The 72,089-nt window shown below is 43.6% G+C and overlaps 1 protein-coding gene across 1 annotated transcript; it reads left to right on the forward strand.

The window, feature by feature from the left end:
* Window positions 1–25,036: 25,036 nt before the first annotated feature.
* Window positions 25,037–54,857, forward strand: KCNJ1 (potassium inwardly rectifying channel subfamily J member 1). The gene is made up of 2 exons (XM_004379332.3): window positions 25,037–25,075; window positions 53,165–54,857. The coding sequence occupies exon 2, from the start codon at window positions 53,186–53,188 to the stop codon at window positions 54,302–54,304; it is 1,119 nt and encodes a 372-aa protein (XP_004379389.1). The 5' UTR covers window positions 25,037–25,075; window positions 53,165–53,185; the 3' UTR covers window positions 54,305–54,857.
* The last annotated feature ends 17,232 nt before the right edge of the window (window positions 54,858–72,089 follow it).

Below are 72,089 nucleotides of genomic sequence, written 5' to 3' on the forward strand. Positions count from 1 at the left end.
TGTCCTTTTCTGGTTCCCAGAAATGACAAGTTCAGTGCTTTGCACAGAATATACACTGGACCAGAAAGTGTGCAGTTAAAAAGGCCTTTTAACTAACAGCAGCGGAGGCAGGACAAAGACCCGAGCCCCAGTTTTCTGGCTCAGGGAAATTCTGTCTACCTCCTAGGTAATAATCTAAATGAGACAATAGTTGGGAAGAGCCTACTCAGATAGGCCTAATTTTGAGCACCAACTTGATTGCATACTAAATGTGCAACCATAGGCTAGTGGTTGACTTCTCTTACTTGTAAATGGATTAAAATAATGTCTATGCCTAAAGGTTGTTAGGATTGGCTGAGGTGTGTGGGGCACGTGGCGCAGACTAGCTGTCACTGCATGTTAGTTGCCCCCCTCTGTTTGGCTGGGGAGGACTTGCTTTGGCCATTTGCCAAGTTTTGCTGCTCTCACCTGGGTTGTCCATCAAGTACTGGCCGCTCCTGAGAGCTCAGGCTTGGTTCCCACTTAGTAGCTTCCCTGCGGTCTGCTCTCCATCTGTTCCAGGGGGCTCAGCGCTACCCTTTATTGTGTAAATGGAATGTCTTGTCTTCCCAAGCAGGCACCTGTAAAGGTCTATTGTTGATCCAAATTGCTTCTGGGGGAATATTAGTCATGAATGGAACAATCTCTTTGAAATGTTCTCAATTTCTTTAAAAAAAAAAGAGAGAAAGAAAGGAGGAAGGAAGGAAGGAAATCACTCCACTGACTTTTGTCCCCCTGCTCCAGGTGAAGGGGTGGAGAGAGGTTCCAGGCACACAGTCTGAGGAGTAAACGTCAAGCATCTGAGCTCCCTCCAAATCAGGAAGACCAGAGAGGTAGGCAGCACTTGAGACCAGGACAGATCCACGGAGAAGGGGAGCGAATTCCCTCACTCTGCCACACAGACAAGGAGCACAGAGGAGGGGCAACCTGCAGAGAGGGCCTGGAGCAGGAGTAGAATTCCTACATGAAGACAATGGATAGGAGGAAATAATGAGAAAACTAATCACTCTGACTTTATAGAAAACGTGGGATCTGTTGGGTCAAATGTCTTCGATTGCACATTTTAACACAGATTTGTGAAGCCGGAAGAATGCCATTAGCCCTGCCCTCCCCCATTGACTACCAGTGAGCCTCTCTCATTCCCGACAAGTTCAAAGGGGCCCAGGTTTGAATCTGGGGGGCAAGGTTGGGGACGATGATAATTACCTGGTCTGTGTAATAATGAGACATCCTGGCTCTGTGTGCAGGAGGTACCTACCTGCCTTGCAAACTCATGAACACTTAAGAAGTTATTTTCTCCCTATTTGGGGTTTCTTCTGTACTGCCTCTGAGGATTAGTGTTTGCTTTGAGAGGTAAGTGTCTGTATATGTGTTTATTTATTTCTGCAATAATTTGCTGGGTAATTGGAGAGTAAAAGGAAGGTCAGCCACTCCCACTGGTGGAAGGACTCCTTCTGAGGGCTGCTCTGGGACTCTGTGCTGGGAGGTGGATCACTGAGCCTCTTCCATGAATCCTTCTGCATGACACAGTGACCTCCTGCCAAAGCTCTGACAGTTCTAATTTTGTCTGAGTAACTCTCTGGGCTAGTCCAGGTCCTCTGAGAGGAAGATACCCAAGAGGGGATTAAAAATGCAGTTTCATTAGGGAGCTGCCTATGAGAGAGGAAGCAGGGAGGGAGCCAGGAGGAGACGTTAGTGATGCAAGTCTGACCCTGAGTGAAGGCAAGAGGGGCGAAGGTTGGTGGAAGTACCCTAGACTGCCATGGAGGCTAAGGAAGTTTCCATATGGCCATAGGGTAGTTTTTAAGCCAAAGCCTGCGTCAGAGGAGTCCTGCCTTGCCCGGGAACAGCCTGCTTTAGGGTCCTTGGTGGCTTGTCATTGGCTGGGAACAGCCTGTGGACACGTACTTTCCCTGCACTTGAGGGTTTTCGAGGTGTCTTCTTGTGGCCACCACACCAGATGTGGGAATATGCGCTGCTTGTAGGTGGGGAGGGGGAGGGCCTGGGTTGGTGGATCAGTCCCCCTGGGTGGGGCTGCGATATGAACCTGCAGGTAGAGGACCACACAGTGGAGGTATAAGAGAGGAGGTACTTTGGAGAAAGGGGTGAACCTAGGGACAGGGAAGAAAGGTTGGGAACTGGTGTGCCTGCTAAAGACCTATAGAGGAGAAGTCATGCTCAGCATGAGCTTTGAATTTCTATCCCTGTTCTTTTCATTGGAAACCCTGGTGGTGTAGTGGTTAAGAGTTATGGCTGCTAACCAAAAGGTGGGAGGTTCAAATCCACCAGGTACTCCTTGGAAACCCTGTGGGGCAGTTCTACTCTGTCCTATAGGGTCACTATGAGTAGGAATCAACTCAACCGCAAAGGATTTGGTTTTTGGTTTGATTCTTTTAATTACTCCAACTCAGTGAAGTCTGATGCATCATACAGTCTGTATGGTCTTGCATAGTGAATAAGGGGACAAGATAGTAGAGGGATGTGAGGCCTGCCCATACCCACCCCTTGTTGCTCTATGAAAGCTAAGCAACAGCTTATTCCAAACCCATTGCTGTCTAATTGATTACAACTCATGGCCAGAGACGTAGCTAAGGTACGGCAAGTATGGCACGTGGCTTTTAGCAGTTTCTATTAACCCAACTGGGTCCAATGTCCTTCCTCAAGCATGGTAAACACAGAGGCATAGGGGCAAGAGAGGAGCACTTGCCCATGGGCACAAGCCCAAGACAGCGGAAAACAACGTTTATCTGTGGAAAATAGCGCCTATGGCAAGCAATGTAATTGTGCCCCTGCAGGCCTATAGGGAGGATAACAGGCACCCAGGGGCAATCTCTAAGTTGCATCCCCCCAATTTCAAGATGAATAAATGTTGATAGTGGCGATGGGTCATCAGAAATGCCTTCCTCCCTCTTGTCCGACTGCCTCAGTCAGGCACCTTTCCTGATTGTGGGACCTTAGAACGTCATTCTGCGCCTGGTCTGGCGGCCCCTTGAACTTGTGGGGGGCAGGTGCCCCCATCTGCCCTCCCCCAACCCCCACGCCTCTGTGTCTACCGTGCTTGAGGAAGGATGTTGGGTTGTATCTGGATAATAGAAATGGCTCAGTGGTGCTCACCGCCTACTCTGCCAGTCGCGCACAGGGCAAGTGCCATATCTGCCATTCCTTCCATACGCTTCTGGCCAGAGTGACATTTCAAGGTGCCACAAATATAAAAGGCGTCTGACGGAGGTAGCCGGACAAGAAGGAGGAAGGCACTACCTTCACTGTGTCCCTGCAGGGGCGCAATTTCGGTGCTTGCCATGGGCATTACTTTCCGGAGATACTCCGCCGCTCGTGGCAACTCCACGTGTCACAGAGTAGAGTTGTCCTCCCTAGGATTTTCTTCATTGTAGTCTTTATGAAAGAAGATTACCAGGCCTTTCTTCCATGGTACCTCTGGGTGGGTTCAAATCACCAACCTTTAGCAGTTGAGTGCAACCCATGTGCACTACCCAGGGACCTTAACCACTTATTAAGGAGACTGTTTTCAGGTGTTCCAAGGTGGTGACCAGCCATGAAATGAGTGGGGGTCCCCGGAGGACAGGATGACACTGAGAGCCACTCAGGAAGGATGCAAGGTAAGACACCCCTTCCTCAGTATAAACCAGAGGGACAGGACCCTTAGGGGCTGGGATGGGGAGGAGGAGAGGAAGCTGGCGCTTGGGGTACATTAACTTTTATGAGTGTTTACTCAAGTCAAGTGCATGAGCCGCCTTATTTCACTTACTCCTTCAGGGCAGACCTCCGAGGGTGCGAAGCTAGGTGACTTTTCCCAGGTAACAGTTGGTGGAGCAGAGTTTCAAATCTTGGTCTCCCCGACCGTAAAGTCTGTACTATAAGCCTCTACTTGGTCCTGGAGCCAGGGCAACAGATGAAAGACAGGAGGTAGGTCAGGGCAACCTGAATTTCTGTGGCCACTGAGCACAGATGGAGCAGGAAAAACATTGGACGGGCTCCTTGGGGAACCCCATGTCCCAATCTGGAAACTGTCTAGACGTGCATGCACACTCTCAACCCCACGCATGTGACTCGGACACTGACAGGGAGAGCATGGGCCTCTGGTTCCAAGCGGCGGATTAACAAACAAATCTTCCTTAATGAGCCTTGACAGATCAACACCTTTGGTGCATGTAGCCCATTGAAATGGTCACGCCTATGCTTGCTGTATCCAGTTATAAAGTAAACCATGTTCTTTGAGAGCTGTTGCATACAAATGAGCTGACAGCCGGTTTGGGCCGACCCACAGACTCATAAAAACAACCAGGGTCTCAGGTACCCTCACACTGGACATCCACCCACTTGGACCAAAGGTGCCAAGGACTTGCTCATATCAAGGGTCCAGCTGCTTCTTTGGGGAGCAGGAAATAGAGATTTCATCTCCACATCCACTCTGGCTATTCACAGGTAAGGGGAGAAACTCCACATCGTCTCTTCACGGAAGAAAGGAGTTAAAGCTTGTGGGAATTCAGTCCTCTTTTTCCCTTCTCAAATCTAGACAGACTTGTTCCTCCACTCCTGGGATAAAAGTGTGGTTTTTGTTCACTCTCTTGATGCACTTGATCTGTAGATTACACTTTGATTACTAGCTGGGAGCTGCATCCTGCCTTCTTTCTGCCGTCACACAGCTTTGAGCTAGGTGACACTCAGAGCCTCTGAGGCTGCGTGATATTTGGTTCCAGAGTTCTCTGGTCTTGGTGACAGAGAGGCATGGGGGGGTTCTCTCTCTGGTGGCACCCTTTAAATTGCTGGAACAACTTGCAGAATAGCAGAACCTCTCTCCGGCCTCTTCCATCTTTGATGTAGAGGATAAAGGTGTGAGTGAGGTCTCTTGTGGAAAAAGCTTATTTGGGTGAAAGATCAGTGTATGACATTTCACTTGGTGTACCAAAGTGCCTTTATTTCTTCAGAGAGAACTTTGTGGAATTTTGCACCATTCTGAGTGAATGGATTTGGAGTTCTCAACATTGGTTCAGCCCCTGGAACAATGAATGTCGTGTATTCCCCTATGCTCTGTTTTAGGTAAGCTCAAGAATGCAAAGGTGTGGAGCTCCTTTTCCAAATATCTAGGTCTTAGAGATTCTGTGCATAGTTGCTCCCCAAAAAAGTTTGTCATTTGCAATTTGCAACCGTTTGCAAAACGGTTAACAATTTTTTTTCTTTAGTTGAGCATACATATGGAGCAAAACACATAGTGATTCTGGTAAGGAGACTGTGGTAGACAGGTACTTACCAGATGCCCATATGCTGGGAACCTTGGTGGGTTCCCTTTCAGCCAAGGTCTGCTTGCATCGTCTTACTCTCACTGTTTCATGTAAATGTACTCTAATTAAGTCAACTTCAATTTTTAAAAGCATGTTGCGGTAGGGGCATCCAGGAAGGCATGGACCAGCAGAAAAACTTATTTTTGATACCCAAGCCATGAAGGTATATTTTCTCCTGTGTAAGGAAGCCCACCAAGTCCGTTTGGGCACAGGGCTGAACTTCGAAAGAAGCCAAAGGAGGGGCTTTTTTCAAGTGGTCCTTGGAGCTTTGATGTTGGGTGGCATTTGGTTTTTTTTTTTCTCTCTCTCTCTTTTTAATAAGATGCTTATCATTGCCAAATGTGCTTTGTTCTAGAAAGCTTAGACTCAGAACTTCCCACACATGGACGCGTGTCTCCTTCCTCTTCCCAGCAAAGCATTTTTCTGTGCTAGGTTACAAATCTTCCCAGGGCCTTTTCACAGCTCACTGATTTTTTTAATAAGGATCCAGCTTTGACTCACATGTTTTTGCTTTTACCTGTCCCATGGATAAAAGGCTTCCTAATTCCTTCTCATACTGTTCTCACTGCCATTGTTAGCTGCCTTCAAGTCAGCCCCAACTCATGACCACCCCATGCACAATGGAACCAAACGCTACCAGGTCCTGTGCCATCCTCATAATCAGTTGGGGATTGGACTGTTGTGATCCATAGGGTGTTTATGGGCTGATTTTTGGAAGTAGATCACCAGACTTTTCTTCCTAGTTCATCTTAGTCTGGAAGTGTCACTGAAACCTGTTCAGTATCATAGCAACACACAAGCCTCCACTGACAGATGGGTGGTGGCTGCACATGAGGTGCATTGGCTGGAGATGAAACCAAGGTCTCCTGCGTGGAAGCAAGAATTCTACCACTAGGACTGCTTAAATGTCTCAGCCATTTTTATCCTGAGTTTGATGCAAATTTCACTCCCCATGCCTCTACAACTTAAGATGTTAATGATGACTATTATCTTTCTTCTCGTTGTTGCCCTTCTCATTGATATTATCAGACATACACGTGTTTTTTTCATTCACCTTTCAACAAGCTTATAATGAGCAGCATGGTGCGAGTTCCTGGGGAACTACTGAATGGCTCCCGTTCTATGGCACTTCCAGTTTAGGAACATATGTACACGGAAACAGGATGTTACACTCTGGTGAATACCTACCATGATGTAATGGATTAGTACATGACAATGTAGTCATGATATAATCTCTGCATGCCCAGGGAAGGATGACCTCAGAGAAGCATGCTATTGAATTCTCCAGATAGACAGGATACGGCCTGGTGGGGGCAGGAGGACGGATGTTTGAGAATAAGGAAATTGCATTTACAGAGGCATGAGAGAGCATAGCATATACAGGCAATACCAAACTGGTGTGTCTAGGTATGGGGAGCTGATGCAGCATGCATGATGAAGAGCTTGTTTGTGGTGCTGAGGGGCTTGGGCAGTATCTTTTCTTTTACTGTTGTACTTTAAGTAAAAGTTTACAATTCAAGTTAGTCTCTCATACAAAAATTGAAACATACATTGTTATGTGACCCTAATTGCTCTCCCCATACTGTGACAGCACACTCCTCCTTTCCACCCGCAATTTCCTGTGTCCATTCAACCAGCTCCTGACCCTCTGCCTTCTCGTCTCACCTCCAGACAGGAGCTGCCAGTTTAGTCTCATGGATCTACTTGAGCTAAGAAGCACATTCTTCACCAGTATCATTTTATGTCCTGTAGTCCAGTCTGATCTTTGTCTGAAGAGTTGGTTGGGCAGTATCTTGAAGGCAGTGGGAAACTATGGAAAAACCAGGATTACATTTTAGAAAGGTTGCTTTGGCTATAAAGTGCATGGTGGATTGGAGTGCGGTGAGACCATTGCCAGGGAAACCAGTTGGGAGACTAACATGAGGCAGAATACACAAGACCTAGTGGCACATGGGCTGTGGAGCGTGAGAAGGGACAGGCTGGTGAGGTGCGCCTCTGACTTGGGAGTCTGAGATTTCACTGATCTCATTCAGGAAACTTCTCCAAAGTCCAAATGATGAAAACAGATCTTTAATTTAAAAAAGTGTTTTCTTTACATGCATCCTCATACATCCACATGGTTTCTTGGCCTCAGAGAGGTGAGTTACTGGTCTCAGAAGTTATGGGGTGTCAGGGCCTGCGTAGGGTAGGGAGCTGGCTTTTCAGCTACCTCCCCCTCAGAAATAAGGGCTGTAGTGATTGGCTTTTCTGCGCCATTGAGACGTGTGCACATTGCGGAGACGGGGAGGTCTCAGCACAGTAAGATACAGCGCCTGGGCCCCTTTTCCTCTGAGTGCCTGGCTGTTAAATGAAGCATTGCCTGAATCTGTAGTCAGCCTGTCTGCTAAGCCCCACTGTCGCGCCTTAGGAGGTAGGGCAGACAACATGTCACTCCTTATTGGGGAAGTTTACAGTTCAGACAGTGTCAGGAATTATGTTGTATTGTTGAAAGTTAGAATTACCCATAATTGCCCCAAAGTATCCCCTGCTTACACTGAGTCAGATATTGTGCTGAATCTTGCCTTTGAACCATTCCTATGAAGTGGTACTGTTGTCAGTCTCAGTATATAAGTGATGATGTAAAAGCAGCGGACACATGGAAGACTTAAGTCAGCATTATGGACTGAACTGTATCCCCCCTAAATGTGTGTTGAAATCCTAACACCTATACCTATAAATGTGACCCTGTTTGGATGAGGGTTTTCTTTTGTTATGTTAATGAGGTCATACCAGAGTACGCCGGGTCCTAAACCTAATCACTTCTGAGTTATAGAAAGAGCAGGATAGACACAGAGACCCACAAAGGGGGAAGACGCCATCCAAAGACAGACGCACATGGCAGAAGCATCTATAAGCCCAGGAACGCCAAGGATTGCTGGCTAGTAGAAGCTGAAATAGACATGGCAGGACCTCCCCTGGAGCCATGCCCTGAATTCAGACGTCTAGGCTCCTGGACTGGGAAAAAATAAATGTCTTCTCTTTAAAGCCACTCACACGTGGTATTTCTGTTACAGCAGCACTAGGAGACTAAGACAGGCAGTATCTCCTAAGTTTGTTCACAACACGGCCATATGGAAAATGATGTCTGTAAGGCATGCTGGGGTAAATAGATGAGGCTGCTGATAGCTGGAGGTGACTGTTTCTAGGCCCCAGTCACCCTGGGCTATACCTGACCTTGAGGACTGAGGGATCAATGTCTCGATACATGTGACACCCCTTCATGTTTGAGAATCTCTGGGTTAAGTAGCCTGTGCCAAGTCACACCAGTAGTTAGGGGCAAGGATGGGATTCAAACCCAGGTCCGTCTGGCTCCTGCATGCACCATCCCTCCCACCCTCACTTTACAGATGGTATAACAGGCTTTGAAATAGTAAATGACCTGCAGGAGGTTATAGTTTGGAATAACTGGAGAAAGCAGCACTCTTGGGTTTAATTCCTGAGCTGCTTCAGGCCAACTACCTCAAGGCAGCCCTAGAACTTTTCCCCTAGAGCTGAAGTAACTCCCTGGGGTCCTGACAGGGACCCAGAGCAACTCCAAATCAGTGTTTATAAGGTCCAAGAAGAATATACCAGGACACATATTATGTTGCTAGCTCATGCCACCACTGAATGGATTCATTAGTACAGGAATCACAGAGTTGGCCCAAGAATGAATTCAGGATAATTGGAAGTGGTCACTAGTTTTAAGGACTACTGCTTTCGATACTTAGCATCTTCTCTTTTCTCCATCATCAGGTGGGCATTGTCAGAGGCAGGTGATAGGTTGATAAGGGAGTTGAGGGAAAGCAGAAAGGGATCATTCTACCTTCATCTCAAGGCGCTGATCTGTCTTTGCAAATAAGATCATTCCCATTTTATAGGTTGGGATAAAAAGTATAATACTATTATGACTTAGGTTAAAGTCAAAATTAAAGAGAAAAGGACGTAGACCTTCCCAGTCTGCTCTGTGTCCTGGAATATATATGATTCATGAATAGTATAAGCACTGGTCTGAGATAGCAGATATGTGATTGGCTTGATTATGTGGTTCATAAATCTTTATGAACAAGCAGGGTGGTTGGAAATTAGAAAAACAAAGCAAAGCAAAGCCAAAAATCTTCAAAGAAGGATGAAGGAAAAATTAATGTAAGAGACATTTAGGAGGTAGAATAAAGACCCCTAAAGAAGTCCTGTAGAATATCAAACCAAAACCAAACCCCCTGCCATTGAGTCAATTCTGACTCACATCAACTCTATAGGACAGAATAGAACTGCCCCATAGGATTTCCAAGGAGTGGCTGGTAGATTTGAACTGCCGACCATTTGGTTAGCAGCCGAGCTCTGAACCACTGCACCACCAGGGCTGCATACGTAAAATACTCTAAAAAACTAATATGTCAGGTTTGTATCCTTTCACCATACTTATTCAATCTGTATGCTGAGCAAATAATTTGAGAAGCTGGACTATATGAAGAAAAACGTGGCATCAGGATTGGAGGAAGACTTATTAACAACCTGTGATATGAAGATGACACAACCTGGCTTGCTGAAAGTGAAGAGGATTTGAAGCACTTATTGATGAAGATCAAAGACTACAGCCTTCAGTATGGATTTCGCCTCAACATAAAGAAAACAAAAATCCTCACAACTGGACCAATAAGCAACATCATGATAAAGGAGAAAAGATTGAAGTTGTCAAGGATTTCATTTTACTTGGATCCATGCTCAATGCCCATGGAAGCAGCAGTCAAGAAATCAAATGAAGCATTGCATTGGGCAAATCTGCTGCAAAAGACCTCTCTGAAGTGTTGAAAAGCAAAAGCTGGACAATGAATAAGGAAGACTGAAGAAGAATTGATGCATTTGAATTATAGTATTGGTGAAGAATATTGAATATACCATTGACTGCCAGAAGAAAGAATGAATCTGTCTTGGAAGAAGTACAGCCAGAATGCTCCTTGGAAGCAAGGATGGGGAGACTTCATCTCATGGTCTTTGGACATGTTATTGGGAGGGACCAGTCCCTGGAGAAGGGCATCATGCTTGGTAAAGTAGAGGGTCGGTGAAAAAGAGGAAGACCCTCAACAAGATGGATTGACACAGTGGCTGCAACAATGGGCTCAAACATAGCAACGATTGTGATGACGGCGCAGGATCGGGCAGTGTTTTGTTCTGTTGTACATAAGGGCGCTATCAGTTGGAACCAACTCGAAGGCACCTAACAACAATAACAACAACAAAGTCAACCATAAACAAAAAATAACCTAAGATCAAACGGCTCATAGCCGTCTACCTACTCCAGGTGTAATGGCCCTAAAAAAGCCATACTTGCTTTGTTTATGATGGAGAACGCACAGAAACAGAGTCGACCATCCTTGCTGTTTGCCTTGTCAGACACGTGAGCAAACAGGAAAAGGAGCAAGACCCTTACACGTGAAACTCCTTGAAGAGCAGCAGAAAGAAATCGAGAATAGTGCAGAGAGCTGGCAGCTTCAAACTGCTGAGAATCCAAAGATGTTTTGTCCCAAGCAGTTGCCTCTTAAACACTCTTATTAAAGGCTTAACTGTTAAATATAAAACCCAACCCAATAGCATTGCACTAAAAAATGAGCATTGGAAAACTAATTTTAAACAATCATTTTAAGGGCTTATCAAGTCCAGCTTAGCCATTGTTAAGAACCAAGAAATTAAGGCCAAGAGAAGTGCAGTGACTTGTTCAAATGCCCCAGGAAAAATATAAATCTGAATTCTCCTAACGCCTCTTTGGATCAATAATTCCCCACTCAAAGAAGTCTGCTGTTATTTTCCTGAATCAGTTTTCAGTATGAAACAGAGTCTGTATTGGTGACATGTTTTCTCTGTCCCATGCTATGTTCTATGGTTATCGTGCCTTGTAAACGTACATTTTACTTAGATGCATGTCACCCACCTATGCCTCTAAAAGAAGATTCTTTTTTTGAATGCTCGTGAAATACAAGCCAGAAATTTCTATTTCTTTAGAATTTCCCAATGTCTGTGCCCCTCCTTCTCCTCTAACTGTACAAACGCCAACGTTTCTTGGCTTAGATTCAGGAACTGTATTTACTGGGGTACACCAGTATGCCACTGTGTCCTCAGGGAGCAGATTTAAATATGCAACACAGTACAGTTGAAAACAGCAGGTTAATGCTGTGGAGTTAGAATAACCAATGTTTTCTCAGGTGACTATGCCTAGGGGAAAACTCATGGTTGGTTGCCCTTGATTAAATTCTTGAGAGCTTTCTGGCTCTGTCTAGATTTCCTATTTGTCCTTGAGGAGCTTGACAGAACTCAGCAACTATGAGTTACTGTTGCTAGCCTCTCACAGGAAAAGACTCAATGATTTGGCCACTTGGAGTCCAAGTCCAATGATGAGATGTTCCAGAGAGAACCCTAGCCTTGTGCTTGAAGGCACAGTAGACCATTTCAGGGATCAGGAGGGAATGCTGGTGCTATTAAGGGGGTGGGACTGCTGATGACTCATGCATAGAGTACTGAGAACTGGAAGAGAGTTGAGAGATAGGTCACCAGAATGGTTATAGGATCACCTTAGAAGGCCACAAAGGTGCTGGGTTTTCTAAAGTGTGAAGACACAGTCCCTACCCTGAAGAAGTGTCAGTCTCTCTGGGGAAGACAAGCATGAACAACCTGCACAGCAGTGGCCATGACAGTTACCACGGAGGACCCTGCAGCTTCTCACTGGTGGGGCCCTCTGTTAGGGTGGGGCCCTGTCTGTCATTAGGGCAGCTCACGGGGTGTGGAGTGGCTAGTGAGAAAATGTTTCTTGTGCCTTGTCCAGCCACTCCATCCCCATAGATGGAGAGCAGAAGGGAAGTTATGAGAGCCCCACTGGGAATGTTTCCCTGAGTCAGGCCCGAAAATCCCTTTGGAGTGTCAGGCTCTTCACCCACCTTGCCTTGCCCACATCAGTGTGTATGAGTGCTCAGGACTTCTTCACCAGCCCCTCCAGGTGCTCGCCACTGTTAAGAGATGGACAGGGTGAAGTCAGCCAGGGAAAGACGCTAGCTGGGAAGTGGAGAAAATCATGTACTGGGTTTGGATTTTATTTACATTTCATTAATACATGCATTCCCTTGACTGGGTGTTTACAGCCTACGGGTAGTGTTTGCAGATTTGGGTTTCTGCAGACAAAGATGCTTCTTTACGTGTTTTATGGGGTGTGGACAGGGGAGGGAAATGGGACTTGTTTGGGCTGACAACTGGAGGGACGTGAGCTGAGAATGTGGGCACTCAGGTCACAAAGAGAGGGTGAATTCCTTCCCACAAGTTTGATGAAAGTGAGGTGAAGGGAAAGAGGTCGTCATTTGAGAAGTTCAGGCTGGGGCTGGGAGCTAAAAATGCTTTCTAATATTTGAGGGAATGGTTCTCTAATAAGTACTGAAGACAAAATGAGCTTGGATTTAAATTTCAGCACAGAGGATTGGGGTTAGAGGTCAGGAAGAAGCTCGGGTCTGCAGGGTGTGGAGAGGCGGGAATACATTTCAGAGGGTAATGGAAATGAGCCACCACCATGTCCCTTATACAGACATAGAACCTGCATCTATCCTGGGAAGTGGTTCAGGTTGCAGCTTGCCTCCAGGCAGGGCTCACCCGAGCTCCTTACTCTTGGTTACGAGTTTCTTGTACCACACGATGAGTCTCCAATTATCCCTCTCTCAAGTGGAGCACGGAGTCCCTGGGTGGTACAAACGGTTAACACTCTTGGCTGTTAACCAAAAGACTGGAGGTTCAAATCCATCCAGAGGCACCTCAGAAGAAAGACTTGGAGATCTACTTCCAAAAAATCAGCCATTGAAAACCCCATGGAACACAGTTCTACTCTGACACATGGGGTCACTGTGAGTCAGAATCAACTTGATGGCAACTGGTTTACTGGTCACGCGGAACACAAGAGCAGAGATAGGGTTCTAACGCCCCCTGGTTTGTGTTCTTGTCCTGTTTTGCCTGTCTTCAGGCTGCCTGGTCTACCTCCTCCATGAGTTTGTGATCACTGGGTACAAACTCCCTTGCAGCTTCCTTTCTGCCTGATGCCTCAGGGATCCCAGAGGTGCCATAAACCCCTGGCAACCAAGAGGTCAAGGCGTCTCCCCTTCTCCTCTGTCCGCTGCCCACCTCTTCATCCCATCGCTCTCCGCTCTTGCATGTCTCTCGTTCTGTTCTCAATGCTCCATCCCTCTCTTCTGTACCTGGTATCCTCTCTGCCCCCTGCCCCCAGCCAGAGCCCCTGGTCAACCATCCATAGCTACAAGTCTGCAATGCTCCAGGAAACAGTGTTGCTTTACTCACCTTAGCTAGCCATTCTACACCAGAAAGAGCCGTGGGCGGAAGCTGGCAGCAGAATATTTTCTGTCTTTGCCTGCTTAGTCATATGGGTGAGGGGGCCCCGGGGACTTTGACAGCCAGACAGAGTCAGGCTAATCTTCAAATGCAGATACAGTCGAGTTAATGCATATTTCATTGATGACTAGAGACCAGATACTGAGCCATCTCTAGGCCCTGCCAACCACTGGAGATGAAGAGAAGGCACACTATCTGATGGAAAGACCTGGTTTTTTGCAACACTGTTGACCCTCCCTGAACTGGACAGAGTTAATAAGAGCAATCTCTTACCTTGTGCATGGCGTGCTTTGCTCTTCAAAGTGTTCTAGGCAAGCCCTCGCAATATGGTGCCAGGGCAGGGACCAGGGAAGGGGCTGTGGTGTGCCGGGTCACACACATTGGCCAGCAGTGAGCTGCGTGTCCTGGTCTGAGGGCTCTTTCCTCTCACCACACCGTTTTTGGGATCCCCCTGCCCCTCACTTCTCTGAGCTGCTCCAGAAGGGTTGATACTTGCTCCTTTTCCTCTGCTTGCATCCCGCCTCTCGGCCCAGCTCTGCAGGGAGAATCTCCAGGCTGTTGTGTCTCTCCAGGCCCCTCGGGGGGCTGGTGTGGTCACAAGGACCCACCCTTGCAGTGTACTTTAGAGGACTAATTTTCAGTAATCCAACTGGTGACACCTTTGGATTTTCTTCAGAGAGAATCTTCTGAAACCTTGGGCTTAGTAATGGCAAAAACACTTCCTGAGTTCCTTAAGTTGTCTCTTCCTTCAAGTCCAGTCTACACTGAAAAAGTTCATTCATTTCTGCATTTATTCATGTATTCACTCCACACTACGAAACCAATGAAGGATCCCGCACTTATTTCAGACAGATAGATTTTGCTTCAATTTTAAATTGTAACTGAGGTGAAGACTGTTCATTGGAAACCTGCAATGGTGTCATATTGTCCTTTTAGTCAAAAGGGTCTTCCTTAAGTCTAACGGAACTTTCTCTTGCTACAATTGCAACTCATTTTTATATAGTATGTCACACGTCCACCCGAGTTTTCTCAAACACTACATCATTAATCTGTACAATGGCCCTGAGAGGTAGATAGGATTGTTATCGTCACTTAACAGATGAGAAAACTGAGGCTTTGTGCCCATTTCAGAGTATGTAATGCAGGCCTCCTTCCAGAATTTCTCCAGGCTCTCCATGCCTGCCTGAAATCTAAAGCTCTTGGCAGTGCCCTCGGCAGGCGCCCATGGATGCTGCTGCAGGTAACAGCAGGGGACAGGCAGAGCCAGGCAGGCTGGTGAGGGGCAGTGTTTCAGCGCTCCCCAACATGCCCCCCAGCCCATTTCAGTACTTCCCTCTCTCCTTTTGCTTTTGTTACCCCCACCATCCAAGGCACTTTTCAAGGTCACCCCTACTCACCATTGCTTTCTTAGTCCTTATCACAATCTATAATTGCTCTGTTTACATGGTTCCTTTTTATTATCTGTCTAGCTCCCCCACCTCCCTGAATGTCAATCTTGTGAATGCTGTGTTCCCCAGCTCCGAGCACAGTGCCCGGCCGTGATAGCTGCTCAATAAATATTTATTGACAGAAGGAAAGGGCAAGCAAGGAGGGAAAGAAAGGATAAAAAATAACTGAAGAATCCATCTTTCTCTAGACCTGCTTGTCAGCTGCCTCTCCTATCTCAGATGTCAGAATTTATCTGTTTTATGGATCAGATCTTTAGGGGCTTGTGGTGGAAAGATCATACAAGACCTGGGTTCTCATCCCAGCTTTGCCTCTTACAAGCTGTGTGACCTCATATAAGCTATTTCACCTTCCTGAGCCTCAGTGCCCTCCTTTGTAAAATGGAGAGAATTATAGTGACTTCATGGGATCACTGTGAGGATTGAATGAAATATTTCTGAAAGCCCCAACCACAATTTCCGGCCCATAACGGATACTCAACAATGTCTGTTCCTTTGGCCCTGAAGTGATTTCTTGGAAGGGCCAACCCTCCAACCCCAGTCCTGTAAGATAAAATTAAACCACAGAGTTTGCCTCCTATTGCATGCAAGAGGTGACCACCTGCCTTCCCTGTATGGGGGCCTTAGACAAAATACAACTTTTCGAGGTCCTGCCAGCCTCCACATCTGTGCCCGAGAGAGCCTCATCGTAGGGATGCATTTTAATGAGCTTCCTCATTAAATTAAACCCAACATAGACATATGTCATACGACTTGAATACTACAGTTGAATTCTAACTGTCTAACTCTGTGAACCTGGAGTAATGACTTAGTTTCACTGGTCTTTGGTTTCCTCCTCTATACACTGGGAATGATGTAGGGTGTTTGTAACTATTGAATTTACACATGAAGGGTTCCTGGACCTAGGGAGATCCATACATGTTAGTTATTGCTGATCCGTGGGTTTAGAGGCAAAACTACTCTCAGCCGGAACTAGATTCAGGGACACTTCGTGGAACTTACATCATTTGCCAATTACTTGTGTACATCTGACAGCCCTGGTAGTGCAGTGGTTAAACACTTGGCTGCTAACTGAAAGGTCAGCGGTTTCAACCCACCAGCCTCTCCGTGGGAGAAAGACGTTTCCGTCTGCTTCCATAAAGATTACAGCCTTGGAAACCCTATGGGGCAGTTCTACTCTGTCCTGTAGGGTTGCCATGAGTCAGATTTGACTCAGTGGCAATGGGTTTGGTGTTTGCTTTAAATACATCTTGTCTCTTTTCATCGTCAAACAACTTGCAAAGATATTACTGCTTTCTTTTCATTAATTCATCAATTCATTCATTCGACAAATCCTAGCTGTGCTCATAGATACATATGCCATTCTCAGAAAGTTTAATGGTCAGTAATAAAATATGGTGGCGTGTAGTTGACTTAAGAGTCCCTGGGTGGCACAATTGATTGAGTGCTTGGCTACTAACCAAAAGGTTGGAAGTTCGAATCCACCCAGAGGAACCTCAGAAGAAAGTCCTGGTGTTCTACTTCCGGAAAATCAGCCACTGAAAACCCTATGGAGCACAGCTCTATTCTGACACACATGGGGTCACCATGAGTCAGGGTCAACTTGGTGGCTAGTAGTTGGTTTTTGTTTTTTGTAGTTGACTCGTTTAACTACTGTTCCCCATATCTCACTGCAGGGCTCACCATTGTATTACACACCTCCTCAGAGTGGTGGCTTTTCCCTGGGCACTTCTGCCCTGTCAGTGGCAAGCACTAACTCATCTTGTTTCCCAGGGCTCTCCTTGGCCCGTGTTTTCCGTCTGCCTCACCATCAGCAGAGCTCCGTTTCAGTCTTGAGCTCCATTTGCTCCACTTCTTCGGTGTTTTCTTCAGTTTCTCAGAGCTTTTGCACATAGTTCAGCTGCTTTTGCACTTTTTAAAGCTTTTCGACTCTTGACCGAGTAAATGAATACTAGAAAGGCAGAGTTATTTGATAAAGAAAATAAATGCTTAGAAACATATACATTTCTTACGTCCGTTTTCAAGCACACTGAGTTCCAAATACGTGAGATCTACATACCACTACACATTGTAGAAAACCGAAGTTAACTCAAAAAGAAGAGGGAAAACATGCCCACAAATGCATGCAATGCTCTAAATATGCACTGTCTCCCTGCCATCTGTCGGTACCAGCATTGACGCTTGTATAAATTCACCACATGTACGTTTTACATGATCACTGGAGGTTTGTTTGATCATTAGTTTCAGTGAATAAGTAAAACAATGTATTCAGCTGCAGCTTGGAGAAAATTAGCTAATGCCTCTCTCTCTGTCTCTCCATTTAGAGGGACTACTGAGGCCTCCTGACTGCCTAGTGTTGGATATAAAGTAGTGACCAGAGCAGACCAGGTCCCTCACCTGTGACACTTTAGGCCGGGGGAGGATGCCGACTTTCATTCACCCAGGAAGTATATGTACAGTGTCTTCTCTGTACTAGCCACCTCCAGGTCCTGAGGGTCCAGGGAAAACCAGACAGGCTGCCTTCTTGGAACTTGCCTTCTAGTGAGGTACATGGACAATAAGGTAGCACAGAATGAACAGGTAAACAAAGACATGCAAGATGGCATCTGACTGTGATAAGAGATGGAGGAAGATGGAGCAGAATGAGGCCATGGAGCTGGCTGAAGCAGCAGTCAGGGGACCTTAGTTTGGGTGCCAGCAAGCCCTCGAAGGAGGTGGTGGCTAAGCTGAGGCCTGAGTGATGGGCAGGAGCTGCCGGAGGAAGAAGATCCAAGGCAGAGCATTCCAACAGCCAGGAAATAGCAAGTGTGAGAGCCAGGTGCAGGAGCCAGCTGGGAATGCACAGAACAGAGCTGGCGGGAAGGCAGCGAGCAAGGGAAGATGATAGGTGTGAGGGTGGGAGTGTGGCAGCCTTCAGGCTATACAGGGCCTTGAGGTCCCCAGAGCAAAGGGAAGGCAAGAGTCTTAAGCAAAGCAGCAACATGACCTGATTTACATGACTGAATAACTCGGACTGTGGGGAATGTGTCATGGGAAGAGAGAAGAGGAAGCAGAGAGAACAATGGGACGGTAATTCTGTAGTTAAGTAAGAAACATGGTGGCTTGGACAAGGTGGCAGCAATGGGACTTGGAGAAGTGGGCAGAGAGGTTCTGAATACACGCTGTAGAGAGAGCAGACAGGATTTGCTGACGGATTGGATGTGAGGGTGAGAGAAATGAAAGAACCAAGATCAACTGTTAGGCTTTGGCCAGAACTAGGTGAGTGGTTGTGCCACTTACATAGCTGAGGAAGACACGGGTTAAACGGAATAAATATAAAATAATAAAGTGCTTTAGGTGCTGAAAAGGAAAAGAAAAATTTTAGAGTAGGCTTCCTCTGTGTCTGGAAGACTGGTCGTGCTAACCTCAGAGGAAATTCAATTGGTCTGGCACAGTTTGATCTCCATAGTCTAATCTAATCAACTTCTGTGGGCAATCTTTTTCTTTCTGATCCTCAGTCTTTTTTTCCTCTTTGTTAATTTGTCCCCAACAGCCAGATACACAAAGTCTTCTTCCTCTAGCCTCCATGTATGCAAAGATACCCGTTGTAAGTCTCCTTCTGAAAATAGCTAACACCGGCTGTCTTGGCCTCCCGGAGGTTCTGGTAGGAGAGCCGTCTTGAAGAACTAGGGAGGACAGAGCAAGGGAGGTGGAAGAATGCTTTCCCAAACCTGGTCTCTCTTCCAGGCAGGACTACCCACCCCTCTCCTGAAATTTTCCCACAGCCCACGTAGACACTAGGAAGTTCATCCTTTGGTCTGACGGGAGAGCCAGGCCATCTGCTCAAATCCAGACCGGGGACTTAAAATTGGTCCCTAAACACCAGCTCAACCTTTGGCTGTCCCCAGTCCTGGTCTCTTCATCACGGTTCTTCAGGCCTGCAAAACAGGGAAGGACGCTAACATTCACTGAGGTTTCCAGGTGCTGGACTCTCTGCTGGGCTTTCTAACAATCCTATGGAAGCATTGTGAAACCAGCTGCCCTCAAGTCAACTCTGACTCATGGCGACCCCACGGGTGTCAGAGTAGAACTGTGCTCCATAAAGTTTTCAATGGCTGATTTTTCAGAAGCAGATTGCCAGACTTTCTTCCGAGGTGCCTCTGGGTGGACTTGAACAGCCAACCTTTAGGTTAGCAACTGAGCATGTTAACCATTTGCACAACCCAGGGACTCCTGTTGTGAAACAGGTATTATTATCTCCATTTCTGTGGAGCAGAAAACTCAAAGAAGCAAAGTAATTGATCCTGTCAACAAGTGGAAAGAGTGGAGTTTAAACCAAGATCGACACCACTTTAAAGCCCTTCTCTTTCACTAACTTCATGACACCTGTTCAACCCCATCTTTGCTCTGTCAGCCCCCTTTGCTGGCCTTTTGCAGTGATGTCCTCAGTCTTGGTGCCAATCACAGCTTGGGCCTAACATCTCCTGGTTGCCAGGAGCCAGCATATTGGTCAGTGTTAAGCCCAGATGTCAATCTCGTCACAATTCCTAGTCATGTTCCTCCCATCCTCTCTCTTCTCCATCTGCCCCAGTGCAGGTCAGGGAAGCCTTGGCAAGAGGAGAAATGTGGAGAATACAATGATGTTGGAAAAACCTACCCCTGAAAATCAGTGTAATTATCGGGAAGTGGTAGGACATGAAAAGTGAATCAGGAGACAGTAGAGGGTGTACAGGAAACAGGAAAAAGTAGACGGCGTACATATTAGGCCTGGGCAGAGCAGAAAAATAGGCACATCAATAAAACAAGCAAGCAAACACATGCACACGCACACACACAAAACACAAACAAAACACAACACTCACACTGAGCTCCTGGCTCTTTATTGTTCCTTACTTACTTAATGATTTTTCTTCCTTTTGTCTTCCAGGCTTAACTGATTTTACTGGGAGATGAGCTTTGTAAAAAATGGTGGTCTGACTCCACACTGCATATGTCAAGGCCAGAGGCTCTGGGGAAAGTCTGCCTGTTCTCTTAGGGATCATACTAGCCAGGGGCTATACTTTAGTTTCTTCCAAAACACCATCATCATTTATTTATGATGCTTAATAAGATCCAGACTTGACCTTAATGTCATCAAACAGATCATCTTAATTTATATTAATGTGGGTGAAGATCTTTTTCCTAAGGTGCGCAATAGAAAATTGAAAGGAGGTGGCCTGGTAAGCTTTTCTTGCCCTTTGTAGTGGAAACATGCCAGGAACACCCAGGCCTGGCTTTGAGCAAGGGCCCACCTCTGGTAATGCACACGTGTACGGTTTTCTGTTGTTCCCTTGAGGGACCCTAAATATGAATTGTCAGCGGTGTCATCATCAAAGGAAGAATCCAGACCTCCTCATCCCGCTCATGTTCATGTCCCCATCTTTTCTCTCCTTGGTGTGTGGGGGTGGGAGGTAAACAGAAGGAAACGTGGGCAAGGAGAGGCTTTTGCAAACAGTTACCGTGCTCCGCTGCTAACTGAAAGTTTGGAGGTTCAATTCCACCCCAACCGGAAGAAAGGCCTGGCAATCTACTTCCAAAAAACCAGCCATTAAAAACTCTGTGAGGCACAGTTCTACTCTGATGCACATGGGATCACCATGAGTTGGAGTTGACTCAACTGCAACTGGTAAAAAATAAAATTAAAAAAAAAAAAATGGGATTCTAGCTTATCTGTGAAATAGCACTGAGTCTCTCGTGAGGCCAGATTAAATGGGAATTGGAATATTAATGCTACTGGCTTCAGGAATAGAACAAGAGATATAGGCAGGGAACAAAATGCTAGGAAAATTAGAAATTAAAAAAAAAAATGTATTGAGGGAAGGAAAGAGTCAGAGAGAGAGAGGATGAAACTGAGCTACCAGAGTGTGAGAGAGAGGAGAGCGTGTGAGGGCGACTGAGAGAGCAGTGCCCGTGTTTAGGCCAGGATCTGGCTGACAGCTGAATAAACTCCCTCTTCTCCTCACTCCGAGGCATCTGATCAGACACCGTGTGAGCCCGTGGGCCTGTCATGCTGTTGGGAACGGCAGGCCTGGCTCCAAAACAGGTTACTTTGGCCAGGTCTCCTTCAGCCCTGGGAGGTGTGAGGTGGTGGAGTAGGCAGAGCTTAGATGGGGCTTTCCCCGGGGCCACCAGCCCAGGATCAGGACCTTCACGTTTCTCAGTCTTCTGTGGGGATGGGCGGTGTCTATGGGTGTTTCTCAGCTGCTCCATGAAACCACCACCAGGACCACAGTGGGGAAGGAAGAACTTCTCCCACAGACCCTGGGAGGACAGATGTCTCCCCCATCCTGGTAGAACCAGGAATGTCTTCCCCCTACTTAGGAGTGAGGGTAAGCAAAAAGATGCTTTCTGTACCTCCAAGACTCTTGTGACCAAGAAAATGACTTTAATGTTGGTGCCTCCAACATCACAGTTGCCACTTGCTATGAGAGGGAGGTTCCGACTTCAGCTAAGGTGCCAACAAGGGCCTAGGGCAGAGCTTCTGACTGGTGCTAGAAGGAAGAGGTAGGAAGGGAAGAGTAAGAAATGAGAACCAAGGAATGGAGAAGCAGGATGAAGATGGGAAGGGAAGTTTATCGATCGTCTCCTACGTGACAGGCACTTTACATGTGTATTTATGGTGGCAGCTTTATTGAGATGTAATTCATATACTATACAATTCACACATTTAAAATGTATAATTCAACAGTTTGTAGTATATCCACAGAGCGGAGCAACCATCACCACAACCAGGTATAGAACATTTTCATCACCCCAGAAGGAAATCCCATCCCCATTAGCAGTCACTCCTTATTCCCTGAGCCACCAGTTCAATCATCAGTCTATTTCTCTCTGTACATTTGCAGATAAATTGAATCGTGCAATATGTGGTCCTATGTGATTGACTTATTTTGCTTAGCAAAAGTACTTCTATTGCTGAATAACATTTCATTGTATGTATGTACCACATTTTGTCTGTCCATGAATGGACATTTGGGTTGTTTCTACCTTTTGGCTGTTGTGAATAGTGCTGCTGTGAACTTTCATATACAAGTATTTGTGTGTACATATGTAGTATTCATTTAATTCCCATAACAACAAATAAGCATTGTAATTACCCATTTATAATGACAACTGCAGCTCAGAGAGGTTGAGTAATGATTTGGAGACTGAGAAGCTTCTTTTGATTTGATTTGATCATGCTAGAAGAGGAAATAATACGGGACTTCCCTTCACCCTTTCCAGGGTCATGATACACACCACTGAGTAAAAAGAACAATGAAAGGAATGAGAGAAAGTACGTCAGCAGGGCTGCTGTAGGCTCCTGCAGCCTTGTCTCGGGAGGTAGGTGCCGGAGTGGGGGTCGGGGGCCCCACGTTTTGCCTCTCCTATATCGAAGGTCTGTGTGCAGTGCCCCCTCCTCCAGCTTGCTTGCCTTATGTCAGTGGCAGACAAGAAAATTGGTCAAGAACAATTTTCCACCCAGAAAAATTGGTGGAGTAGCCAGCCTTGTGAGGAGTCAGCTGGGGAATCTCATTGTGGTGGGCTCTGTCAGTGATGGGGGGGTGGGGGTGGGGGGCTGTTAACTGCTGGCAATAAGAGCCCCAAAGAGAGGACCCAGCATGGACCCCAAGGCTCTAGGTGTGGAACAGCAGGGTCATGGGGCTGCTGGCTCCACTTTCCTCTGCCTCCGGAGCTTTCCCAGAAAGCGCTTGGCCGTGGGAAGGTGGATGATGTGCTGCCCCGTTAATGTAACCCTGATGGCTTGGCAGAACCCAAGCCAAAGCTGGTAATCATTGACCCTTGGAAGCTCCCCCGGGCAGAGCAGTAAAATCAACAAGAATGCCGGCTCTCAGTTAATCCAGGGCCCTATGGTTTGCCCCAGAGCCTTGCCCTTCTCATCACCTTTCCAGGAAGCATGATGGCTATTCCAGCGTGGACACTGGTGTAGAGAAGCCCAGAATTAAGACATCATAGAAAATGATATGATTGGATCCTTTTGTCACTGCATGGTTGGCACTTAAAAGAGAAATTTAAGCTGGAAATAGTATTACTGAACACTTTCTATGCCCAAGTGCTGTGCTAAGTTATTCCTGCACATCTTGAGAGAGCCACAAATGTCCCCATTCTTCAGAGGAGGACAGCGACCACTGGAGAGTTTAAGTAGGGCCCAATGTCAGAACTAGTAATCGACTGACTTCAGATTCAAATCCCACAGACCCAGATCTTAAATAGGTCACTTGCCGAGTGTGAGAGGGAGAATTCAAGCATAGCTAGAATGTGGACTCATCCAAACTCCCCTCCATGGCCAAAGACTGGTGCTCTGTGCCTTCCTTTGTGCCTGCATGAGAGCTGGGCCACATTGGCACCCTTTGCCTGTGGGTGTGACATTGTACATATGAGTCCCTGAGTGGCTTATACTCAAGGGATTAGGTGAATCATTCTCCCATTTTATAATTGCCAAGGTTTGAAATGTTATATGTTAAGCTTCTTAAAAACAAAACGTACTCTTTTTGCAGACACTCAGGAAAGTGTCTTCAGGGCCTCCTGTCCACATGGAATTCATTCGTTTCTGGGCTGGAAAGACTGAGTTGATGTAATACTAGCCCAAACCACAGAGATCTAGAAGGGTCAGACTAATAATAGGATTCCTGTGTACATGATAAATACAACTTTTTGTAAAAGTTTGAATTCTTCCATTAAACCCCAGTACCACTTGAGGTGCGTTCTTCAGTGGATGGTATTTGGGAACAGTGCCTTTACAGATGTGTTCATTTTTCAGGACAATGACCCTCTCCCCAACGCACATACTTGTACAGGATTAACAAGTGAGAAGGTGATTATTTAATTTTTAAAAATTATTCTTTACTTTATAAGATAATTCACTAAAAGATTCCTTTAAATATCTAATTATTTTAGTGTACATGTAATATGATTTATTATACACAATTTCTGTTCACATACCATCCTTTGAGAAAACCTCTGTCTTAGTCATCTAGTGCTGCTATAACAGAAATATGACAAGTGGATGGCTTTAACATACAGAAGTTTATTCTCCCACAGTCTAGTAGGCTAGAAGTCTAAATTTAAGGCATCTGCTTCCGGGAAAGTCTTTCTCTCTCTATCGACTCTGGAGGAAGGTCTTTGTCATCAGTATTCCCCTGGACTAGGAGCTTCTCAGCGCAGGGACCCCAGTCCAAAAGACTCACTCTTCTCCTGGCACTACTTTCTTGGTGGTATGAGGTCCCCATATTTCTCTGCTCGATTCTCTCTTTTTTACATCCCAAAAGAGATTGGCTTAAAACGAAATCTGAACTTGTAGATTGAGTCCTGACTCATTAACATAACTGTCGCTAATCCCATCTCATCAACAGCATAGAGATAAGATTTACAACACATAGGAATTTCACATCAGATGACAAAATGGTGGCTAATCACACAATACTGGGAGTCATGGCCCAGCCAAGTTGACAGATATTTTGGGGGGACACAATTCAATCCATGACAACCACTAACTGAAACGTTGGCAGTTTGAATCCACCCAGAGGCACCTGGGAAGAAAACCCTGGCAATGTACTTCTGAACAATCAGCCACTGAAAACCCTGTGGAGCATAGTTCTATTCTGACACACATGGGGTCTCCATGAATCGGTGATTGAAACTTCACCCAGAATTCTGTAGGGATCAGTCACGTCTCTCCCGACCTCAGTTCCCATTAGAATATGGTAGTCATGATTATTGTGTTTTACCAGGTTTCTTCCTGCTGTGCCTTTACCCCAATCCTGAGTCCTGACAAAGACAACTTGGCAAACTCCAAGCCCAACAACCGGAACACAAAACCCAGCAGCTCTTATTGGCCACCACACGTTTCACTGACACACGAAGCTTTGAAGATCTTCTCCTGGACCTTGTCAGGCCCAGGTAAGTGGCTTGATTTTCACATTGACTTCTAAGTCAATAAGCCATTGGAGGAGCCAGGATACAAGAATGGGGGATAAGTGTTTGGTTATGGGAACTCAAGGGGACTTGGGCAAAGCCACCTTTACCAAATCATCTGCACTATTCTGGTCCTGTGATGGCTGAAGTGCCACCATTAGAGAGTAGTTTGGGCTGAATATTGCCCTCTCCACATCCCCTTTTAAAAATCACACACTTTGAGTCACTCACACCTTACTATGTTTATTTATTTGCTTGACAAACACTTATGTAGCCTCTACTCTGTGTCTGTCGCTCGGCTGAGTGGGCACTGGGGACACCGTGAAGGAGCAGACAAAAGTGGTTGCTGCCCTCAGATCAGCTTACAACTAAGTATAATTTAAAATTATGATAAATGCTAAAAATAAAAAAATAAATATTATAAGGACAGGGGACCAGATTTAAACGGGTGGGGGCAATCAGGAAACCCTCTCTCTTTGAGAAACTGGCATTCAAGTTCTTTCTGAGAATCTGATATTTAAGTTGAGGCCAACTCAGCTGAGAGGGGAAAGGGGAGTGCTAGGTGTCCCCAGCAGCAGAAATAGTGCATGAGGTAGGCTCAGAGAGGCTAAGCCAGGTTCCCAATTTTCCATAGTTGGTACGAGGCTGGGCTGGGCCTCAGATGGGTGTCTCCTTGTCTGTGTGTCCCCAGCCTGGTGCCTAGGCATGATCTTGGCACTCAGCAAGTGCTTGCTGGACTGGTGGATCCAAGGCCAGGGGCTGGCCGTCTGCAGAGCGGTGAGCATAGCATGGCTCAGTTCACCACTCCAGCAGAGTCTTCTCCAATCGAGAGGAAGCTCTCATCTTCCCTCATTAGCCATCATCCTCACACAAGCCTGTCTGTAAAAGACAGGGTCACTGGCCAGTCCACAGATGTCTCCATATAGAAACTGTCACACCCATAACTTCAAACCATCGCCTGTGACGAGCTCAAGCCAAGACGGTCTGTAGACACTTCCAAAGTGAGCACAGTGCTTTACAGTTCAAGATCTTCAACTGCTTCCACAATTGCTCCTTAATTCCTTTGGCATCTTAACCATTTCTGAACTCGACCTGGCACAACAAGGCCCTTCTGGTGACAGAGGGCCTGTAGCCTTCTCCTGCATGCGCCCTCGGGTACAGTCCAGGTGGTTCTGCACCTTCTCCATGGAACCCCCTCCCTCCCACACACCATGCTTTCCTCCTCTTGGTTTTGTGTTTTTATGTTCTTCCGTATCCCTAGAAACCTCTCATCTCCTGTCCTCTGCTTCCCTTCTCTCCCTTCTCCTCCCCTGTCTTCTGTTCTCCTCTCTACCAATCTTCCCCATCTTTCTAGAAAAATTTGGTTCCCTCCCCCGACCTGTCAAGCTATAACCATGCATGGTTCTCTGATCTCTTTCATTAAACAAGGAAATACACGGGAAATCACCATTCCTGACACACAGTAAGTCTGTGCTGAGTAAATATTTGCCCTCCCTCTGCATTGTTTAGTAAGTATTTTGTGTACGCCACAGGGCATACAAGCAAGCGCTTCTCAGCCAGGCAGATCTACATTCTTATCTTTGCTCTTTTGCTTTCTGCTTCGTGACTTTAGGCAAATTGCTTATGGTCTCTGAGTATTAGTTCCTCACCTCCTAGGGTTATCATGAGATTTAAATATGATAATGTACGTAAGAGACTTTGCACTGTGCCTGGCCCAACCCAGGGAATATCTCTTGCTGGTGCCTTCTGACTCATAGCGACCCTATGTACAACAGAACGAAACACTTCCCGGTCCTGCACCATGCTCACAATCGTTGTTATGCTGGAGTCCATTGTTGCAGCCATTGTGTCAATCCATCTCCTTGAGGGTCTTCCTCTTTTTCAGTGACCCTCCGCTTTACTAAGCATGATGTCCTTCTCCAAGGACCGATCCCTCCTGATGACACCATCTCCAAAGTATGTGAGACGTAGTCTCGAAATTTCACTACTCTTGGAGCCCTGGTTAGCTCGGCTGCTAACCAAAACGCTGGTAGTTCAAATCCACCAACTGTTCCTTGGAAACCCTATGGGGAAGTTCTACTCTGTCCTATAAGGTTGCTATGAGTTGGAACAGACTCGACAGAAATGGGTGGGGATGGGGGAGGGGTCACAGTGGTTAAGCACTCAGCTGTTAACCAAAAAGCTGGTGGTTCAAATCCTCTGTGGTAGAAAGATATGGCAGTCTGCTTCCATAAAGATTACAGCCTTGGAAACCCTATGGGCAGTTCTACTCTGTCCAGTATGGTCGCTAAGGGAGGCACCGTTTGCGTTGTGCTCCAGGGGGCGCTCTTTGTACAGAATTAACGTGTCTCCTGGAGCTGGGTGGTCAGGTCACTAAAGCCCTCAATGGCAGCCTTATCTGCTATTCCACACCCACTCAGTCCCACTCTTACTCTTTATTGATTGGAGGCTGTGCACTTCCATTATTACCTTGGTCTACCCTATCACTCAGCTCAGTCCTCTCACGCCCCATAAGACAACAACTTCCTTTGATAAAGTGCAGAACTCTCTGAAGTTTAAAAGAGAATAGTTTTTAGAAAATATCCCGAGGAGGATGCAAGTAGACCCAAGCCTGTAGCTGTGAGTTTCTCCTGTCCCTTGGGGCTCTCTAACTTTGACTCCCCTCCATCCCCTGTCACCGTTTCCCACAGCCCCCAGGGTGGTGCTACTCTCCTCAAAACTCTGAAGCAGGCAGAGATCAAGTGCTCTCTTTTGATTCTTCTTTGAACAGCTGAGACAAGCTTTTCCTTTTTCCTCAGTTGCTATCGAGTGGATTCTGATTCATTGTGACCCTATCTGTGTCAGAGTAGAACTGCTCCGTGGGGTTTTCAGTGGCTGATTTTTTGGAAGTAGACTTCCAGGCCTTTCTTCCAAGGTGCCTCTGGGTGGACTGGAACCTCCAAACTTTGGGTTACCAGCTAAGCATGTTAACTGTTTGCACGACCTCGGGACTCTGAGACATGCTAAAATTTCCAAAATAACTTAAACATTTATGAAGAACAATACAGAAACAATACTGAAAGAGCACAGAGATTAAGAGTCCAGCTTCCAAAGCATCGGGTTCTGACTCTACAGCAAATACACACTGAGATCTGGTGAGAACTCATGCCACTTTGCCGGGTTTGGCTTTCCTTGCTTCCAGGCTGGCTGTGCTGGAGGGGACATCACACCTCCTGACACTTCTTTCTGGAACCCAACTGAAGTGCCATGATGAGGTGCAGATCTTTGTTGTGAGTGTATAATTATAACCTTAGCTTGACCCACCACCCTGGTAAACAAGTTAGCTAGATAGAATTTAAAACCTGAACTTGAACATGGTGATTCCTTTTAAGTGTTCTTTGTATTTAATTTGGTCATTTCTTTGATTCTTCATATCCTCATATAAAAGCGAACATAATGTACAAAGTATACATCTGCATATGTGACTTATGGAAGCAAAGTAGAAGAATTGGTTTTTACTCATGATTTATAAAAGTTTTCATTACTTCTTAGTTATATTTAGTATTTTGTGTGCTCTTATATCCTTTTGTTGTGTCAGTGCCCTCCAGCCAAAGACCTCCTGGAACACACCTGTAGTTGAACACTTTGGGCTTACTGCTCATTGCAGCGAAGGAGAACACACACCATGGGGAACCACAGGGATCCTCACTAAGAGGATGCTAGAAAGGACTTACATAGGATTGGGGATTGGTTTGGGTGATTTGGGAGAAAATTAGGAAAGCAACACTTTGCTCTGGATGTGATGCTGTCAGGAAGTGGGGGTCATCCTGTGATTGGGTGTGTTAGTAAATCTTATTATCTAGAAAGGAAGACTAGAGTGAGGCCAAAGCTGTCACTGGGAAAGACGCAGCAATCACTCACAATAGCCAGGATAGGTGCATATTTGGCCATTGTGTGCTTTGGAGGATGTTCATGTTTTTGTCTGTGCTCAGACAGGATTATGGAGTGACCTTGATTTTATCTTGATACACCATGATCACGGAGTGGCCTTGTCTGGTGTTGATTTCTGTGAAATTGTGTATGTTCAATAGGAGGGAATCCAGACCTGGCTGTGAGCCCCAGGTCAGCTCCTGGGAGCAAGGGCTGCTCATCTCTTTTCAATGGACATATGTCCAATGCCAGGGATATAGTTAAATCATCACTAATATCCATGGTAAGAGAAGAACAGCATCACCCCTGGGTACATGGGGTACCATGCCTTTGTTCAGCCTTGCCAAGGATAGTTTTTTGCTCCCTCTCTCCTCTCCCCACCTCTCCAAGACTTCTGCCCTGACTATAGACAATTCATTTACAAAAACGCATTGTGTCTCCCAGGTCTTCTCTTCTGTATTGGGAGGATGAATCTGAAGCCAGTAGGGTTCATGGACACAATGTATGGTCAGGACATTCATCCCCCTTCTTAGAAGCCTTTTTCCTCCATTTAGCTGTAATCTCCAACCTGGTTCATTTGACCTGTGCAGTAAACCTTCAACAGTCATGTGTTAGTGATGCTTGGTTCAGCTGTTGGATGTGCTTAAATTTGTGAACTAATAATAACACTTTCTACTATTTTTTGCATAATTGTTGTGTTCAAGGGACTTTATCAGGAACCCTAGTGGCACGACGGTTAAACACTTGGCTGCTAACCGAAAGGCCGGTGGCTGGAACCCACCAGCTGCTCCATGGGAGAAAAGACCTGGAGATCTGCTCCCATAAAGATTGCAGCCTAGGAAACCCTATGGGGCAGTTCTACTCTGTCACATAGGGTTGCTATGAGTTGGACTCAACTCAAGGACACATGACAACAGCAGGGACTTTACATATACTATTGGATTTAAATCACACTGCAAACCTTTCAGTGGGTCCCTGGGTAGTGTAAATAGTTACGTGCTCAACTACAAACTGAAAGGTTGGCAATTTGAACCCTCCTAGAGGTGCCTTGGAAAACAGGCCTGGTGATCTGCTTCTGAAAGGTCACAGCCTTGAAAACCCTATGGAGCAGTTCTACTCTGCACACTTGGGATCTCCATGAGTCAGAATCGACTTGACAGCAACCACCACCAACAAATCTTTCAAAGTAATATTATTATAGTCATTTTACAGGTGAGAAAACTGAGATTCAGAAAGACTAAGTGGCTGGCTCAAGGTCATGCTCCAGTGAGGACAGAGCTGGAGTTCAAATCCATGTCTGTGTCTGTACCGACTCAAGCTGATGTTTCTTCCTCTCTACCACACTGCCTCTGGTTGTTACCTGTATTGTCAACATTCCTGTACCAGGTCTCCATCCTGTCTTGAACCCACATGCATGATACACTTCACTAGTTATTCAGATAGTGCGACTCTGACTAGTTGGCTGAGATGCTTACAGAACACAATGTGCGTTCTGAGAGAGCCAGCACAATCAGATCTTGCAATTCCCTGACTCTTCTTCCCAGAAATTTTTCGATGGAAGGAGGGAGGCACCCAGGGATGGCTTGTGCTGCATTCCCATTTGGACACAAGCAGTCTTCTGGCTTCACAGTGGAGTGCTCCTGGAAAGATACTCACTCCAAAGGAAAGGTGGAATATTCCTGAAGTGCATTCCAAAATTGAGCCTGGAAGGGTCCTGAGGTTCAGATTTCCTTTTGTGTGCCCACAAAACCAGGAAAAATTGTTTCCACTAGATTTGTCAAGTTCTATTTAAGAAGAGCCCATGCTGACCCCAAGTGAGCTGGCTGATGGTGCCAAAGACATGAAAGAGAACTTCTCTCCGAATTAGCAAAATAAAAGGAAACAGAGCTCTCTGTCTACAACAGGTCCTGGATATGAAAGGGGTAGTTTGGGGGAGCTAAATGACTTTGTGCTTCTCTGGGCCCTGAAGGTTTGCAAATCCAGGTGGTAGCAATCCTCCAATAGTTTGAGATTACTGTTATAGAAAACAGGAAGTTCTCTGCATTCGTAGTTAGTTGCATTTGTTTTTGCTCCTTAGCAAAGGTGTGTTGAAGAGTATATGCTTCAGCCCACTGGGTCTCCTCTTTGGTGGCTGCCTTAGCACCTTGTCCTCAACCCTCTAGGAACAGCAGATCCACTGCATTGAAATTATTGCGTCAGTTATCTGTGAGCTTCTTGAGAGCATGCACCATTACCTCATTCATCTCCTAGCACAGCACCCGGCACATAGTAGGTGTTCAATAAATAGAGGTTTGCTCAATTAAATCAAGGAAGAAGACAGAGACCAAGTCCCATGATTCCATTCCATGCCTTGCTTATGGTCTCAAGAAACGTTTGTTGATTCAATTGACTATTGGCCTGAAACAAAGCAGTAAATTTTCATGGAAATTAAGAATTTATTCTCCACCAGAGTTGCAAAGAAACTAGAGAAAATCATTTGACTACTGCTCTTGGGTCCCCATAGCTCACGTCCCCTACTTCCAACGTAAAATCTTGTCTCTCAGAAATTTCCTGAAGTTAGCTACGTTTGTGTGTGAGCTGTGAGAGGCTTGACGAAAAGGTAGACTACAGTGTTTTTTATGTTCATAGGGAGAAAAATTAGCATGTAATTCTAAAAAAGAAGTGATAGAACCAACCCCTGTTTTCTCTCTTTTCTCTGATACAGTAGTTGCTGAGCATGCTGGGGGTGGAAAGGAGGCAATTTGATAAGTGTTATAAGAAATTCATAATGAATTGTTCTTAGATAGGTATCTTCAAAAGAAGAGCCCCTGTACTGCTTGTTCAAATATCAGCAATGACCACAAACTATAGGTACCTCATTTAAAATGAAAAAGGTTTGGATGGAGTAGGTGTTGCATAAAAATGAAGCTTGTGTTTTTATGGAGAAAGGAGATTTTAATAATTTTAAGGACTTTTAAATGCAAGAGACTTCAGACTTGTTTAGAATTATAATGAGTTGTATCTGAAGCAGAAGTAGAGCAATGTTCTTTCTCCCAGTTCCTTGTTTTGACCTTGTGATGGTTAATTTTATAAGTCAAGTTGCTTAGGCAAAGGTTCTCAGTGGTTTCGCCAAACACTAGACTAGTTGCTTTCCATAATGTAATCTAATGCGATGTAATGCAATCACCTCCCACAACGTAGTCTAATATCATGTAATCAATCAATCAATCCATTGAAAGAGGAGTCCCTTAGAGTGTGGTCTGATTTCAGACTATAAATAGATTTTTGGCAGAACTCGTTCTCTCTTTCTCCACACTGCACCCTTCCCATTGTCTGACCTATGGATCTTGGGACACAAGCTTGCAGAATTCTCCAGCCTGCTGCCTGACCTACAGATTTTGAACTTGCCAGCCCCCTACAATCCTGTGAGCCAACAGGAGTCTCCAACCTGCCACCTGACCTATGGATTTTGGATTTGCCAGACCCCCACAATCCTGTGAGCTAACAGAAATCTCCAACCTGTCACTCGACCTACAGATTTTGGACTTGCCAAACCCCACAATTGCGTGAGCCAATCCCTTGAAGTAAATCTCTTTCTCTGTCTCTGTCTGTCTGTCTGTCTGCCTCTCTATATATGTGTCTCATTGGTTCTATTTCTCTAGAAAACCCTAATGTTTTTGTACCGACAGTGGTACTAGAGGAACAGAATCTTAAGGAAGAGTTCTGGGGGTTTTAGAATTGGTTCTCGAATCTGGTAAGATTTAAAGGCACTAATGATTCTATTTTGAGTAGTGACAAGGGTTTTGTTAGTCCATGGTGCGATATAGTAATTGTTGTTGTTGTTGTTAGGTGTGGGTGAGTTGGTTCCGACTCATAGTGTCCCTATGTACAACAGAGCAAAACACTGCCTGATCCTGAGCCACCCTCACGATCGTTGTTATGCTTGAGCCCATTGTTGCAGCCACTGTGTCCAAAGTATGTGAGACAAAGTCTCACCATCTATTATGGATTGAATAGTGTCCCCCCCAAAATGTATGCCAACTTGGCTAGGCCATGATTCCCAGTATTGTGTGATTGTCCACCATTTTGTCATCTGATGTGATTTTCCTATGCATTGTAAATCCTAGCTCTATGATGTTAATGAGGCAAGATTAGAGGCAGTTATGTTAATGAGACAGTAGTCAATCTAGAAGATTAAGTTGTATCTTAAGGCAATCTCTTTTGAGATATAAAAGAGGGAAGCAAGCAGAGAGACAGGAAGACCTTATACCATCAAGAAACTAGAGTCAGGAGAGTAGCGCGTCTTTTGGACCTGGGGTGCCTGCGCTGAGAATCTCCTAGTCCAGGGGAAGATTGATGACAAGGACCTTCTTCCAGAGCCAACAGAGGAAGCCTTCTCCTGGAGCTGATGCCCCGAATTTGGACTTCTAGCCTACTAGACTGTGAGAGAATAAATTTCTGTTTGTTGAAGCCATCCACTTGTGGTATAACTAAAACACCATCCTTGCTTCCAAAGAGTATTCTTGCTGTACTTCTTACAAGACAGATTTATTCTTTTGAGTATCTTCCAACCTGAGGGGCTCATCTTCCAGCACTATATCGGACAATGTTCCACTGCTATTCATAAGGTTTTCACCAAATAAGTTTTTCAGAAGTAGACTACCAGGTCCTTCTTCCTAGTCTGTCTTAGTCTGGAAACTCAGCTGAAACCTGTCCACCAAGGGTGACCCTGCTGGTGTTTGAATACTGGTGGCATAGCTTCTCGCATCACAGCAACACACAGGCCCCTACAGTATGACAAAATGACAGATGCATGGGGATGTGGCAACAGAGATATGCAAAATATAACCATTGGACACACCTAATCAAATACTTATGAAAGGCAAGGTTCTGGGTGATGGTGCATTTGCTACCTTAGATCATTTTGGTCAAACTGAAGAGTAAAATAACATTGGCTAGTTGCTCCTACTTTCACTGGACAAAGTGGGGAAAGAAAAGGATGAGCTTGGGGCTTCAAAGTCCCAGCTCAAGTTCCCCATAAATAATCTGAAAAGTTTCTCCCTGTGCCCTGAAGGAAAGCCTTAACTCCTGTAGCCACAGAGCTGAAGCTGCTGAAAACCAAACCCAGAGTCTTATCTTAAGAGTGACAGAATTACAATGCCAATTGAATTCTCAACCTATAAAGGTGTCTCAGGTTAAAGTGTGGGCATTGATTAGGAAGAAATGGGATCCTAAAAATTGGAATGGGAACATATGAGCATATATTGATGAATATGGGGACATTGAGCCCCTAAATTCTGTTTAAACACTTTGCCAGTAGAATCAGCCCTTCTGCCCTCATATGATGAGATTAATTCAGCTTTATCTGAAGAATTTTTGCCTGAGGCATTGCCTGAGAGACTTGCCTTGCAAGACATTGCTGAATGTTTTCAAGACCTACCCCAAGCACCAGATTTTGCTTCTAGACCTATAACTAGACTCAAATTCCAGCAGGCCCCCAAAATTGAGGTACAAAGTGTGACTCGAGGAGGTGCATTACACTCCAAAAGAACTACTTGGTTTTTCTAATTTATATAGACAGAAATTCTGGAAATATGTGTGAGAATAACTATTAAAGGCATGGTACTATGGTGCAAGAAACATAAGGTTGGATTAGTCTGAATTTATTGAAATAGACCCACTAAACAGAGATTCTGAAATTTGATTTTTCAGCTCAAAGGGTTAGAAAAGGATCTTATAGTTGATTTTAGTTGGTTGGCTGAAACGTGGACCAAAAGATGGCTTACACTAAATGAAGTTGAAATGCCTTGGTATTGCCAACAAATAAGAATGCATACTCTGTTAAAATAGAAGCAAAGAGATTTACTGAAGTTTCAGAACTGTTCAAACTGGGAACACATCGATCTCACAAAGTGAAACCAAATGCTCCAAAATGGTGGAGTTACAGAGGCATATTTATGAGGTAAAATCAAGAACTAAAGGTTCAACACTCTTATTGGAAGTTGCAAGATCAGGGAAGCAGGAGGTAGGACAGCTCAAAGCAGAGGCTTTACAGTGATTGGTTGGAAACATGAATGTAGGTTATCTGGATTGTTTAAATATGTGACTTAGGGTGGGTTTTACAGGGTGGTCACAAGGTAATTATCTTAAAAAATTTCCTGAGGGCTGCTGAAAGGATTCCTGATAAGGGTCTTGTGTTAAGACCCTTCTTTAGGAGCGTTCTTTCCATATGTTTAGTTTAACCACAGAGAAAAAAATTTTCCTTTGTTATGTATTTAAGTCTGTCTAAGGGTTTAACGGTTGCAGGAGAAATAAGCAAAAGCTAAGATGGAATTGGGGCTCAGACATGGGCCAATCATTCTGATACGAGTCAAGTGCTTCAGTGTTGGAACTCTCATACATTTCCTCCTTTTGATCAAGGATAGCATTAACATCCTTTGATCGCTACTATATGAAAGCTTTCTTCTGCAGGGGCTTGAGATGATTACACATGATTGCTTAGATGGCTGCTTACTTAGTAAGCCTTTAAGACCCCTGACACTACTGTTTAGTAGTTGGGCACCATCTGATCTCTTTGCCCTGGCATAGCTTAGCATTCAGCTTCTGTGATGTTAAATGGGGGAAGGGAGGTCTGTATGGAGTAAGGCTACATTAGATGAACAGCTTAACTGTCCAAAAGACTGACTCAGGGTGTGAGTTTGAGCCCATCTGGGAAATGAGTCTCATCTACATACGTAGTTCTCTTCATAGGCATCAAATTTGTCTTTTGCATCATAACATTGGTTATATGTTTCTTGTAACATTTGATTATTCCAATAATTATTGCCACAACCATTAATATCATTAATCCAGCTAGCAATACAGATCTAATCCAGGATCCAATACCTTTAAGTAACCAGCTGAAATTATCAAAAATGGAGAACTGGACATGGGAGGTATAGAATATAACCAAACAGCCTTTTGGCAAACTTTTATAATGTCCTCTTCTACTTTTCTTGTAGTATTTATCCAAGTACAATAGGAGGTGTTAGCAATAGCATAGACTTCTGATTGAGCTAAAAGGAAATAAAAAACAATTCTATTATCCAATATAATTTAAACAAGAGATTCTAAAGATTTCTGCTTTATCCTAATTTCTTCAAACTCCAAAGTTTGGCACAGGAAATTCTGAATCTACTCATGCAATTTGTTATATTAGCTATGTGATTAACTACTGATTAGGGTAACCTGACAAATGCATTATCTTTCCAAACATTAGAGAGAAGTGTTGGGAACAAAAGAACAAGGCTTAAAGAAACCTCCATCTTGAATAAAACTACTAAGACCACAGTTGGTGTTTTAGCCTTCTGTAGTTGGGACAAATGGGTCCAGGTTTTGACTTCCTGCAGTTTGGCAGCATGTGAGTTAGTAAGGACATACAATCCTTTCCAATGGAGCTCCAGGGAATCTTTTAGTTGCTATCTCTTCTAATGTACATAGTCCCCTGGAACAATATCAGGCAGATTTTGTGATTTTAGTTTCCAGCTGTCAAGGGCATCTTTAACCTGTGAAAAATATTCTTTAGAATACAATACTTATTGGTGCAGTAGTAAAGATATCAAGAACCATTCAGTTTTGAGGAAATATTTCTCTTGGAGTCTGTCTTAGGCTGGGTTCTCTAGAAAAGCAAAACCAGTAAAGTGTATAAATATATATGGAGAGAGATTATATCAAGGAAACAGCTCAAGTGATTGTAGAGGCTAGAACATCCCAAGTCCGTGGATCAGGGTAGAGGTCTTTCCCAAATCACACAGCTGCAGAAGCTGTCAAGCCCAAGTTCAGCAGGTCAGAGAGCAGGGCTCCCGCTCATAGGCAGTGCAGACTGACGAATCCCAGGTTAGGCAGATAAGCTGACAGCTCAAGTCCCAACAACGGGAGATGAGACGACAGGAAGCAGTCGCAGGATCCAGAGAGAGCAAAAATCCAGAATATCTGCTTATATACAGATGCAGGCCACACCCCCAAGGACACTCCCTTCCATCCGATTGGCTACTCACACTATATTCAATCATGGGAGTGATTACATTAAAACACTGAGAATCATGGCCCAGCCAAGTTGACACACAATCTTAACCATCACAGAATCCATGGATGGATTCATTTAAAACACTCTGAATATGTTGAGTCAGAACTTTGACATTAGTCATAACATCTTCTAATCCTATTTGAGGTACAAAAATAGAAACCAAATGGTAATACCACAAAAATACAGATCTGGACTAATAAGGTCTTTTTAAAAAAAAAGGAGCTATTAGTTGAAAGAGGTAAATCAGTTGATATTCAGCCTTGGGTCCAGCTCAATCCTATAGTACATCTGTTAATTCATCCAGTGGGAGCCAAGACCAAAATTTAGAGCCATACAACCAAGAAGTGACATTTGGGCTATTCAAGTAGATGAAAGCCCTTACCATAGGATATTCTGTAGCCAGCATAGTGTTGTTAGTTACTAAAATAGCTGATTCTTACATTTAAAAAAGGAAAGAAATAAATGGCTTCTTACGTCTAGAAAATAGAACATTAAAACATCAACAATATTTCCACATAAAACTCGTAGTAATCCTTTAGTCCACTCAGTCCTATGTAGTTAATTTCTGTTTCACACAATTCTGAATCAGCCACAGTCCGTGAACTCTTAAGCTTCTACATAAGAGTTTTGGAAATCTTGATTCAGCCCAGTGGTATCAATGTTCAAAACATAATCATTTTCATCAGCCTGATATAGCCCATTTTTTTGTTGAAATTGCAGTGGTTAAGAGCTAAGGCTGCTAACCAAAAGGTCAGCAGTTCAAATCCACCAGCTGCTCCTTGGAAATCCTATGGGGCAGTTCTACTCTGTCCTATAGGGTCACTATGAGTCAGAATTGACTCGATGGCAATGGGCTTGATTTCTTTTTGTTGTTGTTGAAATACTTTGATCAAGCGTTTTCAGCAAGTCAGCAAAGTAAAAACTTATCTGCACATGACAAAACTTAATATGGCCATGATTAACTTATAATAATAATACTTCTTAAAAGTGAAAGACTTGATGGGAATTAATTACAAAAGTAATGAAAAATCAGATAAAGTCAATTCAAAAAACAAAACAAAACTTGAGACAAAAATATCTCTAAACATAATGATTAACCTTATTTTCAAAGGGCTTTAGATATAGCACAAAATAATCTTGAGCCATAATACCATATAGTTAGGATATACTGAGAATATACCAAGATTCAAGTCTCTAAATATCTGAATAGTAATAAAAAATTCCATGGGTAAATGGTGTGAATTCCTCAGTTAAATCCATCAGCTCTGATGATGCTAGACTCAAAAGAAATAAGGCTGTGACAAAGTTAGCAACAACAAAAAAAAAAATAATAAAATTATGACATAATAGTTTGTACTTGTTGTCTAATATTTGGCAAAAAGATGAGAGGAAGCACTGACATGAATTTTTAAACCCAAAGAAAATCAGACACTTCTCTTGATTCACCTTTTATAAAACAACAATAAATCTTTCCACAAAGTTTCAAAGTTGTCAGGAGTTTATCATAGGTTACTGAGAAACAATACTTGAGTTATTTAGCCAAATATCTTAAGGATAAAAATCTTAGCTTTTTTTTTTTTTTTAATTTTTTTAAAGCCACACAGCTTGGTTTTTGACTCAGGAATCTTATTCTAATGAGAGGCTGAACCCTTGTCTTCAAGGCAGATTACACAAAGAATAAATTAACTCTTCAACTCAGTAATTAAAGAAAATTTTATTTTTTTTTAACAGCCAGAAACTCAATTCCTTTCTTTATATGCTATTTGGCACAAAAAGTTCTCAAAATTCTCATAAATTAACCCATCAAACTTTAGCCAGATGAATAAAAACTTTGACCATATCAGACAAATTCTATTTAATAAACATTTTAAACATTGTTTGTTGGATATTTCTTATAGTAGTACCCTTTAAATGGCAAAAATGAGCACGGTCATTAGCAGACCTGAATATATCTCTATATATTCCTTCTCTGTGGCATAAAAAGCGAACGTGTATAAACTTAAATTATATGAATATCTATTAACTCAATTTAATATTAGTAAGTTCTCTAAAAATCTTAGAAGTTATTTTAAGCCTATATACCATAAAACATAATTACTGTCAAAATAAAGTTTGTTTTCATTCACACTTTTACCATTTCCCATATTTTCCCCAATCTAACCCTATCCTGTTAAGATTTTATCAACTGGTTTTGGAAATCAGAAAATCTCTGCTCAACCGACAAATTCACTGATACAGATATAACCTTAAATCTCTGGCTAGGTGTGGAAACATTTACCAAGACCACTTCAGGTATGCCTCATTTTAATTTAAATCTTTTGGCTTCCTAGAATTCCTTTACAATAGAGAGAACTTGTTTACAGTCCTTTTATGATGGGGATCCCCCCTGATTTCTGATAACTGTAGTAAGACAGTGTTTTTGTTATCTACTTTTGTCCTAAAAGGGCTTCACTTAGTTGGGAGGGGTCCTTCAAAAGCTTCCCTAGAGATTCATGGCCTCAGAGACTGGGGTCAGGGTGGCCTGATCCTGCCCCACCCTTCCTATCTTTGGCTCATGATCAAAGACAAAAATTAGTCATCCCAATTCATTTACATATGTGTACACTGGCCTAGGTATTTTGAAAGACAAAAGATAACCAAATTCTTTCCCTTTTGTTCTTCTCTTGGTAAGCAGTTTTACCTTCTCATTATCACAACCTTTTGTTTACCCAGTAAATACCAAAGCTCTTTAGCAAAAATGAAACCATTGATTCTTGAAAATTACCCCTTTTCCTTAAAAAATGCATTTCATATAATACCTAGCTTAAGTTACTTAGAAAGATTTTGCTTTTAAGATTGATATATTACAGAACATAAAACTCTTTGCCAGAACCTATTCACTTTCATTAATTCCTGGAAATATTTGGACTATTAAAGTTATTTAAGCACTTATTTATCATTAAACCAATTCTAATTTAATAGTACCATCCAGAAGTAGGAAATTATTACATTTTTCATAACCCTGTCTCTTGCATGCTTTATAAGATCATTTAGAGAAGCAATTTAGAGTAACTTTTATCTTTTTGAGGCCTCATTATACCAATCAAAATAAACTATTCATCCTTTTTTCCAGTGCACTAATCTGTATCAAAGTTTCTCAGAGTAGCTACTGAAAGCCCAGACACAAGAAGTAGTTTTTCTTGGAAGAGAAAAGAAGTGAGACTTTAGACAGCTCTATGAAAAACACCAGCCATGGCTTTCAACCTGATGTAAGACAAAAATTCAGACACTACTCTCTAGACCAGAGGCAAACTGTCAGAACAAAATAAGACAGAAAACCACATAAATTCACTTATCTGTGAGGCCAGCTCAAAGACTAGGCCTATGCAATACCACATAACATAAACAACCCAGTTTATACAGCAATTTTTTGATAAGATCAACCCAATTGAACAGAAAAACAGGTTCTACATAAGACTTATTAATTTCCAGAGTCTCAGTTGGAGGGGTCTCAGACCCTCTGAAAACCCTAAGTACCAAACAAAAGTTCCCCAAAGGAGAGGAAAGAAAAGACAACACAAATGGGTTGTCTAGCCCAGATAATTCAGGGTGAAGTCCTTTTAGGAATATGGAATTGAAAGCTATTTCAGTTCCAGGCTCTGTTAGATTTAAGCTTGAGTGTTCAGCGAAAAGTCAGCTCAAGTGGTCCCCATAATTATAAACATTTTCATTCTTTTCTCTTGCTTACAACCTTGAACTTTTAGAATCCATGAGTAATTTAATGATGGTTTTGATTTGGTCTAATAATTCTGTATCAGGAACCTTGGGTCTTATAGTTAAATAATCTTTCTGGATTTCTCCAACTGGACTCCTCCATACACCTTTGAGATCCCACCAGATCTCTCAGCATATTTATTAATTGATACAGATCTGATAGGCCAGGTTCATAAGTTTCTACTAAACTCCTAAATTCCTGAATGAACTTTTCGGGATTTTTGTGAGGATTAGGAAAGTCCTTTATGATTGCATGAAATTCTGCTTTAGACCAAGGGGCAAAGTTAACCTAAGGAGGTTTGTTTCTTCTGGATACCTTATTTTAAAAGACATCTCAGGGACTGTAACAGAAACTGGTGTCTCTAATTGTTTTTTAGTAGGTTCTGTAGGGTGGAAAGGGTGTTCAGAATGGATATTAGTAGAGTCAACTGGCAGAGGGGCAGAAGGAATAGAGGTAGAACAAATAGGGGAAGGCACCTGACATTGCATTTCCTTTAGTTGTTTGGTAAATTTAGAAATGCTATCCTGCATGGAAGCTGTTTTGCTTTCTGGATGTCTTTTAGAGGTTTCCAGATACCAATCAATGTAGGTGTCCCGTGGTGGTTAAAAAAAAACTAGAAAGCCTTTCTTTTCTAATTTACTGTGCAGAAAAACTAGCTTATTCAGCTCAAAAGAGCCCTAGAGTAACCACAGATTTTCTAAACTGTCTCTAGTAAAATCATGTCACTATCTCACCAGAGCAATGAATTGATTTTCTAAACTCTCTCTAGTAAGAGCATGCCAACACTTTACCAGAACAGTGAACTGCACATGCTATTAAACCTGAATGTGCAAGCCTGAATGCACACTGAAACTTTAATGTAATGTGCACCTAAGAAGAAAAGTGAGTTCCAACTTAATGAGCTGATACTTTGACTCTCCCAATGTCTACTAAAGTGTAGCTTACTAGACCTGGGAGTATTGTAGTAATAGCCACACCAAACTAAATTTGGCCATGAACTGGTCACAATGTTCAGAGTGTGAACCGAAAACAAAAGTAGGAGAGAAAGCCAACAATAAATCTCAAAGAGTGTCAATGCAAGTAAGTGGAGCTTGATTCAAGAGGCTTTTTACCTGGGATGTCTCCCAGGAATCTGCAGGGAGGGATAAGCTTCAAAGGGCTTGTGCTTGGTATGAAAGCTCTGGATCCTCAATGTCCCAGGGGCTGCCAGAGGAAATGTGACTTCGAATCACACTTATCTGTCACCAGAAGATGTCAATGAGTAAGAACATGTACTCTGTTAAAATAAAAGCAAAGAGATTTATTGAAGGTTCAAAACAGTTCAAACTGGGGACACATCTGATCTCACAGTGAAACCAAGTGCTCCAAAATGGTGGAGTTATAGAGGCATATTTATGAGATAAAATTAAGATCTAAAGTTATAACATTCTGACTGGTAGTTGCAAGATCAGGGAAGCAGTGATTGGCTGGAAAAACGAATGTGGGTTATTTGGATTGGTTAGTTTAAATATGTGACTAAGGGTAGATTTTACAGGATGGTCACAAGGTAATTATCTTAAAACATTTCCTGAGAGGATTTCTGATAAGGGTCTTGTGTCAAGATCCTCCCTCAGGAATATTCTTTCCATATCTTCAATTTAACTACAGAGAAAAAAGTTTCCTTTGTCATGTACTTAAGTTTGTCTAAGGCTTTGAGAGTTGCAGGGAAAATAAGCAAAAGCTAAGATGGAGTTGGGACTCAGACCTGGGCCAATCATCCTATACTAGTCAGCCGCCTCAATTTTGGAACTTTCATGTAGTATACTGTATAAGAAGCAAGTATCCAAAGGCTTAGTGAAATTTGAATGTTAGGGTAAGTTTATCATGTCAGACCCACCCACTCACCCTGGGAGTGCCCAGAGGACACACCTTTCACCACAAATGGGAGAAACAAATTTATGATGGGAGCCCCAGCATCCTTGAAGAGCTGTGATTACTGTTGTATGTAGGTGATATTACAGTGGCAACTGCCCTCACTGAATTGGGGCACCTAACTACAATTGGAGTGATTGGGGTGGCAGGGGACAAGTGGCAGCACTTAATCATCAAAGATAAGGTGAGTACGGCTACCATAGTAGCAGCAGAGTCAAAGCATTAACCAGAATAGTCTGACTCACATGAACTTATGGTGTTGGGAACTTAGTTATTGTGAAACATACTAAATATTTACTTGATCTGTGTAAATGAAAGAATTCTAGGTCAAGTGAACAAAAATCTAACTTGAATCACCAGAACAGACAGTCATGGCTCCTCAAGCAATTCCCACACTTGAGCCAGTTTACAGAACCACAACCTCTTGAATGAAGGGGAGCTGGGTCTCCTTGAAGAAGAATCTCCCCACATTGCCAAAAATTTATATTGTTAATCTTTCTCCCAGCCTTCCCCTTTTACCAGGGTGACTGTTTATTGGGGAAAAGGAAGTAATCGGATTTTTTGGAAATTACTGGACACTAGCTCTAAACTGAATTAATCCCAGGAGACCCAAAACATCACTGTGGTCCACTAGTCAGCTTAGGGGCATATGGAGGTGGGGTTATCAATGGAGTCTTAGCTCAGGTCCATCTCACAGTGGGTTCAGTAGGTCCCCAAATCCATCCTGAAGTGCCAGAATACGTAACTGGAATAAACATACTCAGCAACTTGCAGAATCTTCACTTTGGATCCCTGACTTGTGGAGTGGGGGGCTATTATGGTAGAAAAGGCCAAATAGTAGCCCCAAGGATTGCCTCTACCTAGGAAAAGAGTAAACCAAAAACCATACTGCGTTACTGGAGGTGCCAGTAAGATTGTCACCATTAAAGACTTGAAGAATAGAGGGGTGGTGATTCCCACCATATCCTCATCCAACTTGCTACTTGGCCTGTGCTAAAAACAGAAAGAACTTAGAGAATAACAGTGGGTTATTGCAAATTTTACAAGGTGGTGACTCCAATTGCAGCTACTGTTCCAGATGTGGTTTCATTGCTTGAGCAAATTAATATGTCTCTGGTACCTAGTATGCAGCTATTGAACCTTCTTATCAGTTTCTGTTTGTAAAGACCATCAGAAGCAGTTTTCCTTCAGCTGGCAGGGCCAGCAATACATTTTCACTGTTCCACCTCAGGGGTACATCAACTTTCCAGCCCTATATCGTAATTTAGTCTACAAAAACCTAGATTGCCTTTCCCTTCCACAAGACATCATACTAGTCCATTACATTGATGACATTATGCGGATTGGACCTATTGAGCAAGAAATATCAACTAATCTAGACTTATTGGTAAAATATTTGTGTTCCAGAGGGTGGGAAACAAACCCGACAAAAATTCAGGTGCCTTCCACCTCAGTGAAATTTCTAGGGGTCCAGTGGTGTAGGGCATGTCAAGATGTTCCTTCTAAAGTGAAGGATAAGTTGTTGCATTTGACCCCTCCTACAACTAAAAAGGAGGCACAATGCCTGGTGAGCCTCTTAGGATTTTGGAGGCCACGTATTCAGCATTTGGGTGTTCTACCCCAGCCCATTACTAAGTGCCTCCAAAAGTTGCCAGTTTTGAGTGAGGTCCAGAACAACAGAAGGCTCTACAACAAGTCCAGGATGCTGTGCAAGCTGCTCTGCCACTTGGCCCATATGATCTGGCAGATCTAATGGTGCTTGAAGTGTCAGTAGCAGATAGAGATGCTATTTGAAGTCTTTGGCAGGCTCCTATTGGTGAATCACAGTGTACACCCTTAGGATTTTGGAGGAAAGCCCTGCCATCCTCTGCAGTTAACTACTCTCCTTTTGAGAAACAGCTTTTGGCTTGTTACTGGGCCTTAGGAGAGACTGAATGCTTAACCGTGGGCCACCAAGCTACCATGCAACCTGAGCTGCCCATCATAAACTGGGTGTTGTCTGATCAAAGTCATAAAGTTGGACATTGTCATAGACTGAATTGTTTCCCCCCAAAATATCAGTCAACTAGGCTATGCCATGATTCCCAGTATTCTGTGATTGTCCACTATTTTGTTATCTGATGAGATTTTCCTATGTGCTGTAAATCCTATCACTATGATGTTAATGAGATGAATTAGTGGCAGTTATATTGATGACATCTACCAGATTAGATTGTGTCTTAAGCCAATCTCTTTTGAGATATAAAAGAGACAAGTGGGCAGAGAGACAGGGGAACCTCATACCACCAAGAAAGCAGTGCCAGGAGCAGAGTACATCCTTTGGACCTGAGGTTCCTGTGCAGAGAAGCTCCTGGACTTGGGGAAGACTGATGACAAGGACCTTCCTCCAGAGCTGACAGATAGAAAAAGCCTTCCCCTAGAGCTAGCTGATGCTCTGAATTTGGACTTCTAGCCTACTAGACTGTGAGAGAATAAGTTTCTCTTTGTTAAAGCCATCCACTTGTGGTATTTCTGTTATAGCAGCACTAGTTAACTAAGACAGAATTTGGTACCAGGAGTGGGGTGCTGTTCTAACAGATACCTAAAATGTGGAAGTGGTTTTGAAACTGTGAACGGATAGAGGACTCAGAAGGAAATGAGGAGAGCTGTTACACTGGAGATGGCACAGATGGTGAGAAGCAGCAGCAGAGAAATGGCAGCAGCAGAACCAGGGGACCTCATACCACCCAAAAAGCAGCTCCAGGAGCAGAGCATGTCCTTTGGACCCAGGATTCCTGTGTGGAGAAGCTCCTAGGCAAGGGAAAGATTGATGAGAAGGACCTTCCTCCAGAGGCTAGAGATAAAGTCTTTCTCTAGATCTGACACACTGAATTTAGACTTCTGGCCTACTAGACTGTGAGAGAATAAACTTCTGTTTGTTGAAGCCATCCACTTGTGGTGTTTCTGTTACAGCAGCACTAGATGACTAAGACAGATGTACCCAGCAGCACTTCATCATCAAATGGCAGTGGTATATACGAGATCAGGCTTGAGCAGGCCATAAAGGCACAAGTAAGTTACATGAAGAAGTGGCCTAAATGCCCATGGTCCTCACATTACCTTCCCTCTTCCCATCTGCACCTATAGCCTCATAAGGAATTCCTTATGATCAGTTAACAGAAGAGAAATCTCGGGCCTGGTTTATAGGTGGTTCTATGCAATATGCAGGCACCACTCAAAAGTGCATAGCAGCAGCACTGAAGCCCCTTTCTGGCACCTCCCTGAAGGACAGTGGAAAAGGAAAATCCTCCCAGTGAGCAGAACTTCTAGCAGTACACCTGGTTCTTCATTTTGATTAGAAGGGGAAATGGCCAGATGTGCAATTATATACTGATCATGGGCTGTGGCCAATGGTTTGGCTGGATCGTCAGGGACTTGGAAGGAACAAGATTGAAAAAATTGTTGACAAGTAGGTATGGGGAAGAGGCATGTGGATAGAACTCTCTGAATGGACCAAAGATGTTGTCATGGATTGAATTGTGTCCCCCAAAAATATCTGTCAACTTGGCTGGGTCATGATTCCCAGTATTGTATGATTATGTAATCTGATGTGATCTCCTTATGTGTTGTAAATTTTATCACTGTGATGAGGTTATACTGATGAAGTTTACAAGATTAGATAGTGTCTTAATTCAATCCCTTTTGAGATATAAAAGACAGAAGTGAGCAGAGACACATGGGAACCTCATACCACCAAGAAAGCAGTGCCGAGAGCTGAGTGTGCCCTTTGGACCTGAGGTTCCTGAGAAGAGAAACTCCCAGACCAAGGGAAGATTGATGACACGGACCTTCCTCCAGAGCCAAGAGAGAAAGTGTTCCCTTGGAGCTGACACTCTGAATGAATTTGGACTTGTAGCCTACTGGACTGTGAGAGAATAAACTTCTCTTTGTTAAAGCCATCCACTTGTGGTATTTCTGTTGGAGCAGCACTAGATGACTAAGACAGATATGAAAATATTTGCATCTCTCATGTGAATGCTCCCCAAAGGGTGACCTTCAGAGAGAAAGATTTTAACAACCAAGGGGATAGGATGACATGTTCTATGGATACCTGTCAGCCTCTTTCCTCAGCCACTCCTGTCATTGCTCAATGAGCTCGTGAACAAAGTGGCCATGGTGACAGGGATAGAGGTTATGTCTGAGCTCAGGAACATGGACTTCCACTCACCAAGGCTGACTTGGCTACAGTCACAGCTGAGTGCCCAATCTGCCAGCAGCACAGACCAACAGTGAGTCTCTCATATGGCATCATTCCTCAGGATGATCAGCCAGCAACCTAGTGTCAGGTTGATTACATTGAACTTCTTCCATCATGGAAAGGGCAGCATTCTGTTCTTACTGGGATAAACACTTAAACTGGATATGGATTTGCCTCCCTGTACACAATATTCTGTCAAAACTATCATCTGTGGACTTACAGAATGCCTCATCTACTGTTATGGTAGTCCCCACAGCATTGCCTCAGATCAAGAAACTCTCTTCACATCAAATGAAGTGTGCCAATGGGCCCATACTTGTGGAATTCACTGGTCTTACCCTGTTCTCCATCATTCTGAAGCAGCTGGCTTGATAGAATGGTAGACTGGCCTTTTAAAGACTCAATTATGGTACCATATTGGTGACAATACCTTGCAGAACTGGGATAAAGTTCTCCAGGAGGCTGTATATGCTCTAAATCAGCATCCTGTCATAGCCAGGATCCATGGGTCCAGGAATCAAAGGGTGGAAATGGAAGTGGCACCATTCACTATTACCCCTAGTGATCCACAAAATTTTTGCTTCCTGTCCCTGAGACCCTAGGCTCTGCTGGTCTAGAAGTCCTAGTTCCAAAGGAAGGAATCTTCCACCAGGAGACACAGCACTGATTCCGTTGAATTGAAAGTTAAGAGTGCCACCAGGTCACTTTGTGCAATTCATGCCTCTGAACCAAAAAACAAAGAAAGGAATTACCATATTGCCTGATGTCACTGATCCTAATTACCAAGGGGAAATTTACTAAGGGGAAATTGGACTGTTATTACACAATGGAGGTAAAGAAGAATATATCTGGCTCACAGAAGATCCTGTAGCACATCTCTTAGTACTACCATGCCCTGTGATTAAAGTCAATGGAAAACTACAACAACGCAATTGAGGTAGGACTACTATGGTCCAGACCCTTCAGGAATAAAGGTTTGGGTCACCCCACCAGGGAAAGAACCACGACCTGCTGAAGTGCTTGCTGAGGGCAAAGGGAATACGGAATGGGTAGTCAAGGAAGGTAGTTAAAAATACAAGCTATGAGTATGCGACTAGTTGCAGAAAGGAGAGCAGTAATTGTTACAAGTATTTCTTCTTTGTTTTGCTATGAGTATGCTTGTGTGTGTATACATATATATAGCAAATATCTTTGTTTTCTCCCCTCTCTTATCCCATTACTTACCATAAAATAAAAGATGTAAAAGAGGTTAGTGTGTTTTTGGTTTTACGCATGTTGATTGTATCATGTTAGGCAGAAATATGACTTTGTAGTTGTCTTTATTTGGAGATTATGTATGGTTCAGGTGTCAAATTGACAATAGGTGGGCTGTGATGGTTAATTTTACGTGTCAGCTTGGCCGAGCAATGGTTCCTGGTGATTTTGCCTAACACTAGAGTAGTTACTGTTCCATGATGTAATCTAATCAATATAATGTCATCACCTTTCTCAATGTAACCTAATGTAATATAATCAGTCAATCATTTCAAAAGGAGTTTTTTAGGGTATAGTCTGCCTTCAGAGTATAAATAGGTATTTTGGCAGAACTCATGCTCTCTCTTTCTCGACTCTAAACTCTTTCTGTCACCTAACCTAATTTATGTCACCTAACCTAACCTATGGATCTTGGGGCAAAAGCCTGAAAAAGTCTCACTTGGTTGTGTTTCTTTAGAGAAGCCTGAGCAAGACAGGCTTACAACAAAAATATTTCAAATAGCATACCATGCATTGAGTGATTTGGCCCTTGCTGCCTTCCCAGCCTAATTTTTTCCCAAGGCGTCCCAGTACTCTATTATCTTCCCTCTGTGTTCTCTTTCTTCTGCTGCCCCTGCCTGGATCACAAATACAATTGCAATGCAGTGTGGTTAGCAACTTCCCTTCTAAAATATCTCTACTAGATGGGGAGCCACCGTCTGTTAAGCTTAACTTATTGCTTTTATGACGGCAAAGTGATTGCTGTTACGCATACATTGACTAACTTATTTGTCATCATTTAAAAATGTTCACTGAGTTCCTACTATGTGTGTGACTCTAACTCTGTCTTCAGGTCTGAGCTCTGATGTCACTTCCTCTGAGTCTCAGATGACATGCTCCCCCTGAGTGCTCTCACTGTCTCACATCAGGGCACCTATCACATTGCACTTGACTGTTTATGCTTTGTTTGTATCCTCTACCCCACCCTCACCTGAGAGTTTCACAATGACAAGGACTGTGTCCAGGACGATGTGTCGTGACTCAGTGAATATGTGTTGAATAGTGATAAATAAATAGTGTATAAATAAATGCAGTGAGTTCTCTATCACTTAAAGAATTTTAGCAGAGGGTGGTCACCCTCTATCTAACAAGGATATTTTAGAAAAGATGATTTTTTTAGAATTATGCAAACTACACTACATTGTAACTGCTGATTTACTTCACTCACTTCCCCCATTAGACTGTGAGCTCCCTGAGAACAGGAGCAAGGTTTTATTAGTCTTCATGATCCCATAAGGTGAGCATTCAATATACGTTTGAAAAACTTACAAAAAGTCTATTTCCTAGGAAAGGATTGTTTATAGAACAAGAATGCTGGAGCACTGAAGAAAAGAAAATGGCACTAATGTGATCCACTTACCTTGCCAGGCCACTAAGAATACCTTGGTAAATATTAGCTAATGTACAGCCTTTGCTTGCTATTAAGATTTATTGATTTCCACAGAAGGGAACCTAAAAATGGCATGTTACATAACCCAGACCCCAGGAGCAGTCTGTAATTGCCCAAGAGCTCATAAAATACATATTGGCTCTGTCTCCGGTTAGATTGAATGCCACCGTCCAGGCAAAGCAGGATCTGTGCATAATAGGTCTGCTGTGTCAGTGATGGGCTTGGTCAGAGGATGGATTTATCCTGTATCCTTGTATTCTCTGGGTATAATTCTTCTCACCATTTGAATATACAAATAAAAAGCACTGGCTAACCCAGTACATGTAAAAAGTACCTTTAGTAAATGTCAGATTTTACAGAATAAATTCAACAATAAGGACTTCTTTTAAATCTCAGTTTCTTACATAACAGTGACTATTGTATACAGAGATTAACATGGTATCTTGTTCCTTCCTGGTGTGATCTTTCTTTCATCTTACAAATATATAAATACTCTATGCCTATATATAAAGACTACAGCCTAGAAAACCCTATGGGGCAGTTCTACTCTGTCACATGCAGTTGCTATGAGTCAAAATCGACTCAATGGAACCCAACAACAACAACATATTCACCTGTATCTTTTTGAGCAGTTTGAAAACTTAATATCTCTGTGTTTCAGAGAATAGAGATAGTTTCTGGTCAAACGTTATTGGGCATGACTTAGGAGAAACAGCAAGAGAGCTGTAGAGCGTGGCAAAGGAGAGGAGTGAAATGCTGGAACACCGGCCATGCCTGCTGCTTGGGGATCTTAACTGGTGGTGTGTCATGTCTTAGCATGATGGTATTCAAGCTATGTGAGTTTTAGGGGGAAAAAAAAAAACATACCCAGATTGGGGCTTGGTCTGAGAACAAACAATTGCCTTGTTTAAACCAACTACACTATCAAATTAAGAGTTTTCAAACTAATACAAAATAGCATCAGTCCACTGATTGAAGCCTAAAATGAATTAGACTGGGTCAACAGGAAATCAGCCTGCATCCAGAGACCAAATCCAAGCACCGCTTCCTTGCTTTTCCCAGCCATGGATGCTTCAGATCAGAAGGGGAATATGTTTTGGTAAGTGCAGACAATCTGGGGAAACTATTGTAGATTGCTTTTGTTTCACCTCTTTGCAAGACCAGGCAAGTACTATTTTGCTATCAGTGCAGTCATGGAAACCCAAACTTATCCAAGAAATAAATCAGGGAGTAATTATCCACTCTAAGAAATATTCTTTACCCTTAAAAATGAAATGAATGTAAGAGAGGCTGGAGGAGAGAAAAGCTGTGGGAAAGAAAATCTCACAAGTTTATGTGTTAGGAGTCATCTCTGAAATGACGATGTATCACGAACAGAATATGGGATTCAACTGATAAATGTTGGTTTTATAATTGATTATTTAACACAAGAGACACTGTATGAAGAGCTTTTTAAACAGAATGAGATTCAACACACCTGAGAAAGGCAATGCATCCTTGATGGATGTATTTAATGTTAAGAGATGTGTATGCGTGGGAAGAGGAGAGATTGGGGAAGGAGTTACTATTTCCCCCTCTGTGTGCCTCACTTGGGACCAGCCCCTAAGTCCCCTTGGGGGACTTGAGGTCAGTGTGGGTTGGGTGGGATGAGGGCAGGGCCCTCTGAGTGTGCAAACTGCCGTTTGCTTTCCTGGTAGCACTTTCTTTCTTTCTTTTTCTTTTTCTTTATATCTTTAGACCCTAGCCTTGAAATTTCAAATCACCACAGCTGTCTTCTACCTGGTGTTGGCATCTTGTGTTTTCACCTGGTTCAGGCCATGGAAAAGACATTGTTGAATATCATCCTTGTTGAAAATTTATCACTGTCAGTTTCGCTTCCTAGTTTTTACAAATAAACACATTTTTGAAGGGGAATTTTGAAATCTATTTTAAAAACATATTTGCATTTAATTAAAAATATCACGAAGACATTGCTAACCATGGAGGGCACACCTTGAGTTTTCTTCAGCATAGGGGACGAGGTAGTCTATATTTATGACCCCTTGGTTTCATCATTGTTGGCTGTTTGGGGGAAAGTCTCTGCACTTTTTGTTTGTTTGTTTTTGCTGTAAAATGGAAGTCCCAATAATGTCATCAATAAGAAATTATTGATTAGATAGATTTTGAAGAGCTTAATTCATTCACTGAATTATTCCATTAATATTTGCTGGATATATAGCAAACACCTCTAGATTGTGTTAGCAGCTAGGAATGTACAAATGAATAAAACATTGTTCGTACCTTTAAGGATTATTATTTGAATCAGTGCTTCCGGAGTCCTTCACACAGTAGGAGAGAAGGAAGCGTAACAGATTGATGGTGATCATTACTATTTCTCTTGGGAATGTTGGCAAATCATGGACAGAGAGTAGGAACAGGCTTGTAGACCCACTGAGAAAGCCTCTGAGATCATCTGGTGGGACTTGTCCAAACAGTACTGAGGAACTTTGTTCTAAATAGTGCCAAGCATTAAAAAAAGGAATTTGACAAATACTTGTCTTAAAATGTTTTAGGTGAATCTACCTTTAAAATTGAAAAGTTGATAAGTGAGATGCAGTGTGACAGAGATTTCACTGGACTAGAAGCAGGGTGCCTTATGCTCTAATTGCCATCTGGTCACTGATTATTTACAAAACCAACCACCCGTTGGCATCCAGTTGATTATGACTAATACAGACCCTATAGGACAGAGTAGAACTGCCCCATAGGATTTCTAAGGCTGTAATCTTTACAGAAGCAGAGAGCCACATCTTTCTCCCAGAGAGCAGCTGGTGGGTTTGAAATGCAGACCTTTTGGTTAGCAGCCGAGCACTTTAACCACTACACCCCCAGGGTCCTCTGCCACTGGTTAGAAACCTGATTTTTGATAGTCTTTTATATTTTCCAAGTCTCGGTTTCCCCACCTGATAAATGAGACAATTGAATTAGATTGAAATTTCTCTTAGTGTATAAGTACCAAAAACACTACACAAGATGATTTAGGTGGTATATCGATAAGCGTTTCTTTTTTCATAGTTATTTATTTTATTATGTATTACCAAAAATGTAAATGGTGCATCAAGCTTATGCTCTCACAGGTATTATTGCTTAGCATAAAGTTAAACTTATTTAAAAAAAAAAAAAAGAGGAGGTGATTTAAAGAATAATATCAAGTAAATAGTAGTACACATCACAACTGGTTATTACAAACATTTTTAAGGTTGTGTGAGACCGACTGAGGTCAAGAACCACTTGAATATGTCATCTTTTAGGTTCCTTCCATTTCTATCTCTGTAATTATTTTGCCTCTTTATACTTAAGCAATATGGTCTTCCAGTGGAAAGTTTCCATTGGAAATGGCATTTTCGTAGCCAGAATAGACTTGTCATCTTGCCTTACGTATCAGCAATCCATATATTTTAAAATTATCTTTTCTTATGTAGTTAGATATTTACGTGAGTCACCTAGTTCACTGCTGCTTTATAAACATGTTTCTTTTTCTTTTGATATGTTTTCAGATTGGAGTGTTGGCAGAAAGGATGTTCATGTATCTTCGGAAATGGTTTGTCACTCGCTTTTTCCAGCATTCCAGGCGGAAAGCAAGGCTGGTCTCCAAAGATGGAAGGTGCAACATAGAGTTTGGCAATGTGGAGCCACAATGGAGGTTTATATTCTTCATGGACATCTGGACAACTGTGCTTGACCTCAAATGGAGATACAAGATGACCATTTTCATCACTGCCTTCTTGGGGAGCTGGTTCCTCTTTGGTCTTCTGTGGTATGCAGTAGCCTACGTTCACAAAGATCTTCCAGAGTTTCATCCTTCTGTCAACCACACACCGTGTGTGGACAACATCAACGGCTTGACTTCAGCTTTTCTGTTTTCTCTGGAAACTCAAGTGACCATTGGATATGGATTCAGGTGTGTGACAGAACAATGTGGCACTGCCATTTTTCTACTTGTCTTCCAGTCTATCCTTGGAGTCATCATCAATTCTTTCATGTGTGGTGCCATTTTAGCCAAGATCTCCAGACCCAAGAAACGTGCAAAGACTGTTACCTTCAGCAAGAATGCAGTGATCAGCAAGCGGGGTGGGAAGCTCTGTCTCCTCATCCGAGTAGCTAATCTTAGGAAGAGCCTCCTTATAAGCAGCCACATATATGGAAAGCTTCTGAAGACCACAGTCACTCCTGAGGGAGAGACCATTATTTTGGACCAGATCAATATCAATTTTGTGGTAGATGCTGGTAATGAAAATTTATTCTTCATCTCCCCACTGACAATTTACCATGTCATTGATCACAACAGCCCTTTTTTCGACATGGCAGCAGAAACACTTCCCCAGCAGGACTTTGAATTAGTGATGTTTTTAGATGGCACAGTAGAATCAACTAGTGCTACCTGCCAGGTCCGGACATCCTATGTCCCAGAGGAGGTGCTTTGGGGCTACCGTTTTGCTCCCATAGTGTCCAAGACCAAGGAAGGGAAATACCGAGTAGATTTCCATAACTTTAGCAAGACAGTAGAAGTGGAGACCCCTCACTGTGCCATGTGCCTCTATAATGAGAAAGATGCTAGAGCCAGGATGAAGAGAGGCTATGATAACCCCAGCTTTATCTTATCAGAAGTCAATGAAACAGATGACACCAAAATGTAACTGTGCCTTTTCAACACGAATAAAGGAAAGTCTCTAAGATGCCTAGTAAATTAGAAACCTTATAAAGCAATCAACAATTTGGGTGGATGAAAGTAGGACAGGAGCCTTCAAAGTCTTTCAGTACGATGACCCTCTGAACCTCATAACTGTGATCTTATGAGACGCATTGCTCTCCAAGGCAACTATATTGAAACAGACCGTGTATTTATATGAGGATGGAATATGGAAGCCACAGGAGCTCACTTGAAATCTTGAATATGATTATATGAGGTCATGCAGTGTTGATGGGAACAGACAAAATCATCAAAAGTCTTATGTACAGGCCAAACAAGACCTTTTAAAATCTCTTTGAAGAACTTATGAGCTTTAGATGGGAGCAGGGGAAAAAAAAGTTTTCATTTGATTCTAGTGATAAGAAAGAAGCTGTTTCCATTTTAACATTGACTTTTGTCAGGAGAAACGTCTCCTGAGTTGGGGGAGATGAACTAACTAAGCAAAGAAAATAAGAAAAAAAGAATAAACAATCTAAGAACAATTGTGTGGCTCTAACCTTCTCAGGCTTTGGTGGTTAGAGCCTTCATCCTAGTCGAGGTCACACTGTGTTTTAGGAAGAGCAAGGGGGACACAGCCCATGGGCTTACTGCTGATGTCCACACCAGCTGTATGCATATCCAGATACTCAGACCCATGTTTGTTCCAAATTATCTCACATGGTGTGTTTAGACAGAGGCTAATTCTGCACTCTAGACTCTCAAGGCACATCGTCCTGCAAGACAGAATCCTGGACTTGAAAAAGGTGGTGAATTTTAAGAACAGTGCTGTATTGGAAGAGATTAGGAGCTACAAATCTGTTAAAAGAGTATCTCCTGCTCTTCCAAGAAAGCAATGAAGAGACTGAAGGTGCCAAGTCAGTCTAGAAAGGAAAGTGCCATGAATAATTCTGAGAAAAAAAGGTTCTCGTGTTTCTCTGCCTAGGGTGTGTACTGAAATGCTTTTTCTAAAGGCAAAGTGTGAAAGGAAAAAGAATGGGATGTGACCCCACAGTGAGGAAACGCTAAGTTTTTCCCTCTCTCTGAGGGCCAGCGCCACATCTTCCTAAAAGGGACCCACGTGAAACAAGGATGTTCTTTTAGGGGAAGGCTTTACTGTGAATGTCTCGTTCAACTCCCCACCTGTGTATTGTGAATGTATCCTGGGAAGGATGGTACTCAAAGCTGCTTAGGAATCAAATGTTTTCAGTGTGTTAAGATATTAAATCTCTGAAACTGTGCATGCTCTTTCAAAAGTGTCGGCTATTGTGCATCCATTGTGACAGAGTGGCTGTGGAGATTCTCTCGTGAGGGTGGACTTTCTCCTGGAAGGGGGCGAAGGAGCAAGAAGATGGCAGATAGAACACATGTGTTATCTTTACTGCAGCTTCCTCAGGAGGAAATGACCTTTGCTGCGGATATGCCCCTTCCTATCCATCCCCGTCAAATCACTCCAGGGAGAGTCATGGCACTATGGTGGCAGCTGTGAGCAATTGTTGGGAGGGATGAACTTGTAGGGATTCATATAAGTCCTGTGGGAAGTCTGAAGGATTTGGGGACAAACACTTTGTCAGTGTCCATAACCAGTGGACCGCAACTGGTCCACATGAGAGGTCACTCTGTGCTCTTCTGCATGGTGGCACCACACTTTAATCTCCTGACAACACTAAAGGAAATCAAGTAGTACGTCAAGTCTATGGGAGCTAGAATTCTCTGATGAACCGTTTTCATGAGCTTTTATGACTCTGGGGTCCCCTTTATAAATTAGAGGGAGAATGTATTGATTCAGGTCATTCACATCCGGACACATCCTTCAGGTCTGTTTTCTGGCTTGTTGGCAGTATGCTTAGTGATGGCTGGAAATGATCATAAGTAATCTATTCCTTTTGATTGTTAAGAGAGCTGAACAACAACTAGAATCTTTCTGATAGCTATTTCTTTATGGGTTATTCAGTGAAAGCCTGTTTGCTTCCAAATATTCATTTATTAGGATCAAGGCACCCTGACACTTGGAGTCTCCTTTTCAATACAAATTCCCATTGAACCTTTAGCAACAATTAACTAACTTATATTCAATAAAGCTCTAGAAAACAAGACCCAGGACAGGTAACTTGGTAGTTCTAAGAGGTGGCTAGCACCTGAGTGATGGAAATGGCTAAGTGCTTGGCTATTAATTGAAAGGTTGGTGGTTTGAAAACACCCACAGTTGCCTTGGAAGAAAAGCCTAGTGATCTGCTTCTGAAAGATCACAAGCATGAAAATCCTATGGAGCACAGTTCTACTTTGACATATGTGGGGTCACCAGGAGTCGGAATAGACTCCACAGCAACTGGTTTGTGTTTATTTTATTTTTTTTTTTGGGAACGAGTGGTTGGAATCCAGAAGCAACGTAAGAACCTGGACATTTGGAGAGAGGGGGTCATGAAATGCATAGGAGCACAGTGGGTAAAGAAAATAAGTGAGAAATAGAAGGGTCCAGAAGGCCAATTTGCTTATAGGTTAATGCTAGTGCCCAGGGACTTTTAAAAATTATTTTGAAGGCAGCCTTTTCATTCCAATGTAGTGACATTTTTCCCATTAGGATCTGACCACATCGTTACTGCTATTGCTACAGATATGCCACATTGTTATATTTACTGATTTCTCTATTTTAAGTGCACTTCAATACTTCTGATTCCTTGCAAGAAAAACTGCATGCCATGAGGCATTAGCGTAGTCAATATTTTCTTTGTTGCTGCCTCCCTCCCCTGAGTTGCCCAGTTTATCTCTGCTGCTGTGGGCGTTTGGACCTGGAGAGTCTGCCCTGGTTTCACATTCTGGAACTCAGGTTGGCTCAAGCTCCAGCATCTAGATTTAAGATTTGGGAGACTGTCTTTAAGAAGATGGGCTAAGCGTCTAATAATTATTTATTCCTAAAGAGAGGAAGGGTAGACGGGAAAGATCCTTTCTGAGTTGCCAGACCTAAGAAGTAAGATGATAGGGGTTTCTGTTCTTCTCCATCACTGATGCCTGTGTCACAGAGCAGAAAGGAGAACATCTGAGTGCATGCAGGGAAGGTTGAGACTTGCTGGAGGCACCTTTCTAAGAGACCTTTCATAAAACGGGAGATGGGTCCTCATCTCTGTGTTTGTGAATCGCATGGGGCATCTTTGCCTGTCTAGAACGAAAATTTTGAAAACCACTGATGGAAAGAATGCAAATGAACCCCTGGCCCCACCCCGTGGCCGTTGTTGTCTGCCATTACAGGAAGTACATGTCAATCAAAGCTTGACAGGGGAGATAGAGCATTTTATTTTGGAAGCCAGAAGTTTGAGAACAATGACTGGAATTTCCTCTTTCTGTCCAGCAAAGGCTGTTTGTCACTGGGGAGATAAAAGTCCAGGGGTAGGGAATAAAGGTTATCAGGGACTGCGGCAACACAGAGCTGTGGGGGGTGGGGGGGGGATGCAGGCGGGAGGAGGACTTAGAGAGGAAATCTATTTCAATGCCTGTCATTAAGTTTCCATTAAAAGAACATTCAGTTAGGAATTCAAAAATAATTTAATCTCCCCAGCCAGATGCACCCAGCTGGACTCCTTGGAGCCTAGCTCTGCAGAGGGAGATTTGCACCGAAGCTTTGAGGGCTAGGGACTGGTGTAAACCCACATCTGCCTCTTCAACCCGAGCACCATTGGCAGTGTAGGATGTTCTAGGAGGTACACTTATGTCAGTAGAGTAAGAAACCCCATGGCCTGTGCTTATTATAGGGCCTGCCTACTAAGCCTTTACTATGACTTAGGTTCTGTTTTAAGCATTTCATATACATCACTTCTTTTAATTTTCCCAATCCTATGACGTTACTCCTATTATTATTCTTTACTTAAGTAGCTTGCTCAGAGTCACTGGCTAGTCAAGTCTGTCTTGAAAGCTCACGCATTTGAAATCACTCAAGACTAGTGGTTTCGGATACATCATAAGATGGATCACTCTCTGAGAGGACTCACCGGGGCTGCCAGATTTACCTGGAACCCATGGATGATTGGCACACATTCCTGGCAATGTCTCACACTTAGGGGACTCCTTTGCTAGTGCTTTAGAAACACCTCTTGACCTACTTGTTCAAGGAAGAAGCAATGTTTTACCAGGGGCTGTGGATAAACTGCTCAGGCAGTATCAAGAAGTACCCTGGGTATCCTGAAGATTCATCTAGACTGTTGGTGGAAACTATACTAAATTCGTTGCCTTCGAGTCAATTTTGACTCATAGCGACCCTCTACTAGTAATACTATATATATATGTATATGTATACACACACACATACGGTAATACTATAATACAGGTTTTATTTCAATCTCCAAGTAATTCTCTGAGGTAGAGGCAGATATAAGCCCCATCTTGATGGATGGGAAATGCAGCTGCAGCAAGCCCTGCAGAAGAAGATCTGTGTTCTCTACTCACCTCAGATTCCCAGCACCCCACACAGTGCCTCACACTTTCAATAAATGTTTTTTTGAATGAGTACATGAATGAATCAATGATTCACCCAAGACATGACTAATAGTGAATTTGAACCCCTGTCTGTCCAAAGAGGGCCCTTGGCAAGTGGCTTAAGCTCGTTGAGCCTCAGTTTCCTTACCTGTAAAGTGGAGCTATGAAGTAGAGTTCAGGGGAGGATTCAGTGAAATAGTAGATGTAAGAATTCCTTTGTAAAAGTAAATGGCGGTTGAATGGCAAATGGGGCAAGAGCAGTGGGCTTAAGGCACAGCATCCGAAGGGGTGAGCATTGGTGCACCCACAGGGCACACTTTGCTGCCTGATGCTTCATGAACTGACATTCAGAGTGCTGGGCAGGGCCATGACAAAGATGAGAAGAAGCATCGAGGACAGATGACAACGTCTCTGGATGCCTATCTCATATGGGATAGACTATGAGCTGGGGGGACTTGACTAGAATCCTGGTGGCTTGAACTTCATTTTAATAAACAGATGTTCATTGAGAGCAGACACTGGGAGTGCAAGAACAAGGAAGCAAGGGTCCTACCCACTGCCATCAAGGACTGAGGGGCTTAGACCAATCTGGTGTGGGTGGTGGTGGTATTATTAACTGCCGTTGAGTTGGTCCTCAATGCTTGATGACCCCATGTACAACGGGATCAGACCATTGTGATCCACAGGGTTTTCAATGGCTGATTTTTAGAAGTAAATCAACAGGCTTTTCTTCCGAGTCTAGAAGTTCTACTGAAACCTGTTCAGCATCACAGCAACACACAAGCCTCCACTGACAGATGGGTGGTGGCTGTGCTTGAGGTGCATTGGCTGGGACTCAAACCCAGGTCTCCTGCATTGAAGGCAAGAATCCTACCACTGCTCTCAACCAGAGCTAAACTGGGGAACACTGATGGTGAAGAAAGTAGTTTCTGTTTTCTTTATGCAGCACGCTTATAGCAGTTTCAAAATAACAATACTAATATTTCTGATAAGAATAAGACTATTGCTTATAGTTTTAAAATTATTTGAGGTTTTAAAATACCTATATAATCTATCCTCCTAGGGACATACAGTTAAGAAACTGTTCTAAAGTCACAGGAAGAAGTTCTTTTCTCTGTGTGATTATGCACCAACTTAATGGAATTAGGTTTGTTTGCTTTAGTTTATTTCCAATTGTTAGAGCTTATTTATTTTCTTCTTTTTTGGATTTAACCATTTTCTTTTATAAATTATGCAAAAAATTTACATGGGTTCAAAATCATAAAACAGGGCTCAGAAACCTCACTTCCATTCCTGCGCCCTACACTCCATCTTCTTCCTCCTCCTGTATAAAAGAGATCCTCCCGCTCATTTTCATCCTCCTGGCATCTGTTTTTGAAAAATATAAGCAGTACACATATATTTACATCCTTCCATTCTTACACAAAAGGTGGCATTCTGTAAACGCCATTCTGCGGTGTTTCTTCACTGAGCAGAATATCCTGCAGATCTCCAGATAGGGGTAATTCTTGACAATACCAACGTCCCTGGGCCAGCCGCGCCCCTTTCACCATTGCTATTGCAAGGGCTGTTGGTATCCTGCTCCCGAGGCCCCTGCCCTGCTGGTTGGAGTCTGAGAGATTTTTAATGTGCCTGTTTTGCGTTCCTAAAAGCCTGCCTTCCCTTGACGGGGCACCTGCATGCCCTCAATCTGCCTGCCCCGTCTAGGAATGAGCAGGGATCTCAGGACTAGGACGCTCCGCGCGGTAGACCAGCTGCCTGGGACTAGCACCTCTTCAAGGGTCAAACTCCCCTGGAATTTTGCTGATTAGAAAGTCAGAACAGGTGCATTCACACGAGAAATATCCCCACTTCAGCACATGGTTTGGGATCTCAGCTAGGGAGAGGGGAAATCCGCTTCCCAGGCGTTCGGGGTAACCACGTTTTGATTATTGTCCACGGACCCTTTGTGAGTTGGTGAGTCCACCACTGCATGTAAAATTTTGTGCACATATTACATATATCATTTTTTGGGGGGGAGGGGCGAAGAGTCCAAGGTTTTCAGAAACATTTCAAAAAGGAAAATGCAGAGACCTAGGATCAGAAGACCACAGTTCTAGCTTTGCTTTACGGCTCTGGCACACTGCTGAGTCATTCCACGCGTCTATTTGTTCCTCCGTAACGGAGGGGCGGGCGGGGGCTGCGACCACGGGAAAAGCCCCTCGCTGGGCCAGTATAGTCACGAATCCAGGGCCACAGGCATCTCACATACTGTGGTTGGCACCCTTGGAGGTTTTTGGGGAGAGGCTCTAGACCTCCTTCTCAGATGGGCTTTCTTCAGGCCTTTGCACGTGCGTCTTCACCCACAGAGCCTCCCTGTCTGTAGTGTCTCGCCTGCCAGGCAGCCCAGCAAACCCCCTCAGCCTTCATTCCCCTAAGTTTTAGCTTTCACCATATCAAACCCGAAGTCCCCGGGTGCTGCAAATGGTCAATGTGCTTGGAGGTTCAAATACACCTAGATGCGCCCCGGAAAAAAAGCCTGGAATCTAACAAATCAGCCATTGAAAACCCTGTGGAGCTCAGTTCTGCTCTATTGCATGTTGGGTCACCATGAGTCAGAATCAAGTCCGTATCAACTGGTTGTATCAAATACAAACAGAACGTTCACAGTGCTATGCACGTGTAAGGCACTATAACTGCTATGATCGACTGGAATTGTGATGTCACTGTCCTATTTCCCAGCCTGTATGACCACTACCCACCATCAGAACCAGGCCCTTCTGACTCAGTGGCCCTAGACTTGTCCCGTGCCTTCTTGCCGCTAAACGTTGTTCCTGCCTTTCTATCCACGGAGTCTGCCCACCGTCCTTCTCTGCTTCTGTGCTCAGGTCCAGTTCCTCTTCCTCCGGAAGACTTCCTGACTACCACAGCCTCCCGTGTCCTCTCCACTATGTGAGCTCCCACTGTCCTGGACATGCTGGAATGTCTTTAGGGTTATTTGCTCATATGTCCCTTCTAAAATTCCCATTGGAACTTGCGCTCCAAGTGCGCACGAACTGTCAGTTACTTCTTTGTACACCTCCAGAGCCTAAGACACACAGTTAATGCTTACTTTATATTTTGTGTGTCTGATCACATCAGGGTCCCCGGTTCAAACATTAGGTCTTCTCATCATTATCCATTTGCCCTGAAAATATGCAGTAATAGAAAATGTTTGGCTCTTGAGTCTTGTTTTAAAGTTTACAAATTACTTTCACATATGTGAACTCGATCAATTGTTCATTCATTCTGAAACAGAAAACTTATAATCTAAGAGCTGAACAGTGAAGTATTAAAACCTATAATATAAGGCATACTACGTGCCTTATGGAAACCCTGGTGGCGTAGTGGTTAAGTGCTATGGCTGTTTACCAAAGTGTCTGTGGTTCGAACCCACCGGCTTCTCCAAGGGAGAAAGATTTGGCAGTCTGCTTCCATAAACATTACAGCCTTGGAAACCTTACTCTGTTCTATACGGTCACCATGAGTTGGAATCAATTCAACTGCAGTGAGTTTTTTTTTTTTAATGTCTTATATTCAATAAAATAAATGAAAATAAGTTAAATTAATAAAAATAAATGCTATAAACAAATTATGAAAAAAGTGCTGAGGGAGACAGAGGTAGGGGAAGGCTTCTTGGAAGGGATAACATTTGATTTGGGTTTAAGATTCAAAATAGGGAAAGGTGAGGCTTAACACACTTGATTGCTAACTGCAAGGTTGGAGGTTCAAATTCACCCAGAGTCACCTCAAAAGAAAGTTCTGATGATCTACTTCTGAAAAGTCAGCCATTGCAAACCCTATGGAGAACAGTTCTCCTGTGACATACACGGGGTCTCCATGAGTCAGCGTTGACTCAGTGGTAACTGGTTACTGGTGGAGGTGCAGAGAGGTGGACAACCAGGTGGGCATAGGTGTTAGTTCTAGAAAAACAGAACAACAGGAGTATAAATTTGCATGGGGCTTCTGGGAAATGAGGTGCTGGTCCACAGAGTGGGAGGTTTGGTGCCAGACAGACCTGAGTTTGAGTCCTGACTCTGTCCATCAACCACTAGAGTCATTGAGGGGGCAATGACATGATTAAGTGTGTATTTTAGGACTACGTCTCTGGTGTTGGTATGTAGGATGGGTTGGAGAAGAAACTAGAGGTAGGAGCTATCTCTTTAGGGAGCACTATTATCGTTCCTGTATTTTAGGAGGGGAGGCCCAGGCTCAGAGACCATATGGCTTGTCCAGGTCACACGGGGGTGGAGTGGGAAAGTGGGGGTCAGAGCCAGACTATCTCTTCTCGTTAGTTCAGTGTCCTTTCCTGGGCGTCCCCCTTCCCAGGGAACCCACAAACCTCATGTCTGGGAGTCACTGTTCCAGAAGGGAAGCCCACCTGGAAGGTGGGGTCATTGAGGAGAGGCTTTGAAGTCAGGGGGCTCACCAGGACCAGATGCCAGTGTGCTTGAGGAGGGGAGGGGCACCACGCCCTTGAGCAGCTTCTTGGGGACACAGTGGCCATATGCATTACCCTTGCACTTGGTGTCAGAGGAGCCTGGGAACCCTCTCCAAGGAAGGTGAGAGGCTTGCCTCAGTAGTCAGAGAGGCGGCTTCGTCTACAGATGAAGTGAAAAGTCATTCATTAGCTGTTTGGGCCACCAGCAAAGTTTTTTTTCAGTTGAACTGAAAATGGGGTTTAGAGACCATAATTATCCCCATGGCCATCTCGGTTCACTACATCGCTGGCCAAGGCCTGGCACAGTCTGAACCTGGGACTTCCTAAGACATATCCTGATGAAAGATGACAGAAGAAGGAGCAGAGATGAGGGCAGGAAGTGTGGTGTGGAGTTCAGGGGCTCAGAAGACAGACAGACCGACCTGGGGGCAAATCTCAGCTTTCTCATTTACTGTCTGTGTTACTTCCATCTAAACTTCCAAACCTTTTTATTTCCAGTTGTGAATAACAATGTCTTTGTTTATAGGTTACTCTAAGGACTGCGGATAATGGTTTAATATGCAAATTTCTAACGCGGTACCTGATACAGGTAGCTTGAGATATAATGATGAAGTTGAGATGATGATGATGATGGGTAAGGACAAGGTAGGGGATCCTGACCAACGTGGTTTGTCCCCGTGTGCCCTTATTACCCCCGCCCTGAGCCTCACCATTTCTACTCCCTAGATTCCTCTGCTTGCTGTCTATCCCCAGCCTTGATTTTAACCCGGGACAGAACAGCTCACTTTCCTCTCATCACTGCTGCTGCTTCTACTGGGGGTGCACAGACTCCCAGGGGCTTAGAGGTGAAAGGGACTTGGGCGAACGCTGATCCGACCTTGTTAGTTTACAAGTGGAGACACTAAGCGCGCGAGAAGGAGGGTGGCTTGTCCAAGGCGAACGCTTTGGAAAGCTCAGCGTGTTGACCCGTCTTGTGCGTCAGACCACTGCACTGGATGACGTGTCAGGTAGAGACAGGTAACGTCACTACACTAAGCAAACTCGCCCTTCCTGTTAGTGCAGTGTGCATCTGGCCAGGAGGTGGCGCCATACACTACCAGATCACAAAGATGACGTTGACCTAGTTGATAAAGTTGGAGGGAGGGCTTTTCCATACCCAGAAAGCTCTTTAACAGCCATTATAATGTTTAGGATATTTAACAGAGAGACGTCAAATAGCTGGGTCATCTAATCCTTTCTGGGCTGATAAAATGACCGTGAAAGACTTTGAAAAACTAAAAATGCAGAGGTTTATAACTCTAGAGAGGTCGGAGAGGCGGAAGAAAGTCATTATCATTTGTGGAGTGTCTACTAGATTCCAAGTGCTTTACATTTTCCCTTACAATAAAACTGAACTAATACTATTACCGCATCTTATAGATGACAAGACTGAGGCTTGGAGCAGTTAAGATACTTGCCCAACGTCCATACATGCCTAGAGAGGGCAGTGGTGTATATCTATATATTAAACGTTTATATATGGTTTACTGTGGCAAGACACTATTTTAAGTGCATTACAAATATTTACTCATTTAATTCCCATAACCATCCTAGAGGGGGTAGGAACAACACACCCATGGAAGCACAGGCCAGGCTGCTGCTAACTCCTGTCTCCTTGAAAAAAACCAAAACTCATTACTGTTGAGTTGATTCCATCTCATAGCACCCTGATTCAAATCCTAACCCTGTCCGTTGCTTTCCTACGAATTTGGCAAGTCACTTAACCTCTCCGAATCTCAGCTTTCTCATCTGTAAGATGGGGATAATAAAACCAACCATACAAGCTTGAGATCAATTGGGAAAAAGTATGTGAAAACACAGTGTTAATTATAAAGCAAGAGTCTACATTAAGCGGTTATTTTTACTGCAGATGCCTAATAGCTTAATTGACTTAAAGATGTATACAGGATGTTTGTCACAGGATTATTTGTAGTGATGAAAACCTCAGGTGCACCACAACAGGGAAATGGTTTAGGGCAGTGTGGGTCCCAATAAGGTGAAACGCCATGTTATTTTCAACAAACATTTGGGCGTTGAGTGAAGTCCTGGAGACACACTGGAGAGAAGAATAGACTAGGTCACGGAGCTCATACTCTGGGGGCAGTTGACAGGAAACACAGTTGTCAAAGGGGAAACACAGGGTGTAGGGGGTCCTAGCCTCGTCTGGGGCATCAAGGAGAACCTCCCTAAATAAAGGGCACCAGGTGAAGCCAGAAACGTTAAAAAGAGTGAGTCAAATGGTGGTGGGGCCACAGAGGATGGAGGGAAGGGAGTATTCCAGGAAGAGGAAACATATGTCCAAAGTCCAGGATGTGAGAACGCAGACATCACAAATCACATTTTAGAGAATAGGCAATGATTTTAGACAACGTTCTTAAAATGCCAAATGAGAAGTGTGAATCAAAAATTAGCACTATTATTTCAACTGTGTTACACACACGTATATACACACAAAAGCTGGGAAGAAATGACTAAAAATCCATTCATTCATTCATACATCAAATTAAAAAAAAAACCTTATTGTTATGAAATACATAGAACAAAACATTTGCCATTTCAACCCTTTTTATGTGCACACAATTCAGTGACATTAATTATACATTCACCATGTTGTGTAACCGTCACCGCTATGTTTCCAAATATTTTCATCACCCTTAAGCAAAATCTTATTTCCCCCTCCACCTACCCCCAACCCATTGCTGTTGAGTCAGTTCCGACTCATAGTGACCCTACACGACCGAGTAGAACTGCCCCATAGAGTTCCCAAGGCTGTAATCTTTACAGAGGCCAACCCCACTGTCACATCTTTCTCCCTTGGAGCTGGTGGGTTCGAACCACCAACCTATTGGTTAGCAGCTGAGCACTTAACAGCTGCGCCACCAGGGCTCCTTCACCTACCCCTAATAACCACTAATAAATTTTGGTCTCTATGCATTTGCCTATTCTAGATAGTCCATACAAGTGGGATCATACAATATTAGCCCCTTTGTGTCTGTCTTATTTCACTCCGCATAACGTTTTGAAGCTTCAGCCATGCCCTAGTGTGTGCCAGAACTTCACTTCTCCTAATGGCTGAAGAATATTCCACTGTATACCAGGTCCCTGGGAGGTGCAAAGGGTTTGGGTTCAACTACTAACGTAAACATTGTTGATTTGAACCCACCTAGTGGGGCTTTCGGACGAAAAGGCCCAGGGATCTGCTTCAGTAAAGATTACGGCCAAGAAAACCCTATGGAGCAGTTCTACTCTATTTACACATGGGACTGCCATCAGTTGGAACTGATTTTTTTGGTTACGAATATACCACATTCTGTTTATCCATTGAAACAATTGTTTCTACCGTTTGGCTATTGTGAATAGTGCTGCAGCGAACACTGGTGTACAAGTCTTTGAGTGTCTGCTTTCAAGTCTCCTGGGTATGAACCTAGGAGAGGATATGCTGGGTCATATGGTAGTTCTATGTTCAACTTTTTGAGGAACTGCCACACTGCCTTCTCATCAAATGTTTTTTGAGACCCTATAGTGTTCTGGGGACTGCTAAGGGCAGTGGGGATACAGCTGTGAACAAAACAGCAGCCCTGACTTCATGGGTTTTCTTTCTAGGGGGAGGACAGAAAATAAACACTTGCACACATTTAAGACAATTTCAAATGGTGATAGATGCCACAAAGAAAATGAAAAAGGATAGAGAATTAAAAATTAGAAGGGTATAGAGGATGAGTTGAAGGGAGGGAGCTGCTTTAAGTAGTGTGATGAGGGAAGGCCTCCCAGAAGGGGTAACACCAAGAATTGACCCATAGGAAGAAGCTGCTCTGCAAAGATATGGGAGGAGAATATGTGAGGCCAGGGCTTTTCAGCCTCAGCCAGCTACAGATTAGTGACATCTGGGAAGCTTTAAAAAAACCTGATGGGGTTCTCCACCCTACCTTCTGACTTAATTACCGTATTTTAACGCAGATAACGCACCCCTTCTATGTTTGCTCGCCAACCTTGCCCTCCCTGCCCCTCCGCCCCGTGAGATATTTTCATAAGCACCACTATGCCAGTTTTTTTTTTTTTTTTTACAGCAACGTGTAAAAAAAAATTGTCACAGTGGCTTACAAAAATACCTCACAGGGAGAGGACACAGTTGACAAACGTAGAAGGTGCACGTTATTTTCTTAAAATACAGTACTTAGGGTACAATCACGGCATTTGAGATTCATAGGTATATTTTAAAGCTCTCCTGGTGATCCTCAGTTACAACCAAGGCTGAAAACCATTGATCTAGGCAGAAGCAATTGTAAGGGATTCACAGAGATTATTCAGTTAATCTTTGGGCGATGGCATAATGGTCTTTTTTTTCTGATAATACGTTTTTTAAAATTATTTTTTGGTATATTACTAGATTATCAACTCTACTTGAAAAACAGATGTCTTATTGGTAAAAGTAGAATGAACAGATGTCTTTCAGCAGTAAAATAAAAGTCTTACTGTCTTCATAGATGTAATCCTTATTATTCAAAAATTGAATAATGGGTATTTTAACTTTCAAATCTTAGTTGAAATTAAACATATAACACTCATTTTAAAGTTGGAGAGCCTTAACTACCCATATTAAGAATTTTTTTTTATTGCACTTTAGATGAAGGTTTACAGAACAAACTAGCTTCTCATTAAACAGTCAGTATACACATTGTTTTAGGACAATGGTTAACAATCCCATGACATGTCAACACTCTCCCTTCTCGACCTTGGGTTCCCTATTACCAGCTTTGCTGTCCCCTCCTGCCTTCTAGTCCTTGCCCCTGGACCAGAGTGCCACTTTAGTCGCATTTTGTTTTATGGGCCTGTCTAATATTTGGATGAAGGGTGGACCTCGGGAGTGACTTCATCACTGAGCTAAAAGAGTGTGTGGGGGCCATACTCTCAGGGTTTCTCCAATCTCTGTCAGGCCAGTAAGTCTGGTCTTTTTTTCTGAGTTAGAATTTTGTTCTACATTTTTCTCCAGCTGTGTCCGGGACCCTCTGTTGTGATCCCTGTCAGAGCAGTCAATGGTGGTAGCCGGGCACCATCTAGTTGTACTAGACTCAATCTGGTGGAGACTGTGGTAGTTGTGGTCCATTAGTCCTTTGGACTTATCTTTCCCTTGTATCTTATTTTCTTCATTCTCTCTTGCTCCCAAAGGGGTAAGACCAGTGGAGTATCTTAGATGGCTGCTCACAGGCTTTTAAGACCCCAGATGTTGCTCACCAAGGTAGAATGTAGAACATTTTCTTTATGAACTATGTTATGCCAATTGAGCTAGATGTTCCCTGAGACCATGGTCCCCAAAGCCCTCAGCCCATCAATTTGGTCCCTCAGGGAGCTTGGATGTGTCTGTGGAGCTTCCATGATCTTGCCCTGTACAAGCTGTGCTGTCTTCCCCAGTACTGTGTACTCTCTTGCCCTTCAATAATGGTCATTTTTACAATCATTTTATAATATTCTGTTTTTTATATATTTTCTACAATGGCCATTTATTTATTTCAAAATAATTTTTAATGCAAGGTAACTTAGAAACAGTATGTTGTAGTATTTAAGGATCTAGATTAGGATCTAGGCCTGACTGGATCCAGGAAATTTGAATTCTGGCCAGTGCTGAGCTAACAACTAGCAGTGTGATCATGGGCAAATTATGTTACCTGTCTGGGCCTCAGGTGTTTCTCATCTCTAAAAAGAACTCTATAATCCTGTGATTCCATTAACTGGAGCTATGAATGAGGAAAAACCAAGTGTCCAGAACAATTAAAAACCCGACTGCATGCAAGGGAGGAGTCTCCAAATAGCAGTCATCTCTAAACTTCTAGAATTTTGGAGGACTTTCTCAGATGCCTCTGTTGTTTTTTGATGTAGTTTTCATGTGAACTTAAGGTTTTTTTGTTGTTGTTGTGTAGGTTCTGGAGGAAACACAACACAGTGAACCATACTCACTGTGGTGTGATGGGTTGCTTTTGTGTGGCCTTTCTTGTCTCGATCTTATAACTCCCACCCAAGTGATTGGGTGGCATCATGCAAATAAGGTCTATGGAACCCTAACAAAGGGATTGGCTTAAAATGAACCATCCCAGAAGCAGGAAGGAGAGGATCTCACCACCACCAAGGAAGAAGAGGCAAGAAAGGAATGTGTGTCCTTTGGATCCGGGATCGCTGTGCTGAGAAGCTCCTAGAACCAGGAGACCGAGAGAGAGAGAGAGAGAGAGAGAGAGAGAGAGAGAGATGTAACACTGAAGACGGCAAGAAGCGGCGGCAAAGAAGCAGCAGCAGGAGAGACCAGCAAGCATAGAGCAAGAAAACTGAGTGCCTTCAGGCAGGAGGCTTGCTGGTGGAGTAGGGTGCCTCTGGGCAATTGGTGGAGCTAGGTTTGCCTTCTTGCAGAGCTACAGCTGGGTGTCTTTGGGCTGAGGCTTACTGGCGGAGCGGGATGCCTCGGGGCACTTATTGACGGAGCTAAAAGAGCTTTGTAATACTTGCCCAAGCAGGGTAGAGGCCAAGAGGCCAGAAAGAGGTGTGCCTGCAGGTATGGCTGAGAAGAGAGTGTCCTGAGGGAAGAATGTATCCTGGGTATTCCTGAACCTGAATTGTAACCTCTTGCTTCCTTAATAAGCCCCATAATGGTGAGTATTGTCTGTGAGTTCCAGTGGTCATTGCAATGAATTATTGAACCCAGCAGAGAAGTAGAGAGTGCCATGGGAGGGATGGTTGGTGTCAGAATTGGTAAAGACGGTGGAGAGAGGAGCCATGTCTGACCTCCGCCTCATGGGAATCAGCCTTGGGCTATTGATCTTAATTCTCCTTCCCCCTTGGGAAATTAGAGGAGGTCAGATGCAGCTCCCATGCCATTTTTACATTCATACTAATATCCCATGTCTCTCAACATGACCCCACTCTGCTATGCACCTCTTATCACATTTCTGCCATGGTGAGGCATGTCTCCTCCTAGCTCTACACACTGCCTACCTGCCATGACAGACCTAACGGTAGCTCTTGCTATCTCTGCCAAGGAGAGACAGAGCAGAAACGTTTTTAAGGAGACATCATTGTACTGAATTCTACTTTACAGCACTTCGTGAACTGCCAGCAAATAGACCCCACTAGCTCAACAGCAGACACCAGGAATGTTCAGCCTTGTAAGAGGATGCCTGGGTCAGAGAGGAGTTTGTAATTTGTGAATGAGCTGGAGCAAGCCCCAGGTCTGCAATACAGACTGTGGAAACTGCAGAAGTCTTTCTTGATCCCTCTCTTGCCTCCATCAGCGCTGCTTCTACGCTCTCCTATGATCTGACCTCGGTAGAAAAGTTTTACTCCATCTTTCTGTCTCTCTTCTTAGGCTGTTTCCTACCTGCCTTCCAGAATCGCTCTGAATTAAGCCTTCCCTACTCCCTATGTCCCATGCAAGGAATCCTGGTGGTGCAGTGGTTAAGTGCTCGGCTGCTAACCGAAAGGTTGGTGGTTTGAACCCACCAGCCCCTCTTTGGGAGAAAGATGTGACAGTCTGCTTCTCTAAAGATTTCAGCCTTGGAAACCCTATCGGGCCGTTCTGCTCTGTCCTACAGGGTCGCTATGAGCTGAAATCAACTTGATGGCAGCAGGTCGGGGCTATGTTCCATGCCTTTTCAGCCTCCAGCACTCCACCCTCAAGCCCCTGGCTGCCAGGGTGCCTCCCCAAAGCCTTCAAGGTGGTGGCTATGGCGCCATGCTCTGGTCTCCTTACACTAACTGAGAAGTGGCATCCACCCCTCTTTCTGTCCGCTGGTCTCCCTGAGGCCACCCACCCACTCCTGGCTCTTGAGAGAAGAGGTTTGGGATCTGGAGAGGCAATAGGGGAATTCTCTTCAGAGCCTCGGGAGGGATCGGGAATGCCCTGGAGCATCCAGAGAGGAAAACACAGGTCTGCTATGAGGGGAATTTCTGTTCCCCACCCCGTGGGAGACGGGGGAGAGTTTGCACATGTAATGGGCGGGGGGACCTGAGCCAGAGTTAGACACTGTCAGTTTCTTCCTGAATTGACCCCAGAATCTCACCCAGAATTACTATCATTTTTTATTGTTGTAAATATATATATATAAAACACAATATTTACCAAGTCAGCCTTTTCAGGTGTACAACTTAGTGATGTCAATTACATTAATCATGTTGTACAACCAGTACCTTAATGGATGCCAAATTTCCCATCGCCACAAACAGAAATGCACTGCTTCCCAAACAACAGCTCCCCCCCTCTCTCTCCTCCGTCCCCTGGCAACCACTAATAAACTGTGGTCGCTACAGATTTGCCTAGTCTAGATATTTCATATAAGTGAGGTCATACAGTGTTTATCCTTTTGTGATTGACTTATTCACTCAGCACAATGTCTTCAAGATTCATCCATGTTGTAGCACGTATCAGGACTTCGTTTCTCTTTATGGCTGAGTAATATTCCGTCAGGGCCCCAAAAATCTCACCCAGAATTACTATCTTTTTTTTTTTATTGTTGTAAATATATATCTATTGGGGCCCTGGTGGCGCAGTGGTTAAGAGCTCGGCTGCTAAGCAAAATGCGGGCAGTTCCAATCCACCAGCCGCTCCTTGGATACCCTATGGGGCAGTTCTACTCTGTCCTATACAGTCACTTATGAGTCGGAATTGACTCCATGGCAACGGTTTTTTTTTTTTTAAATATTCCATTGTATGTGTGTACCACGTTTTGTTTAGCCACTCATCCTTTGATGGATGTTTTATTTACTTGCACATTTGGGCTGTTGGAAACAGTGGGGCAGTGAACATCGGTGG

This window comes from Trichechus manatus, unplaced genomic scaffold (genome assembly GCF_000243295.1).
Source record: "Trichechus manatus latirostris isolate Lorelei unplaced genomic scaffold, TriManLat1.0 scaffold00064, whole genome shotgun sequence".
Lineage (NCBI taxonomy): Eukaryota > Metazoa > Chordata > Mammalia > Sirenia > Trichechidae > Trichechus > Trichechus manatus.

What these genes read in the sequence shown, in the direction of transcription:
- KCNJ1 (XM_004379332.3), top strand. Translation starts at nt 53,186, where the DNA reads ATGTTCATGTATCTTCGGAAATGGTTTGTCACTCGCTTTTTCCAGCAT.